This window comes from Miniopterus schreibersii, assembly GCF_964146895.1.
Source record: "Miniopterus schreibersii genome assembly, chromosome: 4".
In the NCBI taxonomy this organism is placed as follows: domain Eukaryota; kingdom Metazoa; phylum Chordata; class Mammalia; order Chiroptera; family Miniopteridae; genus Miniopterus; species Miniopterus schreibersii.
The window spans coordinates 51,028,605-51,100,693 of NC_138105.1; positions in this window are offsets into that span (position 1 = coordinate 51,028,605).

Below are 72,089 nucleotides of genomic sequence, written 5' to 3' on the forward strand. Positions count from 1 at the left end.
CTATAATTCTCTGGCAATCCTTCTCTGGGGGTCATTCTGTCTCACAGCCTATTTTCTGGCCTTCCACAGATGCAGGTGAACTCAGACATGGAGCAGGTATAACACAACCTGCTACACGGGCTTTTGTAATTCAAGTTTGTGGATTCTTCAGCAGTTAATTTCCTGAAACACATTAAACTTCTTATTGGTTATCTTCAAAGATAATTTTGTTAAAACAAATTGTGTATTTCTGTTTTACTGTAATATTTTACTCCATTCTCATTCTCAATGTGTCTCTAAATTAGGGAGGCACATCCTATGTGCCTACACTTTGAAAATATGATTTGATGGCAGGCTAACATTTAAAAATCTTCATGGACAGCAAAAATGATAACCACTTTATAGGCTCATTCCTAACAAGGTTATCTCTTTCCTTTTCTGTAAAAGCTGAAATCTTAGTAAGTGTATCTACATGACTTAAGGAAACTGAAAAGTAGGAAAGCAAAGAAAACCTTATTATGAAAGCTTCAATATTAACAGGTAAGGAAACCCCACTCCTTTTTGACAGTATTGTATATAGGCATGCAGGATATTTAGCAAGAAGGATATTTTTACTTTATAGTTAACCCTTGTACAGTGCAGGGATTGAAGCGCTGACTTCTACCCCACAGTTGAAAATATGCATCTAACTTTTGACTCTCCCAAAACTTAACTTTTAGCCTACTGTTGACTAGAAGCTTTACTGATAACATATACAGTCCATTAACACATATTTTGTATGTTATATGTACTATATACTGTATTCTTACATTATAGTAAAGAAAACAAAATGTTAAGAAAGTCATAGGAAAGAGAACATACATTTATAGTATTCATTGAAAAATATCCATGTCTAAGTGGACCAACATAGTTCACACCTGTGTTGCTCAAGGGTCAATTGTATTTGGTAAGAAGTTTATAGACTCAACAGAATTTGTGAAAATTTACATTTGCATTGTCTGCCAAACATGCAGAGAGATGAGCAAAGTCTGTATTTGGACAACCTTTTGTTTCATGTTTTCTGCAGTTTCATTACAATCTTCATAGAAATAAAAAAAGATTATTTGTAACTCCAAATTAAGCATTCCTTTTTCAGAAAAACAAAACAAAACATGGTTTTAATGCACAGAGGTCATTTGGACTTGTGAAACTGAAGTTAAAATTCAAATGAGTTGATTTTAGTCAAGACATAAGAAAATCTTCTTTAACTTGGCTGCTCTTTTCTGGTGATTTTTTTAAATTATTTCTAGTTCTGAAGCTGTCTTATTTCCAAATACTTGGTTATCTTTTTACTGCGAGAATTTCTGTCTTTTCCTAGGCACATCCATGTGCTTCAGAATGTTTAAAAATGATGGGCATTTTAGACATGGATAGTTTACATAATACATTTTTAGGTGTAAAGAACCTGATCGACAAATGGCTAGTCCACCAGAACTAGAGGATGTGTAAGTGGGTGGACACTTTTGGAGACCTAGGATCTAATTCCTAAATGTCTGAAAACTAGCTGTTGCTGCTAAGTAAAATTCTGATTATTTTATACTTAACTGTTTTTGTTGTGAGGATATTTATTTTGATGTCAACTCACTGAATTGACATCAGGAATCAATGTAACATAGGCCTTAGAAGACTGGATCTGGAATTGGACTGTGTCCAGTTTTATCTACATACAGGAAAAGAAGAATGGCCTAATCGTTGCAGGCATTTGAGAGAAGTATTATTAGAAAAGGAAACAGAGAGTAAAAATATTCTACTGTATAATGAGACAGAAGATACTTGTCATTATTATTTAATTAGATATAGGCAATATCTGTTTAATCATTCCTGTTATATTTATCTCTTTTTTAAAAGTTTACATTTTGTAACAGATTGATACATAATAATATGGTCTATGAAATTTAAATATATTTCTTTTAATTTTTAGCAAACTTAGTATTTACAATTGTTATTACATATATTATTTTAATTATTCTTCGGGTTACATTTCTAATTTTAAAATATATATTCAATCTGTTTATTTTACGGTCAGTATTTCCACATTATAAGACAAGGCTATTATTGATATACATGTTCCTACATTTTACATTCCCACTTTTACATCTCACCTTCAGTCAGCTACATTTTCTTCTATGCCCCTTAGTAGTATTCCCCTGCATTTTCTCCATAAATTGACTCTATATTTTAAAATAAATAACAGGAAAATTCCACTACTATGGTCAATTTAACTTGTCTCATATTCCACTCATGGATTGTTTTGAAGATGATGCTGGTATTAATAGTAGTAGTAACAGGATACAATGTTGTTATTGTTTTTTGCTGACACATATTTTTTGGCCTGTTTACTTTTACCATGTCTTCATTTTATTTTCTGCTTCCTCAAACATTCTCATTTCCTGAGTTCATTTATTGTCCTTTTCAGGGACTTCCATTCTCCATTCTCGTCCTAAACTTTTACTCCCCAATCTGCAGTTGGGCTGTGACCTTGGGAATTGCTAATATTAAAGAGCCCTGTCACCTGGTTTCTCACACTTTGTCTTCCTTGATTTCCAGTCTCAGTGTGCCAAACACATCCTCAAATAACTCCGCCTTGCACCTTGACCTGCCCGGAGAGGCTCTGGCCACCTGAGAGCCTGAACTTGAAAAAGCAGGTGGCAAAATCATTACCTTACTTGTTTTGATTCATCTTTCTTAATTGTATGTATAGCTCACATGTATTCCAAGATCTAATATTAAAAGTGCTTTGGGTTTCTAGTTAGAAGTTCGCTGATGTGTTTGTAACGAGAAATATGTCATAGGAACTCGTGTTTATATCTATCGGCCTTTGGTAATACCGGTTTTGTTATATGGCTCGTTGCGTCTCTAAGAACCTATAGACGCCTTTAAATGGGGGCTTTGCTCTATATGGTAGGACAAGAATGAAAGCCAAACGGAGGGGATGAAAGTGAGGAGCACACGTAGGTTCCAATTAAACTTCCTTTCAAAGGGTTTGTATAAGAGATTAGTCCCCCAAGTTAATTTAAATTAATCTTTTAAAAAAATATTAGCCCCAAGAGAATATTTAAAGTTATAAAGAAGGGGACATTTGCTAAGAGCTTGAAAACATTGGAAATGAGGGCATATTCCCATGACTAACACCTCCGATGTATTAAGGGGTGATACCCAGAGGCCGGATGACAAGGTTCAATCCATAAGGGGCGCACGTGTGCTGACTGCTCTGCTGAGATGAGATCAGGGTACGTGTTTTTCTAGTAGGTAGAAAGCAACCTAATACTGAGTAGAGGGCTAAGGTGGGAATGAGCTGAAGTTGGAACTTAAAATGTTGTGAGATAACATCTGTGGCTCATATATTTTCAAGTCAATTAGAGATAAGCCTCAATAAGGATACATTTAAATAACTTATTAAATAACTCCAGGAAAGATTATTATTGAAAAAATGTGCACAGACTTTTCAATCAGTTTTTCATTCAAACTACTTCCAATAACTAAAAGTTTTATAATTATGTCTTTTTCTATAAGCTCCAATATGTAGAATTAAGTATTTAATTAATTATAACTTTTTTTTCTCTGTCCCTTCTTTGATTAGTATTTCTTCCACTCCAGGGAAATTGAAGTAATGTATAAAAAAGAATTGAGCTACAAAATTCTAAAGCAAATTAACCTTTGGGGAAAAGTATTATGGTTTCTGTAATTAAAATAATGAGAATTCTAAGAATAATAGTATAGAGGCCTTTTCTCTATAAACGGAAACTTATTGGTCCCCAACAGCTCATCAAAAGGCAAAGTGTAACTGTATACTCAGAAATGCTATCCTTGTGTGCCTGCTCTGAAATATTCTCCTTAATAAGTGACAAGAGGAAATTTGTCACTTGCCAAAATCACTGCTTCTGTAGAATGTCAATGTTAAACTTTATTAACTTTGATTCATATATTAAGTGCAGGAAAGTTTTTTTTATCGTTTGCAATCTTAAAAGTTAATTTTTATATTTTACCAATAATTTTTAATCTTATGTCCAAAATTAAATAATTTTGGAATGTTTAAACTTTACTGTTATTTTTGGAAATAAAATATCACAAAACTTTTTAATGACTGGTATAACATTGGTGGCAACCTTACATTCAGGTGATATGACCAAAGAGCTGAGACAGTAAAACGGGATAGAACACTATCAGAAGAGTGTGACACGGATGAAGATGACCACGTGCCATGATGAAAAACACCTTCCAACACTGGTTTCAATGAATCTGGACAAGGCAAACATAGGGGAGAAGTTCAGAAAAACACTACTTCTACAAGTCACAAACTGTTTTTGTCTTTACTTTACTTTTATAAAGTAAAGACAACAGATAAACGATATAATGGTAAAAAAATAAATGTGGAGGAGATTGACAATTATAATAACTGGACTACGATTTAAAGTAACAAAAGAAAATGATATTTTTTCACATTACATAAAATGCTGCAATTTTTTTGTTGGTAACCACATTAGAACTGTTTAAAAGTTATTTTAAGCCGATGTAAACACATTTGTATAATCAAGCCTTGTTTCTGAGGAATGGAATGAGTGATAACACACACTATGAATTCTAAATTTCCTCAAGAGCTTCCAAAAAAAGTGATTGTAAGGTCACTCAAAAGGTAAATTAATGCAGACCCAACGTTGTTAAGTATGTATACTCAATTTTCCCATGTATTTTAGGGGTTCCAACCAATTTACTTAGCATTACAGTTATCTAAATGCACATTTTCAAATGCAAAGTCCTTTATGGACACCGTGTTTGTGCCTTTTTTGAACAAAACTATGCCATTAAACCCAAGATAAGAGCAAGTAATAGGCAGAATCCCATTTTCAGGAAGCTATGCTCACAGCCTCAGTAAACAGTGTGGAAATGCTTTCTCACCAAACACCTTAAACCCACTTTATTTTATTTTAATGAACAACAAAAAAAATGGTCTTAAAAATGTGAACACTTACCTATAATATTTTGCACTTTGCACTTTATAGAATATATATGAAGAGAAAAGATGTTTCTTACTCTTCAAGGTAAAACTTTAAGAGGAATTGGAATGTGGGCAATAAAAGCCATAAAACAGAGCTCCATTAATGGAAGGAAAATAAATATTTCTCTAAGAACAGTCATAGATGTTCATGTAACACACAGTGAAAATAAGAAAATGCTGGTTGTTATTGGTCTGTTCTGATTCTTCCTGATTCAGTTTTATGTGATCTCACTCATATTTGGAATCTAATGAACAAAATAAAATGATGAACAAAATAGATCCAGAGACATAGAAGCATGGAACAGACTGAAGGATCTCAGAGGGGAGGCGGGGTGGGGAGGTGGGGAGAGATTAAAATCAATGAATTGATATGCATGAATGCATAACCCATGGACACAGACAATAGTGTGGTGAAGGCCTAGGAGGGGGGCTGATGCGGGGTGGAGGGGACCAATAGGGAAAAAAAGGGACACCTGTAATACTTTCAACGATAAAGATAATTTAAAAAACAAAAAAGCTGATCTAAAGAGGTTATTGTTGTGCTGGCTTTCCACATAATCCCTAACCTTCTTAGGCTTTTCCCTCAACTTTCATAATTAACATCAGAAAGTTTTCAGGTGACAAATATATGTAGAAATTGAAAAAAAAAATCGTATGAAATTAAGAGTTGTTATCTCGTTTCTGACCTCTAAAACCACTGTGTCTATTTGTTTTTCATCACTGTTTGGTATTCTAAATTTAAAAAATGCTATTAATTAATGGAAAAGAGGCGAGGTTACTCAATTTAACTAAAGTTTTAAGAAAAGGAGGAAGCAGAAAAGAAGAAGAACAACTCTTGTGAGATGAGAGATTGTTGGATTGGGATTTAGATATATGAGGAGCTGCAGAAGACATTTGTCAAATAAATTGGATAGGAAAAAGGAAATTTTGAAAAATGTTGATATGAATTTTGAATTAGATACCTTTTAGTCATCTTTCATGGATACAGGTAAAGAATGTAATTGTTTTAGTTGTATATTTCCTGTTTGCTGCTTTAGAAATAATTCAGTGTGGGGTTTAAGACATTTGTCCCACACACTTATCAGTTTTTTTCTTTAGGCATTCACCTTAGATTTGGAAATTGGGTATAATATCAACCTCCAGATTAAACCTATGCATTCCAATATTTTCAGAAATTTAAAGTGTCTTGTACAGAAAATAGCAAACTGGTTTTCTCCCACAACTTCAAGAACACAGGTTTGCCTAAGAATTTGAACTTTGGTGATGACAAAAAGTCTTATACTTACAATCAGACTTTTCCTGGCTCTTTTAGTGCCTCTTCCTGGCTCTGCCAGCCAAGACCAGAACCTCTAGGATTTGGGTAGCTGCTATGAGAACCATCATGGAGTTGCTAGATATAATATATATACATATATACATATACATATACATATACATATACATATACATATACATATACATATACTCCTAGGTTACATATATATATAACTTTGCTAATGTCAAAGTACATGCCAAAAATTGTGAGGGGGTAGATTACACTGAAAAGACTCAGACAAACTCTATAATGGATCAAATCTGCCAACTAGAATTATAAGAAAATTACAGAATGAAAAAAAAAATAATCTCCTGCTCTCTTGTCATCCTTTGGTGAGGAATGTTTGGGCCAGACACAGCTGGAAATAACACTATTCTCTAACACAAGAATTTTCCCACAATATGTCCTATATTTTTATGCAGAGAGTTTTTGAGTATCTCTAAAAATAATGAAATAGCAGCCTGAGCTTGGGTACCAGTTGTTCAGTAGTTGCACTGGAATTACTGGAAACCTTGAAAGATTCTGAAACCCTTCACATATTCCCCTACTGCTTGGAACAGGACAAACTGATTCATTACTAAGCAATGCAAAGAGAATCATTATGTTCATTAATCTTGTAGAAAGCCCTGTTTGTCTTTTCCCAGTCAACTTCTGATCTTAAGGAAGAATCAAATATAAGGCCTTTTTATTATGTGATATAACTACTCAAGAATAATAAAAGAGAGATATTATACCCTTCCATTCTCTATTCATGACTAATCAATTAGAATTTTATTCTTCATTGGCCATTAACCTTCTCTCATGCCAGAAGACAACATTCTGTTACCATATGTAATCTTTAGTCACACAAAGGGTATCTGTAGAGCCATCCAAAATGAAACTAGTCTCCAAACTTTTCATTCTACTAACATCCTTCTGCCTTCTAAGATCAAAACACTTATGAAAGCAGAGGGACAGTACTATTTCTCAACTCTCCATCCTCCCAAACTCCTAGGTTCCTAGTGTTGTCAGGGTAGAGAATCTGAGTATTGATTGTCTTTCTTTGGTGGGCTTTTCTACTAGCACTTTTGTTTACAGTGATGACTCTTTTGAAGACATCAGCAAAGATCACAATAATCAAGTCCAACTCTCATTTTGGCACACTGACACTGAGTCAATACAAGAGCAGTCACCATCCAATCCAAGAAACTTTGCAAAGCAGATATTGGAAATCAGAATTAAAAGTTTTAATATTTCAGGACCAATCCTGTTACTACTTTTTCCAATATCCCACATGGTTACTTCTAAAAAGTATTCTGCTACTATATCCAACATGCCCCATTCTTATAAAATGTCTCCCTTTATTTTTATTTTAGCCCCGGTTCTCTGGTTTCCCTGTATCTCTGTCCCACAGAATTAGCTAGCTGTTGACAAGCTCCCAAGGAAATCACCTCACATAAAGGTGATTCTAGACATTTTTCTTAGTCCCATCCAGCTACCTTATGTACCCTTCCAGGCCCATTGATTTCCATGTGCTTCCCTCATAGAGAAAGCCATTGACAAGTTCCTGGGCAGCATAGTTATGAGGATTAGAACAAGCAAATGGGAGCATAGTACCAAAGATATAGTTTTGAGAAGCCTAGCTTGCATATAATAGCAAACCTGAGACATTTAGCTGGACTTGGATGACTAAAATAAAAAATCAGATATCCCCCCCTCTCATCCATTGGATTCCCAAAAGACAAGAACTAGTAGGTAGAAGAAAACATTTTCCATATTCTTGATATCAAATTTTTGATATCCAAAGAAGAGTTAAGGTTTGGCAATATGACCACAAATTTTCTCTCTCTAAACAGGATATGATGTCACAGTGGAAATGTTTTAGCTATTTGGTCTAACAACACCAGTATGTTCTCTCATTTCATAAATTCTTTGGAGGCTGGAGGTGGTTTTGTCCTTGCTTTGGTTGAGACAAAGAAGCTTATGAAATGACCACTGCAACATGAACCAACTACCACTTTATGCCTATGATACCTACTTCTAGAATAAAACTGTATACAGTTGATCCTCGAAAAATATGGTTTTGAAATTCATGGATCCACTTATATGTGCAGTTTTTACAATAAGTACCTGTAATGTTTTTGATCTACCTGTAAAGTTGGGAGTCCACAAATGAGGAGGGGCAAGTGGGTGCGTTGATCTACACCATTTTATATAAAGTAGATGAGCATCCATGGATTTTGATATCCACAGATATTTGACTTTGCAGGGAGTTGGCACCCCTAGTAGAGTGTTCAAGGGCCAACTGTATATATAAATTTTATAGTTTTCTTGTTCATTTCTCAGCAGGTATATTACCATTCACCAGTCTCCAAGTTTATCTATTATGATAGACAAGTCAAATTCCTCTTGGCTTATTAAACATGCCTCAGAGAAATCATACAAATCCCCAATAGGAAAAGAGAAGAGAAAAGGAGCTGGAGTGTAAATAGAATAGCTCTTGGGTGATGCATTTAAATATGAAGCATCTCTGTGTTTGCATATGAAAAAGTATGCTAATAGAGAAATCAATATGATATTCCAATATTTAACAACTGAGAGCAAGTGAACATCAAAGTGCTGACACTGGTTCTGGAGGTCTCATTCTGTGCTACCCATCAACTCCTTTTATATAATAATATCATGCATATCAAAACCCTTATTTAAAGTCTTACTAAACAGCATAGCATTGGAAGAAAAACAAGCATACAAACAAATGGAACAGGAATAAGAGCCCAGAAATAAAACCAAAAGTATATGGGCAAATAATTTTGACAAAAATTAAAGAGCCAAAAATACACAAATAAATGGTGCTGGGAAAATTGGAGAGTCACATGAATGAAACTAGATTACAATTTGTCCATATCTAGAAAAATAAATTCAAAATGCATCAAAGACCTAAATATAAGATCTGAAACAATACATTAAATACAAGAAAACATAGGTACTAAACTTATGGACCTTGGTTGTAGAGAATATTTTATGAATTTGACCCCAAAGGCAAGGGAAGTAAAGGCAAAAATACATGAATGGGACTACATCAAACGAAAAAGCTTCTGCACAGCAAAAAAACACACACAACCACCAACAAAACTAAAAGGCAACCAACTGAATGGGAAATGATATTTGCAAATAACGGCTCTGACAAGGAGTTAATATCCAAAATATATAAATACATCATACAACTCAAACAATCCAATTAAAAAAATAGGCAGAGGATCTGAACAGATACTTCTCCCAAGAAGACATACAAATGGCCAACAGATACATGAAAAAATGCTCATCTTCACAAGCTACTGGGAAATGCAAATCAAAACTACAATGAGATACCGCCTCATACCTGCTGGAATGGCTATTATCAATAAAACAGGTAATAAAAAGTGTTAGAAAGGTTGTGCAGAAAAAGGAACCCTTATTCATTGTTGCTGGGAATGTAAACTGGTACAGCCACTATGGAAAACAGTATGGTGATTCCTCAAAAATTATGAATAGAGTTACCATATGACCCAGCAACCCCTCTTCTGAGTACTTGAAAAACTTGAAAACATTTATTGGCAAAGATACATGCACCCCTATGTTCACTGCAGCGTTATTCATGGTGGCTAAGACATGGAGACGACCAAAGTGTTCTTCGATACAGGATTGGGGAAAAAAGATGTATAACATATATACTATGAAATACTAACCAGCCATAAGAAAAGATGAAATACTGCCATTTGCAACAATATGGACGGACCTTAAGAATACTATGCTAAGCAAAATAAGTCAGAAAGAGCTATGAACCATATGATTTCACTCATATGTGGGATGTAAAACTGAAACTCATAGACACAGACAACAGTGTGGTGGTTACAGAGGGAAGGGAGTAGTGGGAGGTAGGAAAGGGTAAAGGGGGTCAAATATATGGTGAGGGAAGATGATTTGATTTTGGGTGGTGGACACATAATGCAATACTCAGATCATGTATCATAGAAATGTACACTTGAAACCTATAAGATCTTATTAAGCAGTGTCAGCCCAATAAATTTAATAAAAAAAGGAGAAAACTAAATAAAAAATAAATTCTTAGTACTGTAGGTTACACACATTTTCTTTTTAACATACACTATAATAAAAATGATACTAGGTAGTAATTTGCATAGTTTATACCTGTCTTGAAGTACTGAAAGTGTTTTTCTTGTATATGAATTGAGTCATTAATGTCACCTTTCAATTAATTTTAAGTAAGAATGCAGTCTACCACAGAATCTCACCCTCTATCCACCACGCAATAATTTTAAAAAAACACAAAAAACTATTTAGATTCTATTGGTAACAAACTTTTTATAATTTGCTTGTTCTAACCAGGGAGTCCCAACTTAGTAAGAAAGGGGTTGGTGCGTTGCAAAGGATTCAACCAGTAAACCAGAACTGATGGAGTATGGATTGAGGATATTTGTGAATAGGCTATTCAATTTTATATGAATTTATTGCAAAAAAAAAAAAATGGCACATATAATTTTGAGGTCTGGCTAAGCATATCCAGAATTCATAGGGATGTACATGTAACCTAAATCCTTGCCCTATTCTTTATATATGATCATATCCCAATATATAAGCCTAGATTTTGGTTGGCACCAATACTGCTCCTCTGAAAGTGTTCAAGTTCCAGCATCTCATGCTGCCTCAAGACTGGTTCACTTCAAAACTATCAGAAAACTGCAACAATTTTAGTACTCGGATTGCTTCTAAGGATACCAAACAGAAGGAGATAGTTTGCTTTTTAAATTTCCCACCTATTAAGTGTTTTGTTACTGGGGCCATAAAAGCTGAAAGTCGAAATTGTATGTGTTGTAAGATCCAGTAAAAATTTTTTGAGTAGAGGTGAAGCCCGGCCAGAGTGGCTCAGTGGTTGAGCATCAACCTAGGATCCAGGAGATCACAGTTCAATTCCCAGTCAGGGGGCATGCAGGAGGCAGCCAACCAATGACTCTCTCATCATTGATGTTTCTCTCTCTCTCTCTCTCTCTCTCTCTCTCTATCCTTCTGTCTTCCTCTCTCTGAAATCAATATATATATATATTTAAAACAGTAGAGGCGAATGTAACAGTTCATGTTGGCAAGAACAATTCTTGAAAATACAAATGTAACCTTATTTGCTGGACCCACATGGGGAGCAGTGTTGCTTTTTCTTATATCATAAACTTTAGAATGTGGTCGACATGGTTTCAACCAATCTTCCTCACATTGGTTGTCTGATCATAAGCAAATCACTTTCTCTGTGATCACTTTTCTCATTATAAAACAAAATGAAAGATATATACGTTTCAGGATGTTCTGCAAATTAAGTGGGATAATTCTTTTTATTCCTATGCTGTGCCCGGCAGATAGAGGAAGTAGCTGTAAAGTGATAATTATTGTGATGTACATTAAAATTGAAAGTTTAACATTGTCCATGTGAACAGTCTGCCCATTTTCTACACTGTGAACTGTACACGCCCCGGGGAAGAGCAATCACTGCCTAACAGGCACCAGAAAGTGGGAAGGAAGCAAGGGTGCAGTTCCAAAACCCATCAGTCCCAAACCCAAATAACGATTCAGGTTTAAGTTACTTTAACTAGCTGTATAACTTTGGCCAAGTCATTTTAATTTTCTAGACTTCACTTTTTTTAATGTGTTTAAGATGGACAACATATATGTCTCAGGATTTCTGTGATGATTTAACCAAATGATAATAATGATAGAAAGCACTTTATTGAGTACATTTTAGATACTTAAGACTTTTGTACACTATTTAATTCTTACAGAAATCACTACATGTAGGTGACAGTATTATTTCTATTTTACACTTGAGAAAACGGTTCTTATAAGAGAAGAAACTTGCCTAAGTTCACCATAAAGGAGGCTAGAATTTGAATTATGTCTGACTCCACAGCCTGTTGATTTAAGCTCTCCACTACCATGCCTGCCACTGTACTTGATATTTGATAAGCAGCTGGCATTTGGTTGGCACTCAATTATTTTTATTAGCTTTTCCCTTTCCCTAATTAACTTCTTGTCCAGGAAAAAGGAACCATATCTCCTGTGATTCTTGGACCAAAGTTGATTTCTCATTATTTAGAGAAAAGAACAACAGAACAGACATTTTCTGAGGCTAAAAAATATTCTTTTAGTCATTAGCTTTGCATACACACACAAAGATGCATGAATTCAGTGAGTGAACTCAAACATCAATAATTTTGTCTGCATGGAGTACTTGGTTTAGGTTTACTTTTCATCTTTAACTGGTCATAAGATAGTCACTGTCTAAACTTTAAGAACTTTCTCCCACTGGTAGACAAAAATGGAGCATTGCAAGAACCCGTGAGGGGCAAGAAAGCATTAACTGTTCAATAATGGTGGCTATTATTATTTTTCTCTTGTAAGTAATGTCATATATTTTCCAGTGCATCAAAGTAAACCTCCTTATTTTCAATACTCTACATATTAACAAAACCAAAATAAATCAGAATATGAAGAGGAATGGGATGCATTTAAAATTCACTGATAAATGTTTTTATTGTGTTAATATATTTCTGGAAGCCAATATAAACAAATTTCCATGATCTTTACTAAACATGACATCTTTTTTGAGTAATACAGTGTAACTAACTTGTTTTTACATATTTAGTGGCACATTACCAAATGCAGCAAATGAACAGACGGTGTTAAAACAGGCAATTAGGAAATATTTGACTCCAGCCCTTCATTTACATTTTACAGCTGTGCTGCACTTGACCAGAGCAAGTCTTTGGATGGATGTAACTTTTTTTGTTGGTGGTGTTTTATTTTTGTTTTGTTTTTAACATCAGAAGCAGCTCTCTCAAGTGAAAAGTGTAAAATTGCTGAACTCTCTTAGGATCCAAAGGAAATTACCTGTGGCATAAAGTGTGGTGATAAAGTATTCTTACTTTTTATCAAGATGTAACCCAAGAAATCAGTTGGGATACATATGCTTTCACCATTGCTACTAAAACATAAAACAAATATCGCAGTGACCAACTATTTATATGCAGCCCTATAAAGAGACCAAAGAGAATGGCCTTTCCTGAAGTCTCTAGGTTTCCAAAGTGCTCTAGAAATATAATCATATTCCAGAGTGGAATGAAAAAGACTCCTTTGATACTGCAGTACTTTAAAACCATGATAATAACTTGCATTTAGCAAATTTTAGCTAAAATATAACTTGACATTTATTAGATGTTACATTTGAACACTGTAATTTTGATTGAAATCAACTTTCTCTTGCAACAAGGCAAGCAGATATCTATTGTACATCTATTGTTATAGCACGCTGCAGTTTTGTCCACATATATCTTGATAATGTTTCCCAAACTGGCATAGGTAAGGGGATATTGCATCATACTCTTTAAAATAATGGAAGCGAAGCACTGAGATTTTAAGCAAATCACACAGCAAATAAATTGAAAAACTGGCCGTTGTACCCAGCTTCCCGGCTTCACAGTTTCTGCTTCTCATACTAGGCTGCCTCGGTGTGGGAGAGTGTGTGTGGCAGATGTTTTTGGTGTGATCAGTGTCCCCATCATCTAGTTCTTGGAAATCTAGTCCATAGGATTTGTATGAAGATAATTCTACCCACTGTCCATGCCACATTGCTAGGTAGCAAGGGTCTCTCTAGTTTGGGCATAAGTATCCTGGGAAATAAAGGCCCTTCTTTTCTTTAAGACAGATACTTGTGAGTGTCAGTAAGTGAATTGCCACACATATTTCTGGCCTTATGAAGGAATCAGAAAGAAACAATATACCAAGAAAAGCAGAGCTGATAGATGAACAGAGGAAAATATGAGCCAAAATACCACATTTTTAGTGTCTAGATCCAGATGTACCTAAGGGCAGACTAGCACTGTTTTTGTTGTACGAACAACAAGTTCTCCTACTTAGCTTAAGCTTAAAGAGCACATATGATCATCAAACTTGCCTTCCACAAGGTGGGGAGGCAAACTAAGAAATGCCAACATTTTCCCCACTTTCAGTTCCTTGAAGCAGAGGTTATGTCTTGCTCAACTTTGATGTATGTGCCCATGAAGTCATGCAAAAATATTTGTGGAGTGCTAAAAGGAAGGATGGGCTCAAAGCTACTAATTGCCAGTATCATGAGAGGCAAAGTAAGGCCACAACCAAGCCCTGACCTCCAGGATAGTCACTGATCATTTGATTATTATGATACATTTGCTCTATACTAGACTGAATTTGCATTTAATATTTTTTATCATCATCATCATTTTTAAAATATTGAGGTATTATTTATATATAATGAAATTAGGAGATACTAAGGGCAAACTTTGATGACTGTAGACAAATGCATACAACCATATAATTCATATCTCTATCATGATCATTCTTTCACCACAAAAACTTTGTGCTGTTTTCACCAGTAGCCCCTATCAACAAGAGTTATCTACTCTGATTTTTATCACAGATTAGTTTGGCCTGCCCTAAAATTTTATATAAATGGAATAATACAATAAAAACTCTTTTGTGTTTGGTTTCTTTCTATATAGTTGCTATTAATATCCCTCTTTCACAATGAAAACAAAAGAAAAAAATGATGAATGACTAATTATTATAGCCAAAGGTCATCTAGACAGAAGATGCTATAGTCCAGGTTCAAAGTTAGCAACTTAATGCCAGAGTCCTTGTTCTTAGAAGTGTGTTCAATGGCCATTTACTTGAATTTTCATATATTTACATTTAATAAGCAAATATATTATCAAAAGCTTAGGGTTTGATTTATTATAGAATATGTTCATCATTTTTAAAAGTACATAACTAATATTAAATCATGGTTATTATCTTATGTTACTTTAGCATATTTTATGCACCCAAAAATATATTACCAGGGGAATCATCTAGAAATTTAAACAGTAAAAATTGTTTTTGATAGAATTTGATAGGATTATCTTACTGAATTCAGAGATTGTTTTTACCAAAGTGTTTAAATTAGTCTCTAAATATTCCATTTCACCCTACATATATAGAACATTTATGTGTCAAAGTATTACAATTAAAAAGGAGTTAAATTATATGTTAAAAAGATAACACATCATAAATTATATCACAATATAATTTACAATGGCATTAATAGGCCTATTAGTTTACTTTGTTCTGACTGAAGCATTGATATGATTAAATTGTTAAAAGTAACATTGTGAATTCAACAACATACTATGTGGCAAGCTGTTTTTAAAAAGAGACAGGTATCAATTAATTGATGTTATAAGGATCACATCAATTCTATGAAAACTGTTCACAAAGGTATTTTTTTATTGAATTATTTGAGTGAAATTAGTGAAAAATTTGGGTATAATGATGTCATACCATATTGTCTGGGAATAAATTGCTACAAACTCTTCATGAGTTCCCTAATGGAAAAACATTCTTTATTGAAATTTAAGCCTCTCATTAAGAACTCAGAAGAAAATTATTGACACCCTGTGGGACTTTCCAGGGTGAAGAGAATATTTGTCTATTTTTCAACATTCTATAAAAGACATATAATGGAACAGATGTGAATGAGGATACTAATGAATGAATAAAGCTGCTTTTTAAGGGATTAATTATTTCTCTTAATATTTCTTTAGGCAATTTAACTGCTTTTATTATGGTCATTGTCAATTATATATAGGCTCATTTTGATAATATTTTCTAAGAATAAGCATATAAAATTGTGTCCTACCCAAGGGTGATGGGGAATTCCATCACCTCCCCACCTGTCCTCCTACTTCTTCCTGCCAGAACCTAGTAAACTAAGATCACATTTTAAATTGGTGAAAGTAATGAGGTTTAAATAATACACATAAAAATTAATTGGCAGAGATATATTTGTTTTTATATTAGCAGTGTCATAGAAAATAATGTAATGTGCACCTTACCAAAGAAATTATTTAAACTATGCATTCTCAAAGGGAATCCATATTGCCCTTAAGGGTGAAAATTTTGTTCTTTGGGGCAAACATATCTTAGATATTATAATGGTTTGTGGTCTTCCAAAGGACCACCGTATATAAACAGATATAGAGTATACACATGGTATTAAAATTTCATGGTGGAAGCTAGACAATTAACAACAACAAAAATTCTAAAAGGCTCTGTAGGAGAGTAGTATTGAATTAAAGGGTTAAAAAATACTAAACAATGATATGTCAGATACAGCAATGTTAACTCAATAATTATGACCATATTTATTTTTTTTAATGAATATAGTCACAGAAATAATGGAGTGAGGTTGCTTAGTGTTACTGACAGAATGTTTATGTGCCCTCCTCCCAAAAGTCATGTGTTGAAACCTAACTCCCATTATTGATGGTATTTGGAGGTAGAGCATTTGGGAGATAATTAGGTGATGAAGATTGAGTCCTCATGAATGCAACTAGTGCCCTTATAAAAAAGATCCCAGAGACCTCCCTTGCCACTTTCATCATGCAAAGTCACGTCAAAAGCAAGGCCATCTATGAATCAGGGAGCTGCCTTTCACGGGGCACTGAATTTTCCAGTGCCTTAATCTTGGACTCCCCAGACTCCATAACTGTAAGAAATAGTTTTCTGTTGTTTGTAAGTCACCCAGTCTATGGTATTTGTTACAGCAGCCTGAATGGACGAAGACAAGTGGTATGGAATGGGAGGGTGAAGGAAAAATAAAGTCTAGTTACTTAAGTTACTGGCAAGTGAGCAAAGTTAAATACATATTTGCAAATATCTCATTGATTTTCAATAACATACCTTTTTATATTTGAACAAATGGACATATAATTATTTTTTGTTAAAAATATTCTTATAAGCAAATCAAACGGCAGTAAAGGGAAAATCTGTCTCTTAACCTATGCCATTGCTTTGATTGATGGTTCCTATGGGCAGCTGTTGCATCTTTGGATGCCAAGAATCGCATACCCTTATCTCACTCTCCTCTTTTACGTATTCGCATCACATTCTACAACACATTTTGCCACGTCCTGGACCTAAATATACTAAAGTCATGAGATTCATTGGACTGTTACTTCAGCTGTTTCCACTAACCTTTTCCCCCTGTTCCATTGCTGGAGTGGGAAGGATGAGGTTGGGGGGACAGCCAGGCTCTTTGTGGTCCAACTTGGAGCACAGCTGGGGAATGTGAGCACGGTTATTGGGGCCAGAGTTTTGGGGTAGGTAAGGTGGATCCACACCACCACCCTCCATTTTCTTACTCTTTTTGACAGAGTCTTCATCATGTTAAGTCTGTAAAGTCTCTCTAGTTAGGGTTTACCTTAAGAATATAAATTATTCTTGCTAACTATAACACTTTTGAAAAATATAGATGTGTAAAAGTTTTCCTTATCAAAATAGGCTAAGACAGAAACCTATAAAGAAAAAATGCATTTTTCCCCACCTTAACCACATCAAAGTGTTCTAGTCCTATCCTAGACCAGTGCTATACAGGTTCTGATGTGTCTTTAAAGATAGGAAAAAAGAGTGGCAATGCATCCTAATTCTAGTAGCTTTTTCATTTGAAAATATTTTATATAGGTTATCTCAGTGTGAAATATTTTCCACTGAATACACCAAGTTGAAATTTTGTCTGAACACCTGCAGCCACAAAGGATCAGAAGAACCACGTTCTCATTAGCTCTACTTTCTGTTCTTTCCAGAAGTGTCCAAAATCACCTGCATAATCACTAGAATTACAACATCATTTTCCTGAAATATCACCCATATCTTCCTCAGCCAATCTGTACAGAAAAGTAGCAATCTACAAAACATTTAATTAATTAGTAAGAATTCCTTTGGTTCCTTCAGCATATCTCTTGCGTTCCTGTATTTATGAGAAATGTCTTCATTTCAAATTGCACATTTCCAACTTCCTGCCAGCTGCGGTCCACCCTATGCATACTTCCAGTACTCTCTTCAGTTCTATTTTTTCCCTTTGACCATTGTCTCAAAACTTAATCCCAATCTAGGGAAACCTTCATTCCCATCTAGTGCTTTAGGGTTATATGATGTGTATCTGTTGTGGCCACAACCTCTAAGTAAAGCTACTGATTTGAAGACCGGGTTCTTTGAATATATGGGTTAATTTCTCTCTTGCTAGCCCACATGCACTCATGGAGAGAAAAAGAATACTTTCCCTCGTGGTTTCAGATTCAATTATTTGAAAGATAGAAATGAGTGTGTTGAAAGTATTTGAAATTTTCTTTTTGTACTGGGCATAAAGAGAAGACAAGGACTATGACTGAGTATGACTCCCTTACTGTTGATACAACAGAATATCATCAAATTATGATTTAGTGATAGGTAAACTTAAAAAAGGAAATGATTTGGCTGTGCTACAGTTTAATGGGCACAGATTAGAGTTAGTAGAAGAATTTGATTCTAATGCTGTGTAGGGCTCATTGCCTCCAGCTGACCTACTATAGTATTTACCAACCAATCCCACCTCTTTCCCCAGAGGAAGGAGGGGTTCCTTAAGTGGGTGTGGCCCAGTGGCTTGCTAAAATTGAGGTGGTGGGTACACACATTCTACAGAGAATTTATGAGTGAAAATAAAACCAACTGAACATTATCTTATCAATATAAACTGGGAATTGTAAATAAAGACAGTGATAAATGTGTTATTTAAATAGACAGGCACATGCCTTAACAAATATTTTATTTTTCATATATTCTTTAAGAAAGTTAATTTGGAAAATTCTCATACAGTGAGTCCTTGAACCACACAGATTCTACTTTTTAGAATATTCACATTTTTTAAATAGTAAATTCATCACAATTTGAATTTGCTTTTTAGCTCAATGAAAGCTCACTTCTGCTTCCAAACCCTGTGGTGCTACATTTTCCTGCATTTAATCAGTGGATTTGAAGTAAACAGTAACAACACAGTACTAATAAAGAGAAGGAAACATAACTTGAGTTATTTTAATTCCGTCTATGTGATCACATAAAAATTGTGTTTAAAATTTAAACCAAAGTCCGGCGGTGCGTGGCTCAGTGGTTGAGCGTCGACCTAGGATCCAGGCGATCAGGGTTCAATTCCCGGTCAGGGCACATGACCAGGTGTCGCCTCAGTCCCCAGTCAGGGGCATGCAGAAGGCAGCCGATCAATGACTCTCTCATCATTGATGTGTCTATCTCTCTCTCTCCTTTCCTCTCTCTGAAATCAATAAAGATATATTAAAAACATAATAATAATAAATAAAATAAAATTTAAAACAATGAATCAGATAGTGAATTATGAGGTATGTTTTTCTTTGGCAAGAACACATTTCAGATCATATGTTTAATCTATTTGTTTCCTATTACCTGTGAATGGGAGCATGTCTGTGTGGTTCACTGCTCTATTCCCCAGATTTCACATGCGCCTGCTGCACAGCAGAGTCTCCCTAGTTACTGAATGAATGAATGAACAACCAAATGAATCAGTACCTTTAGTTCCCCCATGTCTATAGCTGGCTTACTTCAGATAAAAATAGCTGCAATATATTGCTGGAGCTATGTGACAATTTAAGTGCGTACTCCTTAGCGTCTGTATCATAGTTTTTCAGTAAATGAGCATATTTTACTTCGGAACCTATGTGATTATATTGTGGGTAGTCTTCTATGTCAGTAAATATATGGAGAAGAGAGCTAACATTTATTTAGAGCTTGTTATTTTTAAGGGATTGTTGAGAACCTTTAAAATTCATTTTTTAAATTTTAATTTTCACTATAACCTTAGGAAATAGCCACTATTATCTCCTTACTACAAATTATGGAACCGAGGCCAAGCATTTAAATAATAAATGTGACCATGCTTTTTCTTTGACGAAGCAATGTTTCCTGGGCCCAGCTGGGTACGGGGCCTGCTCAGAGAACACTGACAGCCCAGGAGGCGCAGGCAGGACAGTGAAAGAAAGTCCGTCCCCGTCTCAGCCGAAACAGCTGACATACGCTTCGAACTTACAAGTGAACACTTTATTGATGAAAAAATAGACAGGTTAAATATTTTTAAATGATTGTACTCTGCATTTTATCTCCCCACAGCAATGTGGGACACTCCAGGCAAAACTCACTTATTCCTGGATGGAGTTCTTGTCCTCCAGGCAGTTCCGTCAATGCGCAGAGATCTGGGCAAAGAAAAGAAAGGAGGCAGGAGAAGTTCTGCGCGTGGTACAGACCCCAGGTGCTCCGAGTAATTACCCACGGACTTCAAAATACACTGGGAAGTATGAATACGCCGTGAATACCGGTTTGGTTACTCACTTCTTTTCTATATTCATCACATAACCAAAAAAGGAACCAGGGAAAAAAGGCTCCGATTGAGAAAAAGATTTCTGAACTTATAAGCATTTGGATAAAGAACTCCCTAAGTGATCAATTTTACTGCAGTGCATTTCTCAGATAAAGCAGCCCCAGCACATTCGTGCCATTCGTTTTCATACAATTTGTAAAGTTATTACCTACTTGGAATATTACCCACTTTTCTTCATGTACAACATAAAAATTTATGATGGATACCCTTTAAATGTGTATCTAAAAGTATGCATACAATAAAGTATGATTTGTGATGAGAATAAGCATTGCATCTTCATTTTTAATTACCTTTCTCTTGTAGATGAACTCAGGAAAATCTCAAAGTAAAATGTATCCTATCACAGAAGAATACATCAGGATGACTTTCACACTATATTAAACATTCCCTATATTAATAATCAGAGTTATTCCTCTACTAAATAACCACACAGGACTGAGTTCTGTATTTTTTTTATGGAAAGGATTATTGAATTACACAATCTATTTTCTTTTGCTCATTAATCCACAGAACAGAAATATTTGTAGGGTTTTAAATATGCCCATTGAGTTCAGAGAGATTCTTTTATGTATTTTCTATTGTCTTAGATGACAATTATGTTCATACATTCTGGGACACTAAATGATTCATAACTGTGCTATCCTAAGATATTTTATTTTGTGTCATAAAGTACAGAAAAGTATAAAACTAAGCAGCTTAGTCATCTTATGAAAATGAACCTTTCCACTTAACTTTGGGAACTATAACTTTATGAATAATGTGTAATGTCAGCAATTTTGCAAAGAAATAAAGTTCAGAAATATGTAGAAACCAAAATATACAAAAACCCCCATAGAATGTTAAGTATAAGTTTTCATTTTTATTCTGTAGTATGTTTATGACCTATAGTAGAAGTCAGTGATGGATTGTGTAAAGATAATCGTACTCTATAGTACAGTAGAGCAAGTATGATAAAATCATCGCCAAACCAGTATTCTCTGAAGCATGACTCAACATGCCATTTTCCAGCCAGTATCAGAAGCCATCTTCTAGATAGTGCTCTTTTTACTTCCTTTTTCAGATGCTGAAAATCTCCCCAAAGAAATGATGGCTTGGTATTCTCAAGAGAACAATATATGTGTCAAATTCAGTTCATGGCAGTGAAGAAGATGGAAATCAAAACCACACCGATCTCTTAATTTCTTAGATGCAATGGTCAGCCACCAGAGGTCTCATGTACAAGATGACCCCAGAGTCAAGGGAGGAAACACATAATACGTTTAGGGGATCAAGCAAGCTAGCCCTGGATACAGGTTAGTTTCCATCTTGAGGAAGATATTTTCATTTTAATTGTAGCACATATAATTTCAATCTTGGGTAAAAACAGAAAAACATCATCAGAAAATATTTGACTGGAACATTGGGGGATTAGTTTGATACCCTTGGATATTTTAGGGACAGTGACTTATCAGGGTCCTTGGGTCACTGAGGAACACTGGGGCAGAGCAACATCCTGCAAATACAGTGAGGTACAAATCCAAACCAAGAACCGTGCTTAATATTGTGTGACTTAGTGTGTTTTCTAATCATAAAAATGAGACATTAAATTAAAGAATTTTAAATTATTTTAAAACATCACATAGGGAACAAAAATAGAATCTTTTCATAATATAACTCACAAATGACCAATAAGTATGTGATAAATGTATGTAAAAGTAAATATGCTTATTCAATATATAGTAGTTTATAAGTTTTTAACACACATAAAATTTCAATTCATTAAAAAGAGCAAGAGTTTTCTCTTTATTTTTTCCCCATCATAAGCAATGTTTCCCATAGTTATTTCCATAATTTTAATTCTTCATTTATAAATATGACATGAAAACTATTGACTTATTGCAACAAAAGAGGACAATTTATCTTATTAAAAGCACTCTGTCCACTCTAATTTTTATTCCATCCAATATAGGATAGTTATGTTATTTTCAAAACCTCAACTGAATTTCAATTGAAATATCAATTTTAGATAACTTTAAACATTATCCATTGACTCATCTTATTGTAAGGTAAGGATATAATTTCTGTGTTCTTTCTGTCCTGAACTTATGGCAGCTATAACTTTATTGTGAAAAGATGAAAATTTTATTTTTTTTGAAACTGCAATTAAGCTTAAGTACTTTGTTAATGCCAGATATTACATATCAACACAGAATTTATCTTCCAAATATAGTAGTGTAAATGATATTGGGTTAGATCCTCCATTGTAAACTACTAAATAATCAGACAAAATATATGTCAACAGTTGTTATAAATTAGAGAATAGGCAGAGCACAACTACTAGATGCATGAGAATTTATGAGATGAGCTCCACCATCATCCCTCTACCAGCAGACAATATCCTAATGATAGCTCAGCTGGCTGGTCTCCAAGAGGAATCACGATGGTTCATTTGAGATCAAAAGGTAGAGGTCAGGATGTACAGGAGCACAAGCAGCTGAATTCTCTAGGGATGGCCACGGAAGGAGATGGAGCCATACAAAGTTGATTCCTGCAAATATGCATGAGGTTTTCTAATAAGTCTTATGCTGAAGACCAGGTTTCACACATGCAGTGGAAGACTCTACACACAATTTATCATACAATGTTGACTATGGTTTTGAGAATGAAACCAGTACTAGAGGTAAAACGGTGCTTCGAGACATCGGTAACCCAGTCCAGCTAAAGCAGAGAAATCTTATTACCACCTCTTGTACATGTTCTGTGTCTAGCAGAGGCATCAGAAAGACCATAGCTTATGAGTAAATATGATGACGTAAGCAAGGACTACATTACACCTTCCCAGACACCATGAAAATCAAGCCCTGACAAGTTCCACGGGAGAGACAAGGACTGAGAATGAATCTTACCAAGTTAGAGGAGCTTGAGAAACATCCTGTACCTTCCACAGATCCTTCCTAGTAAAGCATTAACAAAGGCTACTTAGAGCAAGGTGACAGCCAGGAATTAAACTCCCTACCAGAAGAAAACAAACATACTTCAGAGAAAGCTAACAGAATCTTATGTCTCTAATGAATCATCAAAAACACATTATTTTCAGTGCAAATTAATAATTTAAAAATCAGATATGATAAGAACCAGAGTACATGACTAGTAAGCAATAAAACAAGCAGTTAGTTGGTATCAAACCAGTGATGTCTTGCACATTAGTTAGTAGACCACAAGCCTAAAGCAGGTATCATTTAGTTCAAGGAAATAAAGCATGTTTTATAATTTTCAAAGAATTAAGCAAAAGTAAACAAAATAAGGTGACAATAAATGTTAATCTACTGGAAGGAAAGAAGAATGCCAGAAAAGTAAATATGTGGGTAAGTATAAAGTACTGTGTGCATCTATTTCTTTTGATAGTATCTTAGTAACTAACCAAAATGAATAAAATGTGATTTATAATGCACATAGGAATACAAGATATGATACAACACTTGGAATTACACTTCTATGTAGATACGAGTGTAGATATAGGGAACTATACTCTTGGGACATTATTTCATTTGAGAAGTCAGAAATGGGAGGTTGGAACTAACAATTGGCAAGTATTAAGTATGAAAAAGGAAGTTTGTAAAAAGTAAGGTATGAAGTGCAAACCTTAAATGATACAATATTGACTCTAAATGTCCTTTCATAAATTAATAAGGCATATTTTGAACTCTAAAAACAGCAATAAAAATTTTAAAATGAGATAGACCACAAATTTATAAAGAAATATATAGCACACTAAAAAATATTAGAATGTGCTCTGCCATGCATGTTGAACTCACTGGTGTTCAATATTCTTCCCTGGCCTAAAAATCTAAAACACTGGACAAAATTAAAAATAGATTTTTAACCTGGCGTCTCTTTTTGTGTGGGGGGGAATACAATTTCCTTGTAGGTAAAATGAAAGGCATTCTTGAACAGCAGTTACACAGACTTGCTATGTCAGAATATTCTAAAGAAAATTTCTAAATTTGTATTATCACATTGAAATGCAGATTTCTGACCTCCCTAAGAGTCTTACTGAATAAGAACTTATAGGGACCAACATATTCTAATGTGAAATCAGGTATGAAAGCTACAAAACTAAATGACCTTCAAATTGCACTTATAGCTCTTATGTTCCTATTCACTAAATAAATGAATTAAAAGTTAATTTTAAAATTATATATTTACTGTTTTACTTCTAGTAATAATACATCTTTAAGGATTTTTCTAGTATTCATGAAAATGCCATTACAGCTCATCATTTAAATAGGTTTGCTTGTGAATTTAGATGCCTAATGACCTTTTCAATGAAATGTTTTATGTTAATACCCCCCACTATAAATGTCTCTTTAAGGGGAGAATACTGTGAGGAGCTTCCAGAAGTCCTGAATTTACAGGGTCAAACTACAAATGATAAATAATGCCAAACTAGATAAACACTACAAAATAAATCTTCAGAAACCTAATAATTAGTAGCACAGTACTAAAAATCAAATAACATGTTTGCTAACATAAACTCAAATAATTATAGGCCTAGGGATAATTGTGAAATTATGGACTGTTACATAATGAATCATGACCAAGAATGTTGTATATTTATCATTTCTTTCCTTTTCATTTGCAAAGCATTGAAGCTTACCTGCTGATGGGATACTACCTCAGAGCCCTTTATCTATTCCATAAATTGATTTTCAATTAATCTGTATCTTCACTTTCCACCTTAGCCAAGATACCTCTAGGAAACACTGTTTGCTGAGAACATTAATTCATGAAATTTGATTAGATGACACTTAATGGGCCCAAACTGACACTTAACTTCACTTCCTTGGGACATGTTAATTACACATTAGTTTTCTATAAATAAATATAACTAAATATAACTCTTAAGACTGTCTCACACATAATTGGAAACCAGAACAAGACTATTGATGACACTGTAAAAAGTGACAAAATACCTCACTGTGTATTTACTAGGGACACGATCTGAATGAGATCAGTTATACCATCCCTTCACCTAGGGATCTTTGAAAATGTTTCCTAGTGTTATATTTTCTGATATAAACTTCGTAACCTGTAAATGAATGTAAATAATGCTTGTCCAAGTGAAACAAACACCAAGGGAAATGAAAAATTACGCATGCCAAATTAAACAAGTGAGTCAACATCATGAGCACACAAACATAGATACTCACAACCAGGAGGCAAAAGGAATTCAGAGTCATGTAAAGAAAAGTTATGAAGGCTTCGTAGTGTCATTGTGCTCAATGTAATGACACAGTACACCTCCATGACTGATCCATGGTGATCTCTACATAAGCTGCCTCCTCCCACATCTATTTCTTATAAAGGGAGCTGGACTCCACAGCTCAGGTCTGGAACTTCTTTTTGGCCCTAATCTTCTCTCTACAGTCTTTCAAGCTGGTTTTGGAGTAATGGGATTCCAACCAAGACTCATACTATGATCTTCCTCTTATATATTCTCCTACATAGGCCAAACTACTACAGAATTGAATGCATTTTCTCCTTTTAACTTAATTTTGTTTCAAATAGGCACAACTTAAGTTTAAATGATCTATTTCAGAAAATGTAGACTGGGTGATCAAATTATTTAATTTCTAAGAGCTAATATTAGTGATAAATGAAATTGGTATTATTGGGGCCAGAGATTTGAAGCCCATAGCTTCTAGACCTACTGAGTAGGTGGGACTGTTTGGAAACTTTGTGTAATTTTTATCATATATTTTTCTTTGACATTAGATTTAAACCCCAGAAAAATTATTTTTGCTTTAAGTAGTCATTATTATTTTTCTAAAAAAACATTTATATTTGATCCATATTTTCCATTTTCATAGTTTTTCTTTGTGTAAGTCTAAGAGCCTACTGCTATCGTTTTTTTTTTCACCTGAAGATTTTCTTTCATTATTTGTTTTGTACAGGCCTCTCAGCCATTAGTTCTTTCAGATTTGATTTCTCTGAAAGTCTTTATGGCCACTTTCCTTTGGAATAATATTTTCAATGGGTAGAGATTTCTAAGATGGCAGAGATTTATTTCAACACTATAAAGATGTCATTCCATTATATCTGCCTTACATATTTACCTTTCTTATTAATAAACTGCAGTTATATTTTGTTTTGCATATTTTCCCTTTTGTAGGTAATTTCAATATTTTTTCTGAGTTAATGTTTTATAATTTTATTATGATATGCTTTGATGTAATTTCCTTTGTATATATACTGTTTGAGGTTTGTTGAGATTCTTTAAATGCATAATTTTATAATTTTCATTACATTTAGGAAAAAATTGACCGTACTTACCTTAATTGCTTGAGATTATTAAACTCTCAACTATATCACAGGTACTCATGAGCTAATAATCACTTATATTTTTCCTACCAATCTCTTCTTCTAGTTTCAGTAACAACTCCTCTGTCTCTGGAATCACTTTATCCCAGAGTGTTGAATTTGGGAATTTCATAGATATTGGGGCTACTGACTGGAGAAGGGGATACACCTCTCCCCTTTAGACATCATATACATAGAACTCTCTATTCACTTCCCACACCACTGCTGGTACCACTGGTATAACTTTTGATGAGACTGCTCAAGATATAAGGACACTAGGTATAAGAGAGTCACAAAAGATTTCTACTAGGTATGACTAGTTTTTGTTCTTACAAATACAAATTCAACTCCAAAATTTCCTTAAAGTTTCCTTATAAATATGACCCATAAAATTTTGCTAATATTTCCTTCCAATGTAATTTTGAAAATATACATCCTGAGAAATAATGCTGCTCATTTAAAATTAATGTGTTTCTACATATTTCCAGCCCAATTTGAAGTTAGAAGGGGAGTTATACCTTGCTCTGGAAAATGGACTATAAGTAGAATTGATATGTGTTCTGAATATATACACTTATTCTTCCCCACAATGGCCAAAGAAGCTTATTTGATCCAAACTCTGAATGACTGTATGAAGCAGACCCCTTCCAAGGACCCTCAATAGATATATAGCATGAAGTAAATTTTACTGTGTTAAGCAACTGGGAGTTAAGTAACTGAGGCTATTACTGCAGCATAGCCTATCTTATTCTGACAAATAATCCCTCACATATTCATAAGTTTAGAAGTTTGTTTCTACTAATGGGAAATAGAGCATATCAAGTGATTAAATATTTTAAAAAGGTACGGATGGACCGTATTTAGAATAAATATTTTATAACAAGGTACAGTAAACTGATTTTGAATAGCATTTAATAAGTCTAAAAGAATCTGTGAAAAGAGGTTTGGCCCCAGAAAACATTCCTGTTTTATTGAAAAGAACCAGTGTTGTTCTTTGGGTCAGAGACTGGCTAGCTAGTTTCCAAAGCTGGCATTTCCTTTTAAGCACACAGTTGACTACATTTTACAGCATCCTTGCCATTAGTTGTGGTCATTTGTCTAAATTTTCAATTAATGGGATATGAAAAAATGTGATAAAATCTACTTTCAGGCCAGTCTGGGTTCCTGAATAATTCTATTGAGCAGAACTCCACCCGTAATAAACTTTATGTTTGGAAATGTTAAGGCACACTTCTCAGTGTTAATGAACTCACTCAAGACACTGAGATGTCAGAATTTATCTGTAACAACATTTTACTTTAACTTTTTAACCCACACATGTCAGCTCTTCTCAGTTAAATTTAGGTAAACAGAGGCCAAGTTTCACTCCTAACAGAAATCTGCTTTGCATACAAACAGAAAGGCCAAAGTGTAAAAGTGCTCTATTAATCATTTAAAAAGGTGTCATCAAACTGATATTTTAAAACCTCTGTTTATTAGTCATTGCATTTGTTTTTGTGTATCAGGACGAGGTGTCTTCCAAAGATTTCTCTCTGTCTCACCAAGGCATTCATGAACTTTTTCACAATAGTAGCTTTGCCCTGAGCGCTGGTCTCCTGTCAAATGTCTAGTCCTGCACATTCTTCAGGACTTTGCTTCAGTCCTACCTGACCCAAGATTGTCTCTAATCATCCTGTCAGAAGTTACACGCCATCATCTCATTATTCAACTTAGTAATTTGGTTGTTTCCCATTAGTATGTTATTATATTGGTTCTTTTAAGCTGATTTCTGAAACCTAAGTAGAAAATAAACAAAAATAAACTATGTCAGGGAAAGCATCACATCTTCTTGATTTATTAATGAAATTCAAGTGCCTCCTTTTGTTACTAAACTGAAGGGCTTCCCCACATGGGGGGCTCTATTCAAAAACAGGATGTGGTTGTCTCAATGTAGTTTTATTTTCTTGCAGCAAGTAAAGGAGACAGGGCATTCATATGCAAAGCTGTGCCTCCAGGAAGAGAGGCTTAGCCATTGATTATATACTATTTGGTCAATTACATGTTGATTTCAACTGGCTACACTTACTGGGTAGAGTTTCTGTGGAGCTCATCCTGTTTATAGCTGATCTGTAAAATACTGTGCTACATTAGTTTTTTTAATTTTTTAGAGAGAGAGGAAGTGAGAGGGAGAGAAACATTGATTTGTTGGTCCACCTATTCATGAACTCATTGTTTGCCTCTAGTATCATTTACTAAGAATAGCATTTAGTAAGAATGACCCAGACCTTGAGTCCCTTGTCCTATTTAACAGCTTTGGGAGATCATTTTGAAGTATAAAGAATGGATTGTTCAGGAGTCCTATATAAACAAATCACAGGAGGTATGAATGGGAGTAAGGTTGAAGGGAAGCTATGACAAATGAGAAATAAATGAATGTTTATCACTGCCAGAAATAAATATGACTGAACAGGATAAATTTAAACAATCCTTATATTAGCTGAAATTCAATAGGAATATAGGAATCAAAGCAATGGGTGAAGACCAGACATGGACTAATCTCTAAGTAATCCTCTATTATATTGGCCCTTCTGTGGTAGAAATGATTTCTTTTATCAGTGCTGTTTGTTAAGACTAGAATCATGAAGCTACCCAGTAAGCCAGGATATAGTTTTTGCTGTTGCTCCCAGAAGTAGGAGTAAAGTGGTTAGAGAAGGAAAACGGTGTTCCTAAATTAGGAAAGTGATTTATCAGCTTTAAAAGCAACAAAATTAACATGGAGTGAGTGAAAAAGATATTTCTCTGCTTAGAGCATATCACTTCATAGCAGTAAAAACAGCAGGATGGCCAGAGCAGGGAATCACAAAACAGGAAATATGTTCAGGAATATGTAGCAAGGTGCATAAAACTAATGAGCTCAGTAAAGAAGGGCATCATCTACCAGTGATTAACTCAAACAACAACAAATTTATAATAAATTTGCAAAGCTCACATTGACATAATATTTAGATTATCAATGAGTGTAAAATGTGTTTCTATACCTCTTGCAAGACTAAGAAAGATGAGTAACACTATGGTCCACTGCTCCAATTCCAGGCATGCATCAAGTGATATCTATTTTATCATTTTATTTTATTTTATTTTTTAAAAATGAATGGCTTAACCCATTCATTGATTAAATTAGAAGGAAAATGAACATATCTTGTTCAGGAAGGGTAATGGCATATTGGATATGATCACATCCAGATTTAAATCTATAAATCTATTCCATCTCCAATACAGGACTTATATGTTATTATTTTATCAATATTAGTATTTATATTAGTGATAAGCAAGATCATCATTTTTATTTGACTGATTAGATGCTATACAATATTATCATATTTCATTCTCTGAAACTTCCTATTTCAGTCTTTATTTCAAAGTTCACCTGCATAAACACACATCCTCTATGTCTACTAAAATGCTTTTTCTACACAAAGAAAATGTGATAAATCACTCTGTTACTAAGTTTGCCTACATATGTTTGTCTACTTCTACTTTCACTCCTAAAGTTTCATTTCCCTCCCAAGATTTCTTCATAAAATACCACAGAATCTGTGAGGTCCTGTATTTAAGGGTCGGAAAATCTTCAATATTTTCTTTAGATTTTTACCTCCTTCTTTTTGCAATTCTTCCTCTGTAGTAATTTGGTAAGTCTTTTTATTTCCATTTTAGCCATGGCATGACTGTCACACAAGTAGTATCTTTTACCTGTCACCAGGAGCAGAAGTCTGAACACTCGGCCCACTGGTATAAGAGTCATCAATGAAAACACAACACAGTCAAGCACTGGATGGAACAATGCTTTACTCTCTCAGAGAAGAGACAGAGCAAGATCAGCTTTAGTAGTGGGCTTCAGTCCACCACGGCTGGTGGGTCTGCTCCAGTGGCAGTCAACATAGGGACACACCCCTCCTGTGTTGCAAAATGAAGAACCCCAAACCCTTGCCATAGGGGACAGATATAGTAGTTGGGTTGGCCAGGTGGCATATGACACACACACTTAGAAGAACAAAGGAGTACACACTGAGTCTGAAACAGGGAAAGATAAGTCTAGCATAGGCTGTGAAGACTCTTTATCTCTTGGTAAAGTGTTCTAGCCCCAAGCCTCACTCTTTTTTGAAAAAATATATCCTTATTGATTTAGAAGAGAAGAAAGGGGAGGTAGAGAGAAAGATAGAAGCATTAATGATGAGAAAGTCATTGAGAAGCTGCCTCCTACACACTTCCTATTGGGGATCGAGCCCACAACCCAGGCGTGTGTCTTGACCAGAAATCGAACCTTGATCTCCTGGATCATAGGTCAATGCTCAACCACTGAGCCACACCAGACGGGTCCAAGCCCCATTCTTATATGGCTCAGTAAGAGTGAAAAGACTGCAGGGAAAAAGGTGTGAGCTAAAGCTATAGTGGTAATCATATAACTATAAATAAATATAGAAAATCAATATGTTGTACACCTTAAACTTATAAAATGTTATGTCAATTATATCTCAATAAAATAAATTTGGGGAAAAAAAAGATTGCACACATAAGAGACTACCTTTCCCAACATTGTCACAATAGGCTTGATTTTGTAGGACTTCAGATACTAAGGTGTATTTATTAAGTCAAGCAACACAAAATGTAAAAATTTATTTGAAGTTAAAAATAAGATTCCTTATTAAAATGCCAATGACATATTTCACAGATCTATAACAAATATTCTAAAAATTTATAGGGAACCAAAATCACCCCAAATAGCCTCAGCAATCTTAAGAAAGAACAAAGTTGGAGGTATCACAATACCTGATATCAAACTATACTACAAGGACACTGTAATAAAAACAGCCTGGTACTGGCATAGGAACAGGTGTACAGATCAATGGTACAGAACAGAGAGCCCAGAAATAAACCCACAACTTTATGGTCAATTAATATTTGACAAAGGAGGCAAGAGCATATAATGGAGTAAAGACAGTCTCTTCAATAAATGGTATTGGGAAGATTGGAAAGGTACGTGCAAAAAAATGGAACTAGACCACCAACTTACACCATACACAGGAATAAACTCAAAATAAATAAAAGGCTTAAAAGTCAGGAAACCATAAGCATCCTATGAGAAAACATAGGCAGTAAAATCTCACACATCTTGTGTAGCAATATTTTTGCTGATATGTCTCCTAGGGCAAGGGAAACAAAGGGGGGAAAAATAAATTGAGACATCAAACTAAAAAGCTTCTGCACAGCAAAAGAAACCAACAAAACAAAAAAGGAACCCACTCTATGGGTTCATATTCACCAATTATACATCTGATAAGGGTTTAATTTACAAAATATATAACAAAGTTAAATAACTCAACATCAGGACAACAAACAATCCAATTAAAAAATGGGCAAAGGACCTGAATAGACATGTCTCCAAAGAGGACATACAGATGGCCAAGAGACATATGAGAAAATGCTCAATGTCACTAATCATCAGAGAGATGCAAATTAAAACTTCAGTGAGATACCACCTCACACCTCCAGAATGACTAACATCAATAACTAGAAAAACAAAAAGTGCTGACAAGGGTGTGGAGAGAAGGAAACCCTAATGCACTGTTGGCATGAATGCAGACTGGTGCAGCCACTCTGGAAAACAGTAGGGAGTTTCCTAAAAAAATTTGACCCAACAATCCCACTTCTGATAACATATCCCAAGAATCCCAAAACACCAACTTGAAAGAATATATGTACCCCTGTGTTCACAGCAGCATTATTTACAGTAGCCAAGATCTGGAAACAGCCCAAGTGCCCATCAGTAGATGAGTGGATAAAAAAGCTGTGGCACATTCACACCATGGAATACAGTGGTACCTTGGTTTTCAAAAATCTCCCCTGACAAACATTTTGGTTTAGGAGCCCCGTAAACCCTAATGTAAATGCTTCAGTTTTCGAACCCGCCTTGGATGTGGAACATGGCCCACGGCTCCCGCTGAGGGCACGATCCTGAGGCCCAGCTGCGGGCTGGGCTTTGGAATATTCCAGAACTTGAACGGTCTTCTGGAATGGATCACATTCGAAAACCCAGGCACCACTGTACTACTCAGCTGTAAAAAAGAAAGAACTCTTACCCTTTGAGACAGCATGGATGGGCCTGGAGAGTATTAGGCTAAGAAATAAACCAGCTAGAGAAAAACAAGTATCACGTGATCTCACTTATATGTGGAATCTAATGAACATCATAAACTGACAAAATAGAAAACAGAGGCATGGATACATGAAACAGACCGACGGCTGCCAGAGGGGAGGGAGGAGAGGTGACTGGATGAAAGAAAGGGAAGGGATCAGCCAAAAAACATATATGCACAACCCGTAGACAGACAAGTGTGGTGATGGCCAGAGGGAAGGGAGGCGGGGGCTGGGCGGGGCCCGGCAAAAGGTGGGGCGTGCTGACATTCATAATAGTGTCAAAAATAAAAATAAAGTTTAAAAAGTGAGGTTTATATTTAAAATTTACTTATAATTTTTTCATGATATGATCTGAATGCTAATTTTCTTCCAGTATATTACTTGACTTTATTTCCTTAATAATCTTTTACTATTAATCTTTTGCTATTTGATAATATAGCACAATTTCCCTTATTTTTCTCATAGTTGACTTTCTCTTTAGTTCCTAAATCACCTTTCCATCTAAAAGTATTTTACCCTTTTTAATTCTTCCAAGTCATCCCAACAAAATGCCTTAAGTAAAAAAGACATTCAGACGTGTAAAGCCCGAGTACAGTTACCTTTTCTGGATAGGATTTTTCTTAACTATTATTTAGCTGTTCTTCTTTCTGGTCAAATACTTCTGCATCAGTGATTTCAAAAGTAAATGCAGCCATTTTGCCTTTCTGGCTTCCTCCTTGCTATTCAGTCCTACACAATATCCATCTTTGTTCAACATGTAATAACACATTCAATTAATCCGTCAATTTTCTACATCTTAGATTCAGTGACCTATTCAGAGTCCCAAATTGTCACCATTTCAGTACCATGATTTTGACTGCATGGTCTCATTCTATTAAGATTGTTGTATAATCCATGGTTTTCAAACAGTCCAACTTGAAGATAATGGAGTTATACTACCAATTATAAATAGAAATAAATAATAACCTGCTTACAGTAATCTTCGTCCTTGAAACTGATGAAAAGTGCATTCCCAGCTCTTTTTATGAGTCCACGGTTGGGGGCACAAGTTTTGGCTAAGTTTTGTTTTATTTGAAATCTACTTGTATTCTGCTATGCTCTCCATTGCAGAGGTATCCACTTAGATTAAATTTTGCGAATCTACCTTCATTATTAAATGTTATTTCTTGTTTTCAAGATCACAAGCTTAAGACCTTGCACACTACTCTCTGTTGCTTCCTAAGTCCTTAGTGCCACTTTCTTGTGTTTGCTGTCGCCTTCTATTGCTGAAGGTGCTGATACTAGGAGCCAGAACTACCAAATATTCTCTTTTGCTTTGTGAAAGTTTTCTTTCTACGCAGTGTCACTCTTATGTCTCATTCTTTGCTTTTAGATCATTTGTTTTTTTACGTCAGTATTTTAAAACTTCATGTACAAACTCTTGTCTATAGTAGTCATATTACCAACAATGAGCAAGGCTTATACTCCAGCCAGATAGCCTGCTTAATTTATCTTAAATAATAGAGTAGGTTTTTTGAAAATATTTTCAGTCTATTCATGGGACATCTCCTAAAGTTTATGTTCAAATCTTAGTACTGAAACAATTTCCTTTCCTCTCGCTATATAGGTTTACTTTTCCCCCAGAGATTTAATTATAAAGGTGCCAATCTCAATCAAATGTCTCTTAAACAAAAGGAAATTTCTTACTTAGCCAACTGGAAATGTGTTTTAGAAGGAACAATTTATATGTCAACTGAGACAGGGACAGTGTAGTCTCCTAATGGCAATATGCCTGTCTGCCAAGCCCACAGCACTGTAAGTTAATGTGTATCCGATAAATGAGTCTGGAGAAATGTGTCCAGAGTCTTTCTTCGAATGATGTGGCTATTTTGATTCCAATAACTCCAACAATTACCACTTTGAGTCAGACTTAAGAGTCTATAGAACTGAAGGATTGTCACTCAGAAAGAAAACTTAACATATAACAATTGATATATCTAAGCATTTGGCACTATTTCCCTTTTACATGAAATTGAACAATTGTGTGGGGAGAGTGATAAAAACAGCTAAATTCTAACTTAACACTGAGCCGAAAGTCTAAAACAAGCTTAGGAGACAAGTAGCTAAGATTTTAAATACTAACCCTAAGGGAACCACGTGTTCCTTCCTTTTCTTTAGATTTTGCTGACATATTTCTGCAATCTTTCTTTGTACTGAGGGCTGCATTCTCTTCTCAATGACAGTGATGTGATACCCAGCGGGATTATAAACTTAGATGCTAAACTTGTAAGTGTTGATGTATGTGTGTGTCAAACAATTTTTTAAAATAAATCAAGCTTCTCAGAGCATCATAAATGGTTTGGTAGTAAACTGGTTCGCAGGCCCCTCTGGGAAGCCCTGTTCCATGCAAAAGGCTGAATATATCTGAGGACTGAGAAACAAAGGGAAAATAGATTATTTGATTAATTTGAAAGTGTTCAGCATAGCTGCAGGTTAGACTACAGTATGCATATGCATATTTATAAATGTGCATATATATATAAAATATATAAAATGCATATTACCTGCTCGAATATATATATGTATGTATGTACGAAGACATGCACACTCACATCTTCATGAGACATTCTTAATGAAGTATTACATCATTGCATTGATTTATAATATAATGTCTCTTTATCTCCTGTTGACCTAGAATGCGATTTCCACCATTTTCACTTAAATTAACTCCTACTTAAAATTGAGGGTATCAAAGTTGACAGGTTCCATATCTGGCAGGTGTCTTGCTTATTGGTAGAGTATCTATTTATGTATACTTCTTTTTTCTTTTTTAGTACCCATTTTGTGACTATTAACTCAATATAAACATTAACAATGTATAGTTCTCTCCCTCAATTTTGTGGATTTTGACAAAATTTCATGATATGTTAGGAATAAGACTATATTAAAACAATATAATCTAAAGGTTCTTATAAGATATTAACTAACTGGAAGACAGACACTCTATCTTGTTTATATATAGTTTTTAGCATCTGATTCTTGATATACAATAATATTTAATAAATATGGAGTCAATATAGGTTGAATGAATCTACACTTTGATTAATTTGTTCATATGAGAAGAAGTTCTTACATAAGAAAAGTAGGAACATTTAAGAATTATAACAAAATCACATACAAGGTAAATTTATATCAAAAGAAAATACCAGTATTAATCAATGTCACCTCAATACTTTTTTTTTAAGTAAATGCTAGTACACCAACTCTTTAGGGAGAAAAAAAAATGCCCAATTTTCTAATGCTTGCCAATTTTTGTACTGTAAATACTTCCATCCTAATCAATTTCAAACTACTATTGTGATGTCACAACACACACTTGGGAAGAGATACAAATATTTGATTATTGTAATCTGGTATTAACCAGTTACAGCTCACTACTGCTTTATGTTATACAGTTTTATATCATTGTTTCTTAAAAAATAACATTTATAACATCTATATCTTGATGCATTGTTAGAAATAAGTAAACTTTGTGAAGTTGATTAAATTTATTTTTATCATCAAGTCTTTCTTCAGTTTATTCTTAGGATTGATTCCTCTTTCTACTTGGAATGCACTTTGCTTTATAAACTTATTTCACAACTTACATCAGAAAATATATTAGATCATTACATGCTTTGTCATTAATGAATTTAGGCTATCTACTACCCTAAAATAAATTTGTTTTCCACTGATTTTTTGCATTTGAATTAAAGCATTTTTAATAGGCTAAATAATTTTAGACATCTCCAATAGATTATAAATACTTTGAGTGTAAAACTTTCTTCTTTGCTCAGATGAACTGGACACTGATATTGAAAGAATAGTCATAAACAAAGCTACACACGTGTGCACTCACACACAGACTCACACACATACACACACACCTGACTCTGGTGCTATTCCACATCTGTGAGGAAAATGAATATGCATTTAGTAACCACTCATCCTGGAAACTTTCTATCTTAATAAGTTACCAGCCCTGTGTCTTCCAACCTTGGCTGTTCCACATGCTAAAGACAGAAATCCAACTCAAACTAACTTAAGCTGAAAAATGATTGACTTAGGTTAGGCCTTGGTCCATCTCTAACTGTTGGCAGCTTAGTTCTGGAGGTCTCTAGGTAGAGAGAAGTACAATCATCATCTGTCTGTCTTAAAATTAGGAAATGTTTTCTGGCATATTATATTCTCTTTTTATTCCATCTCTCATCTTTACTCTTTTTCTCTCTTCCATTATTTCTTATACCTCATTATTTATTCAATGATATCTATATCATTTACATAAATATACTTTTCTGATGAATAAAAATTAATATATTTACTTGTTATTTATATCTATCTCTGGCTACTTAAAAGTTATTTGATGGTAAGTATAATCTAGAGTTTAGTTTTTGAAAATAAGTCCTTTCCAATGGTTCAGGGCTTATTTTGAGTAAATATTTTAAGTGGACAGAAGAAAATGTTTTAAATTTTTATTATATGAAGAAATTGAGTTTGTCAATTTTAACTGATTGACCTACTGATCTGATGAAAGGCTGGTTGTTGTTTTTTTAATATGTCTTCATTGATTTCAGAGAGAGGAAGGGAGAGAGAAAGATAGAAGCATCAATGATGAGAGAGTCATTGATCGGCTGCCTCCTGCGCGCCCCCGACTGGGGATCCAGCCCGCAACCCCGGCATGTGCCCAGACCGGGAATCTAACCAAGATCTTGTGGGTCCTAGGTCGATGCTCAATTGCTGAGCCAAGCCGGCTGGGCTGAAACACTGCTTTCTTTCAGTTCACTATCTCAGTTTGGTATTTTTCCAAACCTCCTATGATCTTAGGCACCAAGATGATTCTTTGATTAAAATGAGGTTTTCTCAATGGAAAGTTGTTGTAAAAATGAGATAAAATTCTATTTGTAAATGACATAGAATTAAATGACACATACTATGGGTTTAATAAATGATAGTCATCATTACTATCATTATATATTACTACTCAAAAAGTCATATATAATATTAAGAAAAAGCTAACAGGTTTTTTCTTTTAATTGTTGACACTATTACAGATGTCCTCCATCTACCCCACTCCCCTTCCTTTACCCACCAACAACTTTAAAGTGAAGTAAACAAGCACCATTTTTCACTGTAAAGCAGTAAATTGCAGGAGATTAGTTTCCTTTGGGAGAGCAAATGAACTATTATTAGGCACGGATACACTGGCAACATTTACAACACTGGTAATATTCTGCTTCTTTTGTTAGGGTTTTTTGGGTGCTTAATTTGTATTTACTGGTAATAATGCACACATAAGTGGCATTATCATTTCTACAGAAATATTTCACAGAAAAATAATTATACACACACATATATGTATATGTTACATTATATATACATTATTAATTACATCACATGTAATATATATTATTTGCATGTTATTTTATTATATCACATTATATATACATATATGTTCCTCTTACTGACATTTGTAAAATAATATGTAAACTATTTATAAAAATGATATTGATACCATTAGTTTAAAATACATTTTATTCAAAATATTTGATGTTTGCAAATGTTAACTGATTTGTAGAAATTTCAGGCACTCACCATAAGCAGTCTCAATCATTCTCACATTTGGCAGACGACAAATGCATCAGGTTAAGATTTTCAGTGCTATGACAAAAGAGATTTTTGCAAATACAGATAAGAGAATAAGTAGTGCATTAAAATAAAAGAAAGTTAATGTGACATTTAAAAAATAGAAATGATCAGTATACAGTAGTCACATAATGGAAGAGGAAAGGGAGTTATATTTTTTAACTACATGGAACATATCCCAGCGATATTTAATAGCTGACACAACTATTGCCTACTCTTTTAAGCTTCAGTGATCGAAAATTGTCAAGTGGAGTTCAAGTGTCTATGTAAACGTGTAACCGAGTTAGCAAGTTGTTTCTGCCATAGGTCTGCATTTGCCAAAACAACCTGTGTGATTTTTAGCTCATATGCTGTAATCCATCCTTTTGCTCTTGTTAGGTAAGGAAGCTCAATTTTAGGTGGTATTAGAGTTAAATTCTGTTAGTAATTATAGTGCAATGCTAAACCCCCAGGCTATTGACCCCAGGGTATTTGTACTTGCTTTTATTCAGTACACCCTTTGAAACATGACTGGTGCTTCCACCACGAGGCCAGCCTGGGCAGGATGAAAGAGCTGAACCTAGGATCTCTCTCAAGACCCCGGGAGGACCTGCAAAGCTGTCTTCTGTCTTTGTCTCCTAAGATCAGAGTTAAGCACACTAATGAATGAAATGGGCTTTCTTTTCCTATTAATTCAGGTAAGAGTGTTTGCTAAATAAATAGAGGTGAACAAAAGAGGAAGAAAGAAAACAAGAGAAAAAAGATAATGAAGACTGGGAAGGGAACGAGAGAAGAAGCAATGAAGATAAAGGAGAAAGAAAAAATAGGGTAGAAGTTAAGAGGGGAAAGAGGAGAAGAGAGGAGGCAGATGAAGCAGCAGCAGGGACTGGAGGGGGAGGGAGGGGGAAGGAGGGGAGCAAGAGAAGGAAAGGGGGAGACACCTACACTAATATTTTTCCCTTATGAGGACAGAACACAAGATTTAAAAGCATTTTGGAATTTCTTAAGTCTAGTCAAAGCACCAGTTTATTGGACAATGTAATTTTTCTAGCTAAATTAATGCATATAAATGGCCACTTAATTATAGTAGTTCAGAATACCTATTTTCAAGTTCCTGCACATTTTCAAATAAAGATGGAATCTCAAAAATTCTATTTCTGATAAATCACCAACTTATTCACATAATAGCCAAATTTATCTCCTTATTTTATGCTGGTTTTTATTCATTTATTCTTATTGCCTGATTGCAATATATTTTATAGCTCAAAATGTATCAAAACTTCTACTTCTGTACAAATATTCACAAATCTCTATAATATTATTTTAGTTTATAAACTTCCACTGGATACCAGTCACTAGAGTGCAAGTTCATCCTACAATGTGAGCTCACGAGGGCCAGAACCTTAAATACCCAGACACTTGAACAATGACTGAGGTAATAAGTTACTCAATTAGTACATGTTTAATGAATAAATAAATAAATACATGCATTCATGCAAGGGAAGAAAAAAATGAGGAAGAAATATGAGCTCTATGTACTTTTACCTAGAGAGTAAAACACATTTTAATATGCATTGTTTTGTTAGATATATCATCCAATGTATGATGTCACTGTTATTTTTAAGTGCTGCATATTGATTTTAGCAGCTTTAAAAGATAAACTTCAATGTCTCCAAAATGAAGGTAGAGAAAATTGGAATTACAGAAACTGAATGGCAGTAATCCAAAGGTTTTCCTAATGTGAAATGAGTTATAATATATGATTGCACGGTTTTCATCACTGTTAATTAATTTCAGGAAAAGAATAACAAGAAGGAATGTTGATATCGAGATGTTCAATTGGTAAGTCAAAATGCTGGACCTTCTGTACAAATGAAAGAAGAGCATTTTTATATATTGCTTTTTCCCCATAACAGACTACTTATCTGAAGATGCCAGTGAATGATATTTTATTCCCCCTCCTGTCCTTGCAAACCATTAAATTTAACCCTAGTAGGCTTTCTTCTCATTAGAAAGGTGCGTTCACTAAATTTCACATTTAATCAATGACCTTCTTAATCAGTGATATCTGTAGATAGAGCATCCAGCACACATTCCACAGGCTACTGTTACAATGATCAACTTTGAATTTCTGTCGTTATCTTCACCATTCTCATGAAGTGAAAATGGTGGCAGTGTTGCTGCTGATGCATGAGTTCAAATACAAGTTCTTTGACTCCCTTCATCTACCTTGGTTTCACACACTGCTGAGCACCCCATTTGCGAGCAGCAACCACTAACTCTTAGACACCAGCAGTATGAAACCAAAAGTAAATAAAGCTATGCAAACAGATTATTTTTACTACCAATTGTTAAAACAAAAAGACAATGAGTGATTTAATGTGGATTTGGTTTTCCTTTCCCTTTTACTCATACATGACATATTCCTTTAGTAAAGAACCCCATTTCTTAGAGGTCTGGGAAGAAGTAAGCGCAGGAGAGGGCATCATTCTACATTTTATGTTACTCTATGTTCCTGGGACCCAAATAATTTCTGCTTGAGCTAGATAATTTTATAGTTTATTGTTTGCTTGTTTGTGCTACAAGAAAACAGCCATTTCAGCTGTTAATTACAGCCCTCTCTCCTAAGAACTAGTTATGTGCCCATGAGGGTTGGATGAAGATTAGACTTATAGCTGACAGGCTACATTCATAATTACTATCCCTTTTTGAAAACTGTGGATCATTTCTTGATTAATTGCATTGTTCAGACTATTCTGTTCTTTGGGAAAATTTCCTACTCTTGTCCTCGCCAATTTCTTATGCAAACAGAGTTGTTAAATACTGTTCAATCTCTCCAATCTACCCTAAACTTAAGAAATTCCAAATGTGTAGATCTTTGGCTGTCTTGTTCTAGTTAAAGTTAACAATGAAAGCTGTTTCCATGGAACAGTGCTTCTTAAATTTCAGCATGGTTGATAGAATTCTAGAATGGCAGTGGTCAGGGTATGACATTTTTTACCTTCATATATAAGATGGCTTAATTCCTAATGTGCAGTAAGACAGGGGGTGGGAAGCTTGCAGTGCACCTGGACTCTCAGGACAATATGATGACCTTTAATAGTTCATAAAGCTCCCAGAGACATTATAAGTAAGCAGCCAACTAGAAGGTTGCTTGGTCAAGAGTATCAACACAAAATTGAGAGTCAATGAGAAGGTCAGTATGTCAGCTATCCCAACAGAAAACAGTGATTCTTTACCCAGATTCTACAAGTAATATAGTTCACAAAACCCAAATTCAATGATGGAAGAGAAGGCAAAATCATCTTGAGGAAAGACATTGTAATACCATCATAAATATTTATAGAAAATATACCTCTGGTCTTTCTCTAAAAGAACCTATGGAAATTTCTCCAGATAACTGTGCACTTGAGAAAAGGGATACTTGAATTTCATGGAGCGATGGGGCAACTGCACTAACACTGATTCTGGGTGAACCACAGAATTTTAAGTGCAAATGAAATAGATAGCAGGGGAACATATGAGTGATCAAACAATACATCCACATTTATATTCAAAGTATTTGACTAATATGAAGCCTGGGGGTTTAAGAATCACATGGGACACAAAAGACAAGGCTTTGGGCTCCTGCGAAGTGAGAGAATGAGAACTTGCCTCCATCCCCATACAAGGACAAGACCTTGGAAGGAACAGCCTAAGTAAAAGAGTGCTCAGAGGAAAAAACAAATCTGCATTTCCAGCAAAGGAGACACATGCAAACATGTCTGCTCTTCCCAGATGCTAGATGAAGTTTTTTTTTTAATATAAGAATTGTAGCCCGGACTGGCGTGGCTCGGCAGCTGAACATCGACCTAGGATCCAGGTGGTTGGGGTTCGATTCCCGGTCAGGGCACATGCCCGGGTTGAGGGTTTGATCTCAAGCAAGGGTCGTGCAGGAGGCAGCCAATCAATAACTCATCATTGATGTTTCTCTCTCTCTCCTTCTCTATTCCTCTTTCTGAAATCAATAAAGACATATTTAAAAAAAAAAGAATTTGTAAATAGAGACCTGTACTTATAATGATGCGTGGTTTGAGATTATCGGAAAAGTACATCAAAACCAAAACAGGAAGATTAATTTAAAACGATTCCAGTGGGAGCTACTGAGAGTGCTTAGCAGAGGCAAAACCAATCTCTGTGAAGTGAAAAACCCTCAACCCAGCTTCAAAGGACCCAACTCACCAATTCACGTGTAAAATGTAGAAAACTCAGAAAGTAAGGCAAGTAAGAGACCACAGAAACAGCAGAAGGGATTAAAGTCAACCTTACTCATGACCATAGATGCAAGAAAGCACTAAAGACAGATATAAATTGGACTATTCTATCAATGTAACACAATACATCAACAGATCAAATGATAAACTAATTATCTCAATAAGTTTTAAAAAAAGCCCTTATAATTTCCTCCCTGAATCACAAAATTTCTGTATGAATTTCACCTACTAAAGAGCAGTTAGTAATATCCTACAACAAACACAGTCCTTAAGACTGAAATATTAGAACTGTTTCTTTAAATCAGAAACTAACAAAGTCCTTAATACTTAAATTTAAAAGGTTATTTTTAAAATTGGAAAAAAGTTATTCAGTAGTAATCTACACTGACAAAAACAGTTAAAATTGTATTATTTATTCACTCTTGTAAACATAGTTGCTATTTAGTATACCTTTTAATGACCAAAAAAAAAAAAAATCAGCTTTTGTAATTTCTTCTCTACAGCAAATATTTCAAACACACATTGGATTTTATGTAATTGCCAAAACTAACTTTATTTTTTGTTTCACCTTCAACCTAAATAATTATCAGAAATTATGATCCTCGTATATACATCTGTGATTTACATAATCACTTCTAGTATCATTCCCCAGACATGTCTGTGCTATTTATATTAGTGCATAACTGTCTGTTTTTCCAGTGGCAGTTCAAAAGCATTTGTGTGCAGAAGAATAATACAAAATATTTATGTCTAAGTACAGGAATCATAGTCTACTATCACAGTTTTTTATAGTCTGTTTTAGCTTTTTTAGGCAATACACATTACATTATTTTAACCCTTTTTAAAAAAAATTATCTTTATTGTTGAAAGTATTACAGATATCCCCCTTTTTTTCCCCATTGATCCCCTCCTCCCCACATTTGCCTCCTCCCCAGGCCTTCTCCACACTATTGTCTGTGTCCTTGGGTTATGCACATATGCATATAAATTCTTTGGTTAATCTCTTCCCACCCACTCCTCCACCCCCAACTTCCCACTGAGATTCATTAGCCTGTTCCATGCTTCTATGTCTCTGGATCTATTTTGTTCCTCAGTCTATTTTGTTTATTAGATTCCACATGTGAGTGAGATCAGGTAAAACTGAATCAGGAAGAATCAGAAAACATAAATAGGCTAATAACAACTGATGAAATCAAAGCAGTAATAAAAAAAAACAACTCCCAGCAAACAAAAGCCTTGGTCCGGATGGCTTCACGGGGGAGCTAATTTTTTAAGTTATAGGGTTAGATAATTTACTAAAAATTTTTCTTGCTTTTTGAGGTAGTGCTATGAACTTCCCTCTTTAGGACTGCTTTAGCTGTGTCCCATAGATTTTGGGTTGTTTTTTACTGGGAATGTTATAAATTAGTTGCATGAGCCTTATCTAATTTATTTCCATTTTATTATTATTATTTTTATCTTCACCTGAGGATTTTTTTTTAATTGATTTTAGAGAGAAAGGACAGAGAGAGAAAGAAGAGAGAAAAGGAGAGAGAGACATCAATGTGAGAGAGAAACATCAATCCGTTGTCTTCTATACATGTCCCCAAGAGGGATGGAAACCGAAACCTACGTATGAGAGGACGCTCCAACCAACAGAGCTACCTGGCCAGGGCTCCATTTTATTTATATTTATTTATTGTTTATTTATTTACTTATTTATTTATTTAAATCCTCACCAGAGGATATTTTTTCCATTGCTTTTTAGAAAAAGTGGAAGGGAGAGAGAGAGAGAGAGAGAGAGAGACAGAGAGACAGATGAGAGACACATGGATTGGTTGCCTCTTACTCCCGGGGATGGAGCCTGCAACGGAGGTCGGTGCCCTTGGCAGGAATCCAACATGAGAGACCCTTCAGTCCACGGTCCAGACACTCTGACCACTGAGCCAAACCTGCCAGGGCTTCATTTTATTTTTAATCACCAAGATGTAATATCCTTAATATAGCAACACATACACATTTTAGACAGAAACTTTCTTTTCTTTCCGGTATAATATTGTATTTTTCTTTGCCATTATGAATAAAATTTGAAGCTATAATATATGGGTTTCTAGCTTCAATGAAACTATGTTTAAAGAATCAGGAACAGAAAAATCTGTAAATCTGGTTCAGACATGGATTTAAACCAAACACTCATTTTTAAGTTGGCTGGTTCACACTCAGAAATATTTTCTCTTGAGCTAGTGCTTGAAATAAAACTAAACCATAAAATCAATATATCATATGATGGGGTCTGTATACTGTACCTCTTCAGTGGACTCAAATAAAAATAGTGTTAATAATTTAAATATTCAGGTAGCTTAATAAAACAGATATGTTTGCAATGATTAGTAAAATATTTACATTTTATTCTAACTAATGTTTTCTTGAGAGAAAGCAATTTCAGAATATTTAAATTGAAGTTAATTGAAAATTGTCACAAAAATACTTAGATTATTTAAAGGTTTTAGGAACTGGTGATTCTTATTTGATGTGTTTAATTTAAAAAGATTTCATTGTTTAAGTTGTAGATTATGATTTAGATATTTGCTGGGTTACTAGGAAAATAAAGTTATAATTAAAACAATGTCTTCTCCTTAAGGAAATCAGGAAACAAAAAGTTTGGGTGATGAAGTAAAAAGGATAAATAAAATACTTATACACATTTGCAAAAGAAATAACATGAAATTAAATGAGCTAAAAGATAAATTTTTTTCTCTCAATTACTTATAACTCTCCATTAATTCCTCTTTATTTATGAGTGATAATAAAGAGAGCCTGGAAGTTCAGGGGACACAGGGTAAAGAAGGCGGAGCAGCTGAGATTCCAGAACATTCTAACACCAGAGGGAGGCTGGACTAGACAGGCCAGTGTTCCCTGGCAAGTCCACACGTTTTTATCCGCTCTTTCAAAAGCTGAAGGAATTGTGCCTCCACTCTTGATGAACCCACACAAGGCAGCCAGAAAACCTAGTGTATCCACTTTGGGCTAAAATTACATGCAATGTGTGTGGGAACATTCGTTACCTGTCACATAGAAGCCTTAGTGCAGCTACCGATCTTTCATTTTACCAAGAACAAGAAAAGCATGAACACTACTCACTACAACATTCTGAAGACTACAGTCGGACAACAGTAAGAGTGTTCCTGGTGACAGGTGGACATGGGATGGGGCGCAGCAGGAAGGTTAGGTGGCAGTAAAACCTTAGGCCCAGCAAGGCCAGGCTGGGTGAGCTGTGCCTGCGGCTGGGGGCTGGCTGGCTGTCTCCTGGGCGCTCATCTGAGCTGTGGAAGGTTTCTCTGCGGGAAGTCCAGCCTCCAAGCTGAGGATTTGACATCCAGTGGGACCCACATCCCTGACCCTGAAAAGGCATTAAACCACCCCACCTGCCTGAACTTCCCCGCCCGAGGAGAGGGGGCCCGGGCTGGTTGGCGTCCCACCTGCCCACGGGAGAAACCGCCTGCTGATGACCAGAGAAAGCAAAGGTCGCGATGCCTCTTCAGCAGAACCAAAATCACCAGCCCCACTTTGCAGAAATGTGGCTGAAGGTCATCGTGGGTGATTTCCGCAGCGCAGGTGGAAGGACACTCCTGCCCGCCTCTGTGGAGTGACATGGGCTGTGCCAGCCTCAGAGATCTGAGCCGGGACACTCAGGGGGGGCAGCTCAGAGGTGGGGACCTGGTGCCCGCTCGGCTTCCCTGGGGCATCCTGGGCTTGTCCTCGCCTACAGCGGACACCAGGAGAGGCTGCCACAGTGGCTAACTGTACTCTTGTCCACCCAGACAGTGCTGGGCTAATGCCAGCTCCGCAGCCACGGCCCTTCCCCCTCCTCCTGGGACTCCCACTTCTGTGGTAATCGGCTTGGGCTGCCATAGCAAATAGCACGACAGGGTGGCTTAAACCACTGACACTTAATCCTCACAGTTCTGCACTGAGTCTGAGACCAAGATGCCAGCAGGGTTGGTTTCTCCTGAGGCCTCTCTCCTTGGCTCACAGAGGGCCACCAGCTCCCTGTGTCCTCACAAAGTCTTCCTTTTGTCCAAATTTATTTTATTTTTGTTTCAAAAGTGTTGCTTGACTCTTTCCATATCGCAATGCTGTTGATGAAAATGATGATGGTAGTCTAATTCTCTTTACTTTTTGGATCAGTTGATATTTGTTCCTGGTATCTGTATAGATTCATTTTTGGGTCTCTGTCATTTTGCCATAATCTGTCTACCTATGTGTCTTTAATCATTGTTCCTATTCGGCTGTCAGTGGGGCTTATTAATGTAAATATCTGTGCTCTTTCCAGCTCTTGGGTAATCTTATTAAAGTGCTTCATCAAATCTAAGATACTGTTGACTCTAAGTCACACCATATTTTGTGTACTATTAAGAAAGAGAAAAACTGCCAGGGGTGTTAAAATGTGAACGCAAATGTGAGATCTAGAATCAATGAAAATTGTATTACTTCTCCACTTTTTTCTCTGTGTTCCCTCTCTGTACCTTTAGTTACATGGATAGCCAGACTTTAATCTACCCCCACATCTTTGCAGTTTTCCTGCCCAATCCTATTTCTTTATGCTTCTTAGCGTAAGAATAACTTCGCATTACATTAACAACACATTGTGTTGTGCTTTTTCTGTGTTGACACTTTAAGTGCTTTACATTTTACACTCAACATTACTGCTGTACCCCATGTGGAAAGTAAATGCTAGATGCATTTAAAGCTTAATGAAATGCAAAACTTAAAAATATTAGAAAAAGCATATGAAAAACTCCATTAATTCACCTTAGGTAAATTTCTTTAAAAAGTACTAAGAAGCACAAATAATAAAGAAAATGTGATGAGACATACAATTGCCCAACAAGTATTTGAAAAGATGTTCAGCATCACTAATTGTCAAGGAAACGTAAATCAAAACTACAATGAGATATCACCTCACATAGGTTAGGGTGGTTATTAAAAAAATGAGAACTACAGGTGTTGGTGAGGAAATGGAGAATTTGGAAACCTTGTACACTATTGATGGGAAGGTAAAATGGTGCAACTGTTATGTAAAACAATACGGAGGTTCATCAAAACGTTGAAAATAGAACTACTTATGATTCGAGAATCCCTCTTTTGGATATACAGAAGAATTGAAATCAGGACCTCCACGAGATTTCTGCACTAGCATCTTCATTGCAGCATCATGAACAATAGCCAAGAAACAATCTAAATGCCCATGGCTGGATAAAGAAAATGTACTAAATACATACTATGGAATATTATTCAGTCTTTTAAAAAAATATTGCCATATGTGACTAGATGAAACTAGAAGACATTGTGCTGAATAAAATAAGCCAGACACAGAATGACAAATATGACTCCATTTTTAGGAGGTATCCAAAAAAGACAAACTCATAAACAGAGAGAGTGGAACAATGCTCACCTAGGGCTGGGTAGAGGGAGAAATGGGGAGTTGCTATTCATCAGGTATAAAGTTTCAGTTTTGCAAGATAAGTTTCAGAGACCCTGCTGTACACCAATGTGTCTGTGATGAATGATTATTGAGCACTTAAAATTTTGTCATGTTAAGTGTTCTTACTACAACAACAATAATTGGGGTGGAGGGAAGGAGCTAGCCTTGGTTTCATCTCTGAGAAGCAGGAGAAAATACTTTAATGAGCAAGGCATTTGGGGAGATGGGTGAGGTGGGGGTGTCTCGGGCAGTACTGTCACTCAGGGAAATGCCCATGGATATTAAAAAAGGCATTCTGTTTACTTCCTCAACATTACATATTTTTATCTGACAAGAAAAAAAAGAAATAAAACAAAAACTCTCAGGAAGCCGTGCCTGTAGTTTGTGAATTTTTTTTGTATTCTTGCCTAGTTATCCCTGTGATGCATTAATCTTTTTATTACTCATCTGTAGGATTTCTTCTCACATAGAGTTACATGCTTGCCTGTCAGAGAAGGAGCAGGAGGGGGGGTAGAAGAAAGCATGAGTGAGAACGGAAAATGGGACAAAACCAATCTTCCTTAAAATTCAACAAACAGATGCATGACCGAAGGTATGAAAAATTAAATTGCAAGGGCCAGTGTGAAATGATGTATTTATAGCTGGAAAATTCAACAAAGAATTGGTATATAGAAAAGCTATTTTTTAAAAGGTAAAAATACTCACAAACAAGTAAAAAGCTAGTCAAGTTGTATGGCTAAAAATTTCATATTTGTTAACATTAATTATGCATAAAACTGATCATCTAATTTGGTATGCTACTGATAATGTTGTAATTTAACATAGTTATGAATAACTGGAAAGGAGCAAAGGGAAAGCCAAATAGACATATGTCCGGTAAAGTCTTGGTGACATAGGGAAGGCACTTGTCTGCCAGTCACACCTGGGAACAGGTCACTGGCCAGCGTAGGCGTGGCCACCAGGAGCAAGGGGAGGTGAGAGATATATTTAATCTCCTAAACAAAGGAGCTCTCTTAACCTCTCCTGCTGGGCTCCTGGCTGTGTCGCTGCAGGGTGGGCACTCCCTGCGTTCGCCCACCGGGCTCAGGCCATGTGGACCCCACACAATGAACGGGCTGATGACGGAAACTCGCCCGAGGCTGTGCTGGACTCGACTCCACCACGGGGCGGAAGCTCTGGACGCTGGCTCCGCCGCCAGCTCTGCCCAGTCCCCAGCTGCACCTCTTCCGGGACTGGTTTGTGAGAAATGGGACTTTTGAAATCCAGGGGTATAATTCCACGCAAATGAAAATCACTCATTCTCCTGTGTGAGTCTTAGAAAATTATTTTTCTCAAGATATCATAAAGAGTCCAGCCGGTGTTGCTCAGCGGTTGAGCATGGACCTATGTATGATCCGGGAGATCGCGGTTCAATTCCCGGTCCGGGCACATGCCCGGGTTGCGGGCTCGATCCCCAGCAGGGGGCGCACAGGAGGCAGCCGGTCAATGTCTCTCTCATCTCTGATGTTTCTCCCCCTCTCCCTCTTCCTTTCTCTCTCTGAAATCAATAAAGACATATTTTTTTAAAAAAAAGCTATATTAAGGACCTGACCCCCAGCACCCAGTGGGGAAGGGGATACCCCATTTCCACGATAACACTGCAACACGAAAGTGAAAGTAACACTAAATTAATTTCACACCATAAAGGTGGCAGACACACTAAAGAACAGTACCCAGCATTGGACAGAATGTGGAAAAATGGAATCTCTCTTTCATTGCTGGTGGTAAGGTTAACTGGTAAAAGCAATTTGGAAATATGTTTGTTCAAAATATTCATAAAATTGTAAAATGAACCAATTTTAGCTGTCCATTCTACCTCTAGTGAAAGAAAACCTACATTTGTACCAGGAGTATAAATATGATTATATCCATTCCGATATTCTATGTGTTATCCGATAACTATTATTTTTCTGTTTTCTTTTTACTTTTGAGACTTGACAATATTTGCTGTTGATATCTCCTGTTGTTCTGTTTTCCTACATGATTGCCCATCAAACATTGCTATTTAAGATTATTTCATTTTCCCCACATTAATAAATCAATGCCAAGCAAACTGTAATGAGCCTTTATAAAATATGTTTATGTATCACCAAATACAAAACAACCTCTGCATTCATAACACTATTATTCATTCTCAAATTAAAATCAGAGACGACTTGTACTATCTCTTCCTCATTGGTTTTAACAAAGACATACTACAGATTTCAAAATTCATTAGCAAAGCTTTACTAAGCAAATTTGATATGGTTCACTTACACTTACTCAAAGTCTGTTGCAAGGCTCCCACTTGTTATAAATAATAGTAGCAAACTTCACAGTTATTATTGGCCCCTGCTAGATACCAGTTAGAGAAATTGCAGTCTTTGACAGCCTGTAAATAAAAGAGTGAAAAAAATTCACAGCAAACTCATCTGGAAACAAATATGTTTTCTTTTCAAACCTATTTTTTCAGCTCAAGAGAAAATAAGTTTGTATCTCATATTATCCTACAGAGTAGCCTGAAACTTGTCTCTAAGTCCATTTGCACTTTTAGATTTCAACAAACTGTGCAATAAATCCATGTTCATTTACATAGGAATGAATATTTTTACTTATGGCTTTCCCTGAAATCTCTTCCAACTATTTCTGAAAGTGAGAATTATAACTGTGTGTAACAATTCTCTAATTTCTTAAGTTGTCATATTCTGATCTTATTTATACCTCGAAAGTGGTAAAATTTATTGAATATTTATCTTATCTGGTTGAACCAATATATATTTTTTTAATATCGAGGAACATTTTATCTAACACTGAACTCTCCATTTATGACATTTGGCAAGTTGTTTCTATAAAATGATCTGGACATCAGATGTAAGATCCTAGATTAACTCTTTAATTATTTTGTACAATCATTGCTTCACTAAGTTTTTCTGCTTATTCTCGGTCCAATTTTGGTAATTTATAATTTCTTAGAAAATTTCTCATTCCACATATAATGCTTTTATAAACATATTGGCATAAATTAAACAGAATTGTATGTTATAAATTTTATAATTTCTGACTGGTTATAATCGTATCATTGATCTAGTTTGTAGTATCTTTTTTTATTATGGCATTTTGTTTTTTATGAATTTCAAAAAAATGCTTTTTAATATTGAATACCTTACATATTTTAACTTGTTTCTTAGGACTTTAGAATAAATATTTAACAATCTTTAGAAAGTAAGAAAATATTCCACTTTACCAACAAATGAAAAAGAGCCAATGGAAATCAGTTCAATTTCAATATGCATGATTCCTACCATTTGTTAAATTTCTTGTTCCAAGCACAGTAACGGCTGTTCATTCATTTGGTGCATTACCTCACTTGCTATCTCCCTTCAGAAGTCTTCACATGTCTCTTTGGGCACTGGCTGAAGAGGTAATGTATGCTACTTTGGTGTGTATTCTGGCTTTTATTTTTTTTAATGGAACATAAGATTGGGGGGTGGCATTTACTGCGTGAGGTACTTTGCAATCTAGTCACTGAGGTGGAGGTACTCCCGATTTCTTCTGCATGTAACAGGCCACATGAGACATCACTCTTTCTTCCACCCCAACCCACAAAGGCACTTCCCCTCTGTGTGGGGCACACACCTAACGGCTGCCGGGACTGAGGCAGGCGGGGATGGAGTGGGCGCAGGGCTCAGTTCGCCAGGAACACTGCATATGCTTTCGTATTCCTGATCTTGAGAACTCTTCTCTTTCCTGTATCCAAACTTGCTTATGAGAAGGCCTATTGATGCCTCTGGCACACACTGTTAGTTATCAACCTAACATCCATTCAGGCTCTCTTCATTACTAATGAAACTATAAAAACCTCAATTTAGTTTGCAGAGCCAATGTGTAAATCTAAGCAAAGAAAATGAAAGCTATATTTCACAGGCTCTCTTTTGAGAGAGTTGCTATAGGACAAACTTTTGGCCAAAGCTCTGTACAAAAATGGAAGTACCTGATTAAAATAGGATCAGCTGGCAAAGGCTTCTCCCTTTTTTTATTTACTTTTCTTTTTTATTTGCCTATGACATACTCCTGATTCCTGGATGCAGAGGTATAATTCTGAGCCTGTGAGGTAAAAGCTCAACACTAATAACAGCTGAACCAAAAAATTTAAGAAACCTACCACATCAATGAAAGCATGGAAAAAACATAAAATCCTCATTTGTTTCACCCATTATTGGTTCAAGTAATAAACAAACTGAATTACAAATTTTATAGTTCCATACATGATTTTTCTTTTCTGAAATAGTTTCACTAAGGTTTAATTGACACAAATTAAACTGAACATGGTTAAATGTGCAATTTGGTATTTAAATAATTAAACCTTCTCTAATTGAGATAATGAATGTATCCATCACACCCCAAAGTTTCTAACATTTCCACCTACCCCTTTACAATTCCCATCTCAAAATGACCATTGATCTTTATGTCACTATATTTTAGTGTAGAGTATTACATAAATGCTCTCCAAAGTCATTGTACAGTGTTACATTTTCATGTGCAATATCAGAGGTTGAATCACTTCACATCCTAGCTATTACTTGGCATGGTGAGCTTTTTAAACTTCAGTCATTCTATTTGGGATGTAGTGGTCTATCACTATTGTTTTAATTTCTGTTTTCCCAATAAATAATTATATTGAGCATCTTTTTGTGTCCTTATTTGCCATCTTTTTGGCTGAAGTGTCAGTTTTTGACACTTTCTTTGCCAATATTTTAATTGAATTGTTTGTTTTCTCGTTACTAAATGTTGAAAGATCTTTAGATATTCTGGATAAAAATTCTTTATCAGGTATAAAATTTGAAAATATTTTCTTCCAATCTGGCCTACTGAAGGCAGGACAAGGTAAACAGATATCACCCGGGGGATGGTGGAGGGTGATGAGGAATTTTGTCAGATTTTGAGGATGGGGGATTCTGGCTAAACCAACTTAACAGACTTCTTGCCAAAAAAAAAGGTGGGTGGGGGGGGACAATGGAAGTCCAAAAGTCTCGGCCCAGTTGGGAAAAAGATTAAGAGGAGCCTGACTAAAGTTTGGTTAGGGAAAGACTCTTTTTTACTAGATATATCATGCCCAGTTTTCAACAAAAAATTATAAAACACAAAGAAATACATGATCTGAGGAGACAAAGAAAATATCAGAACCAGACTCAGATATGGCAGAGATTTGGAATTATCTGACTGGAAATTTAAAATAACTAAGAGTAATTTGATAAATGCTCTCATGGAACACATATAAAACACAACAATGAGAAAACAACTAAATTTGAAGCAGGCAAATGACTGATACATTCACCAAAGAATATATACAGATGGCAAATAAGCATATGAAAAATATGTTCAACATCATTTGTCATTTGGGAAAGGGGCTGAGAAGTAAGTAGCTGTGCAGTGGAGACACCTGACAAACACGGTCTCAGCTATCAGCTCGGTGACCAACAGTGATGCCATGTTGATCGTATGCACCATGATATAATGTGAGGAAAATGGCATTTCAACTCTGTTACTCCCTCCTCTAACTCCATAACGGCAGGGAAATCATGACAAAAACATTTTTTAAATTCCAATTCAGAAGCATTCTGAAAAATACCTAACCAGTACTCTCAGCATTGCTAAGGTTATCAAAAGAAGAGAAATTCTGAGCGACTGTCTTAGCCAAGAGGAGCCTAAAGAGACATGATAACTAAGCATGTGCTATCCTGGGTGGATTTCTGAACAGCAAAAGGACATTAAGTAAGAACTAAGAAAATATGAACAATGTATGGATTTGAGTTAATAATGCACCTGTGTATCAGGGTTGTTGCATTAATTTTAACGAATGAACCACACTAGTATAAGAAGTTATAATTATGGGAAGCTGGGGGTGGCATAGTTGGTAAATCTTAGTACTATCTTTCAGTACAACTTTTTGCAAGTCCAAGAATGTTCTAAAATTAAAAGTTGGTTCCACATATAGGTATAGAAGCACTTGAAGGTGTCTCTGAATTTAGTGTAGGTGACTGGATTTGTAACATTACTAATTTAGGTTAAGCACACAGGGAAGGCAGGTCTAGGGTGGGGGAGAGAGAGAACAAACAGTGTGCATGTGAAACCGTCAGTAGTACAAAGTACTGTATAAAACTAATCAAGTGTTTCTGATGGTGAACTAAAATCATTAACAATTATCAGGCAAATAAAAATAAATTTCCATAATACTCTCAATGGAATAAATACAGTTTTCTATATTTTAGTTTTTTAAACTTACATTATGATTAGTGAATAAACATATGAATACATAAATTTAAAAAGGTTAACTCGTACACAGGATAGTTTTAATTAATTCACCTTTCTTTCTAATCCTCAGAATAATCACATAAAAGGGGGATTATATTTCTAATTTCAATGCAAAATAAAATAAGATAGAGATTAGGCACTTTCACCAGTTGACACAGTTAATAAAAAAACAGAGGTCGATTTCAAGCCCAAATATGAATAATTCTGGATCTCATGGCTGTTATCAGGAGTTTATGCTACCAAATGTCTTACAATAATTTTTTTTAAATCATTAAGCAAAAACCCCCACCAGCATTTAACCCTCTATATCACCTTGATCACCAGACACAGTACCTTCAAAATTGCGTAATGCTCTGAAGGTGGCACAGGCCTTGCTGTCCAGGATGCCCCTCACCCTGCCAGTCCGGGAGGGGAGCGCGCCCCGAATCCCGCGACAGGCAGCCCCGCTCTGCACAGTAGCTGCAGTGAGGGCCAGCTGTCCTGCTGGAAGCAGCTGCCTGCGGCGACACCGAAGCCAAGGCCACGGAGTGCACAGACCTGATATGTGCATCTAGCTACCTTGCTCTGCTGTCATAATGAGTAACAACTGTATTAACATTTGGATGATGGGTGTTTCGGTCATAACGAGGCTGATTGTGATCGAGATGTTTATGCCTTCTTTATATATTCATAATTTGCTGTTAAAAAATATAATTCTTCTCATCTCATCATAACCACTAACACATGTGGCATTTTACACTGTAAAGTATGAAGAAACTTTGATGATGAATCTCGTTTGAGAATTTGGACCCGCAGCAAAGCTCTGCAAAGATTTGTATGGGTGAGCTGCGTTCCTGCTTCCAGACGAGGGACAGCGTGTGAGTCACGCCGTGCACAACGCAGGCCTTCAGACTGCCACCGTACTTCAGCTGTCAGACGAGGCAATACTAAGAAGAGCTTCCCTTTCAAGCTAAAACTACCACAAATATATTTCTTGAATTAAGTTAAATGATAGATAAATTTAAAAGGAAACAAAAACAAAGCAGCTATTTGAATGGACAGGTCCATAATGGAAACTTTCCAAATTTTTTTTTTTCCTGTAACTCCAAATGTACTCTGTCAGGTTAAAATTAATGTTCATAGAATTATCTTATTCAAGCCCATATTAAACATGGCCAGTTAAACAGGCAAATATCCAAACAGCAATTTCTACTAACACTTAAGCTCACAGAAAATTCACAGAAGAAAATGACTCAACTATGGACAATGATCCCAGTATAAAATATATATATTTACAGGGGTCACAATAGCAGGTTCACTGTCACTGTGACATTCTTTGGAGTAAATAAAGCTATTATAATAATCATAACCTGCATCTTTTTCCATACAAACAGCTGTGAACTACTTTTGTCCATCCCTATGTATATGCTTAAATATGAACGACAGGTTGCCTAAAGACCAATGTGAGCCCACACCAGTAATCTTGAGAGCAAATATTAAATTTAAAAAATGTAGAATTATATGTGGGGTGGAAGGGATCAGTGGGGTTAAAAGGCGGACATCTGTGATGGTCTCAACAATGAAGATAAAGAAACATTTTAAAAAATTAGATATATGTTGAAAAATAACTGGCAGAGTTGTGTTTCATTTGGCATTTGTAAATTTAGAGCATAAGAAATGGATTCGTATATTCTAGAATTTTTCTCTTATACAGGAAAAAGATTGAAACATTATTCTCACAAAATGAAGCTAGGTTATGTTTCACAGCAAAAGACACTGGGCCATACAAGCTTATATTTATTTAATATTAAAATAGTAAATAATACTATTATTATTGTTAAAATACTTTCAATTCAGGCTGCAATTCACTAAAGCCCTCAAATCACTCCTTCACTAATGAATATCTAGAATTAGCTTAACTGGTTTTGAAAAGTGTGTCATTGTTATTGTGGGTTTTGGGTGTGCTACTTCAATGTTATGTTTTGAAATATAAAACACAACCAGATAAATACCCCCCCCCCCCATAAATATGCAGTTCAGTGAATGATCACAAAGAAAATACCTGTGTAAGCAGCACCCAGATAAAGAAATAAAAGACTACCATCAACTAGAAGACCCTCACTTAGTCACTCCCTAATATAATATCCCTTGCCAAATATTAACACTACTTTGCTCTCTCAAAGTATTGATTTTTTTCCTGATTTCATATAAATCAAATCATGCATTAATGATTATATATAAATTTAATTACACATGTATACCCTTTAGGCCTATCTTCTTTGACTCATCACTATAATTGTGACCTGTCCATATTGATGCATGTAGCTATATAGTGCATTCATTTTTGTGGCTGTATAATATTCAATGGCAAAACATATTGCATTTATTTAACAATTTCTCATTTGTTAGGAAAAATGTGGTTTGTTTCTAGTTTTATTTATTATAAGTAATAATGCTTTGAACATTTTTGTTTATTCTTGTGTGTATATGAATATATATATTTTGATATAACCTTGGAATTGGAATTGCTAAACTAAGGGTGCATGTTGCTTCAACTCTACTAGATACTGCCAACCTGAATTTAAAGACACTGTACAATGTTATATTCCCAGTATCAGTAAAGTTTACTTATTTCACATCTTCTCCATCACTTGGTCTTTTGAGAATGTTTAAGATTCACTCTTCTGATGTGCATGGAGCAGTACTTCATTATACCTTTAAGTTTAAATTTCCTGATTACAAAGAAAGTTGGACAACTTTTTATACTTTTCTTGAAATTAGATATTATCTTTAGTGACATTCTTATTTATAAATTTTGCTCAATTTTCTCATGATTGTATTGCTTTTTAAAGATTAGTAGAGGTTCTATCAATAATCTGGATACTGCTTAGTTTGTTTTTTCTGTTCTATAATACCTGTTGTAAATACATACTTTAGTTTGTTGTAACTTATAGTTGATTATTTACTTTCTTAACTATTTTTCTTGACAAACCTAAATTCCTAATTTAAATATAGTTCTGCTTTTGAGTCTTTTCTCTATATTGTTTTCTGTAATTTTTTTTTTGCCAGTAGAAGAACATTTCTTATCTCAAGATCATATGTTATCTTCTATAAACCTGTGATTTTTGTCTTTTACACATAGATCTATATTAATCTAGAATTTATTTATAGGTATAATATAAGGTAGTGGTCAAGTTTGATTTTAAAAATATCGTTTAATTCCATGCAACTAGTATAGAAATTTATTTTAAAAGACTATTACCCTGATACCAATACCACCTTTATCACAAATCAGTTTTCCATATGTGAGTAGGACAGTTTCTACATTTTGTTTTATTAGTCGCTTTGTAAGGCAGGACACTACCTTACAGTGAGAAAGCACTGCTTAATAAATCTAGCTTTTATAGGTATTAATAAACAGTAGTATAAATCCTCCCCATTATTTTTATCTGCAAAAATGTTTTAGTTATACTTGACCCTTTGTCCACTTATGTTTTAGATTCAGCTTGTAAAACACAATCAAGAATAAATAAATAAAAACTATTAGGATTTTGACTGATTGCATTGCACCTGTAGGTCAGTTATAGAAGTATTGATATCTTTCCAACACTGAATTTCCAATATATAAGCGAGGCATCTCCCCCTATTTATTTGGCTAGAAAAAGTAATTTGAAATATTTTGTAGTTTTCAATATACAGAGATTTCTCAAAGATATTTTGTTGGATTTATCCCTAAGTATATTTTTTAAATGTTATTCTTTAAAATATCATTTAATAAGTGAGTGTATAAAAAACATAATTGATGCAGAAACCTGACAAACTCAATTCCTGATTATTCTAAATTATTGATATTCTAAATTTTATATTTACATAGTTATGATATCTGATAATGTAGTTCTTTTCTCCCTTTCTAATCTTGACATAATTTCTTTTTCTTTCTTTAAGGGAATGTCTGTTAAACTCAATACAGTGTTTGATAGCTGAGCATCTTTGTCTTATTCATGATCTCTGAGAGAAGGCTTTCAAAAATTCACTATCAAGTATGATGTTTGCTGAAGGATTTTTTTTAATAGAAACCCTTTATTAGGATTAAGGAAGATTAAGGAAGTTCCCATCTCTTTATTTAATGGCTTTCTGCATATATTGAAAAGTTTATGACTTTTGTTTGTTTTGTTAATGGGGTAGATTATATAAATAGATTTTCATATATTATAATAACTGAACAGTCCATGGATGAACATAATTTATGATATAATATAAATATATCTCTTCTATTTAAAATGAATTGCTTTTTTCATATTCTGTTTAGGGTTATTGCATCTACATTCATGAAGAATTTGGCCTCAAGTTATCCTTTCCTGTAATATTCTTGTCAGGGTTTGGTAGCAAAAAATATGAGGACTGCTAAAACACACTGGGAGGAATCACTCTTATCTATTCTTTGCAATAATTGTTATAAGATGGGCATTAGTTTTCCCTTAAAAGTTCAGTAGAACTGACCAGTTAACAAACTGAACCCAGAAAGAAGATAATTAAGATTTAATTAAGATTTATTTTATTTAAAAGTTATAGGGCTATGTTTTTTGTATGTCTGTTTTTGATAGCTGTGTATACTAGGAATAATCAATTTCATTTATATTTTCAAACAATGTTTTACATAATATCTTCATCTTATCTTTCATGCTTTTAGGATATATTGTGATACTTCCTTTCTTATTACTGATACTAATTATTTATGTCTTCTCTTCTTTTTCTTGCTCAGTCTTCCCAGTTCTTTACTAAATTTTATTTTAAACAAGATTATTTAATTTTTTTATATATTGCTTCTATATATTTTAATTAACTTCAGTTTATATATATATATTCTTATTTCTACTCTCTATTCATTAACTTGACATTCTTTTTTATCTTATTGAGAATGATGCTTATAACATTCATTCAGTAAACTGCTTAAATATCCTTAAACTTATATATACAGCTTGATGACTTTTAAAAAATATATATATTTACATAAGCATAACTCAGATAAAAATACAGATTTTCTAGGTGTGTCAAAGTTTCCTTGTACCACTTTCTAAGCAATAGAATCCTATTATTATTTTATTAATAATCTGATTTCTATCTCTGCCCCCTATGCTGGAACTTTAAATGAATGGAATTCATCTTTTTTTCTTTTTAATCTTCACCCAAGGATATTTTTTCCATCGCTTTTTTAGAGAAAGTGTAAGAGAGAGAGACATCGATGTGAGAGAAACCCATCCATTGGTTGCCTTCCGCACACACCCTGACCAAGGCCAGAGATTGAAGTACGTGTCCTTGGCTGGAATCGAACCCAGGACCCTTCAGTCTGCGGGCTGATGCTCTGAACCAAACCGGCCAGGGCTGGAATTCATTCTTTTGACTCTACTGCAATATAATATCTATAATATCCATCCACGTCGATGTGTATTAGTATTTTTTGTTTTATTTTTTTATAATATTCTATTATATGAACGTAAGTCATTAGTCTATTTCCCCGTTGACACACATTTTGTTATTGTGAATTAAGTTGTGATCTATCCTGTATATGTCTCTTTGGTGCACAAAGTCACTTGCTTCTCTTATTATGTGTTACGTGGGAGTAGAATTTTCTTTGTCATAGGTGGAATATACATTTATATTTAGTAGATATTAGCAAACAGTCTTGCACAGCTGTTGTACAAATTCGCATTCCACTCTACAATAATGATTGTTACATTACCAATATTCTAAATATTAGCCATTCTGGAGAGTTTATAAGTGTGTGTATAATTTAGTACGTAATTACCTGTTACTTCAGTTTCATTTTCCTGATGAGTAATGATGCCGTACATCTTTTTGTGTGCTGGTTAGCTCTGCGGATACCCTCCTCTGTGACAAGCACATTCTTTACTTAATTTTTAAACCAATTGCTTGCATTTGTCTCGTTCACAAGTAGGAACTTTTATTTTCTGTTGTTTTTGTTTTTATTTTTGACCTCTGCGTATGAGTCATTTCTCTGATATATGTTCTGAAAATCTTCCATCTATTTTTCCCTTTTTATTTTCTATTGTCTCTATCAGAGTGAATATATTTTTAATATGAATGAAGCTAATTCATCAACTTTGAATGGTTAATCCTTTTTGTGCCTTTAAAAAATATATGACTATCCCAAAGTCATGAATTTGTTTATTTTTCCTGTAAAGCTTTATGCATTGTATTTATTCATTTTATAGTTCATCACAAATTAATTTTGGTATTAATATAAGGTGGAGGTAAAGATTTATTCACTTTCTCTATAGAGTTACTCATCACAATTACAAAACAAACTATCCTTTCCCTTCTGAAATCTACTTCTGGATCCATTCCTGTACTTTGCATCCTATTAAACTGTTCTATTTGTTTGTTCTTGAACTAATAACATACTGTTGTGAGAACTGGGACTTCATAGTAAATCTTGAATTATAGTTATATAACACTCCATCTTTGTTTTCTTCAAGATTGCCTTGGGTACCCCAGATCCTTTGTGTTTTCATATTATTTTAAAACAAACATCACTTTTTGCTAAAAGATACTGAATATTTATTGGTATGTATTTCTTTGAATCTATATACCAATTTCTGAACTTGACATCTTTAAAAATATGGTCATCGAAATCACTAAACAAAGTTTAATTTCCATTTATTTAGGTCTTCCTTCATTTATCTTATGACTGTTTTGTGTTTTCAGTTAGAGTTAGTGTACATACTTGAATAATTTTATACCTAGGTATTTTATAGTTTTTGATACTCTGGTGTCTTAATATTTTTATTTTCATTTATTTTAGATATTTGAAATAATTAAGTATATGTTTATCAAATGATAAACTTTTCATCTACACATATTTTTGTTCCCTCAGACAAACCTTTTCCCTATCAGATAATGGGTTATATGTTAAATAAAAATAGGCTATTTGATATTTATTTAATGATATCTGAAATCATTATATATGCTATGCATTTTCGATTTGGGTATAAAATGTGCATGGATATATTGTCACCATGTATCCCAGCTCATGTTCTTTAACCATCCTAACTCTCCTCAGCTTCCAGACCTATGCAATACTGCCCACAATGTATTTAGAATCTCCCAAGAATATATTTCAATGAAAATTATATTTTAAACATTGATGAGAATAAAATTATATATAAAATTCCTTTAAGATTTTTAAGGTCTCTCTCTCTCTCCTCCTTTTCCTCCCTTCCTTCCTAACTTCCTTCCTTCTTTTCTTCTTTCTCTCTTTATTTCAAAATATATTCACGTATTTATTTAGAGAAGAGGTTTGAGGCTGGTCGGTCATATGAGCACTTCTTCAAAACGCTGTACAGAGTATAACTTCGTGTCCAATTTATGAAAATAAGAGGCTCCTATTTCATTGTAAATCAGTTTTCTTTTCTTAACCTAAAATCAGGCAGACTGCCATTCTTGCATGTTTTTTACATTCGTGAGGTTAAGTGTGAACTAAAGCCTTAGGTGGGAGCTACCTCCTGGATGCAGCAGTGGACGTTTTGGTAGTTGCAAGATTATCCCCTTGCTAAGCTGCTAAATGTTCAAAGGCAAAAGTTAGCACCTTCCTTTTTAGAACACAGCCATTATTTGGTGATGCTACTGTCAGCATCAAAATATATCCGTCAAAACGAATAGATCGCACTTGCCACAATCCAAATTGGGGACCTTATTTGAAATAAGTTGTAAAATAGCCAGAGGGGAGGGGTTTCCCCGTCAAGAAGGTGATGCACTTTAAATCACATTTCATTCTTAAGACAAAAGTCAGAATGCCATTCTGAGCAACGCTGAAACCTTTTCTGTTATTTTGATGGAGAGCCCTATGCACCTTATAAATCAGATACGAACTTAGCGCACTAAGGCCGGCCATATACTCTCTTCATGTATCCGGCCTGCTCTACAGGAAGAACAAAAGGCCATCTATCTTCAAAATATACAGCACAGTCAGGTGAATTGCTGGTGCCTCATTCCCTTGCTCGGATTTTTCATCTCAATGCCAGGGCAGAAAAGTCCATTAAAAAAACTTTAGTCAGAGTCTCTTGTTCCTATTCTTTGTCAGTTTTTATAACTTTATTCAAAACACAATGCTGGGCTCCTTCCTGACTCTACAACGGCATTCATTACCTCTTCTTCCCAGCCCCGCGGGGAGGGAGCAGAAGCCTGCGGCTAAGGCAGAACAGAGAGCTCACGTATCTGAGACAGGAGAGCAGAGGGCATAACTAGAGTGAGCCTAAGTCTCAGTTTGCTGGAGATAATTCTGGTTTATGCCTGTTGTTCCAGTGTCCCAGCTGGTTTCTCTTGGTCCCACCACCTTTCAGTCTGAAAAGCGCTGTGGATTGGATATGGGATTTGTCTCCCTCACCATAACCTGAAATCTGAACTCTTACCAAGGGGGTAGGTAGCATACAGTCTATGACAATTTCTGAGCATAATATAAAATTTATTAGTTTAATAAAAAAGGGACAAACCGCCTGGCCGGGCGTGGCTCAGCGGTTGAGCATCAACCTAGGATCCAGGCGATCGGGGTTCGATTCCCGGTCAGGGCACATGCCCGGGTTGCAGTCTCGGTCCCCAGTCGGGGGCGTGCAGGAGGCAGCTGATCAATGACTCTCTCATCATTGATGTTTCTATCTCTCTCTCTCTCTCCCTCCTTTCCTCTCTCTGAAATCAATAAAGATATGTTTAAAAAAATTTTTTTTAAAAAGGGACAAACAGATTCATATAAAATGTAAATAATGGATATCATCTGAATCTCACAATAGGTAAGATCTGGAAACAGCCCAAGTTCCCATCAGTAGATGAGTGGATAAAAAAGCTGTGGGACATTTATACCATGGAGTACTATGCAGCTGTAAAGAAGAAGGATCTCGTATCCTTTGGGACAGCATGGAAGAAACTGGAGAATATACTAAGTGAAATAAGCCAGTCTGAGAAAGACGAATATCATACCATCTTACTTATAAGTGTAATCTAAGGAACAAAATAAATTGACAAACAAAATATGTCCAGAGGCATGGGTGCATGGAACAGGCTGATAGATCTCAGAGGGGAGGGGAGTGGGGAGATAGGAAGAGATTAACCAAAGAACTTATGTACATATATGCATAGTCCATGGGCACAGACAATAGGGTGGGGAAGGCCTGGGATTGGGCAGGGGCTGGGAGGAGGGGCACAAAGGGCGGGTAATGGGGGAAACCTGTAATACTGTCAACAATAAAAATATATATATATTAAAAAAATAAAAAAAGAATTTTCTGTTTCAGTTGAAAGGAAAATGAGACAGGAAGACAGTTATTTTTTAATGTTGTATATGCTTCATTATATAGAGAAAAAGCCTTGTAAGTTTCAGGGGGATTTTTCTTATTAATTTTTTTGTTATTTAAATTTTTATATCATTAGGCATGCTGAAAAAAGATTAAATCATAAAAAATTTAGATAACAAGTTAATTTGAATTTTAGTTTTGTAATATTAATATTCATAGTCACAGAAAAAGGCCATCATTTGCTTAATGAAGACACATATTTCATATTTAAAAGTTGGTTATTATTTTCAAATGTATATATTATAACCCATGGTATTAATTATATATATGGTATAGTGCCAAATAAAAATTGATAGCCAGCTATCTTTATATCAAAATATGCATTTTTAAATATCACAAAATTAAAAAGTATAATTGGAAAAAATAAATTGTTTTCATATGTGTTTAATAAAATGTGCTATTGAGATCTTTAAGAAATCTAAGGTCATACAAGATAAAAACATCTGTATTAACAAAACTGTACCATCAATATTCAATGATACTTAATTTAGTATATTATTTAGGCATTTTAAAAATATCTTTGAACCTTTTTAAGTCTTTTGTTGAATAATATTTTTTTTGTCAGTTGCAAAGTTTTTGTTTTGATTACTTTGATTACCCATTGCCCAAATCTGAGAAACTGGGGAAGCCTGAAGGCATGAGAGTATGAAGGGCCTATTTACTACATGATAGAGAATTGTTGGAGTTGCCAAGTGGGGAGATGAACTTGGCTAACTCTTGCCCTTAAATCAAATCATGCTGCAGTCAATAGAAATTGCTCATGACTTAGGTCAACATTAAGTGCTGTGTATACTGATTCATTGCAGTAGCTCAAACTTTAGTCCTTGAAAGTACAAGGGAGCGTCTTCATGTGCTTCATACACACAGGAAGTTAAAGTAACCACAGCTGCTGGGACGGAAGAGTCAGGGCCAGGAAAACACTTCTTCCCCGAATACAGACGACGTTCTAATTCCCCAAGAATATTTTCCCCAGGGGAAACAATGTTCTGCTCATTTTACTACCTGTATCTGTAAATACAGATCACGTGTGTGTGTGTGTGTGTGTGTGTGTGTCCAGCTTTTACTTATTACACACGCTATACTTTTCACAAGCCTCCTTGAAGTTATCTCTTTCTATCCATTCCCTGCTTCCTGCCACATTTCTCCTCACATCTTGGCAGTGGCACCCTGCATTTTCGGTTTTCAGTTCAGAGAAGGACTTCGTCTTCACTCTTGTCGCCCTCCTGTTCCCTCCCTTCGATATTCTTCTCTCATTTGCTACTCGGTGGTTTGGGTGGAGCGCACGCGGGAGAGGAGGCATTTTCTTCTTCCTGAGCAAGGCTGTTTTAGGCAGCCACTGGGTCCCAGTCTCAGGGAGGGGTTTCCCTGAAGTGTTCCTGCCCCTCCCAGGTGGTATTTCAGGCGCATTCCTGCCTCTCTCCTAGAAGTACAAAGCTTTTTATATTTTAGTTCCCCAGCCCAGCTGCAGTAGTTTTGTTTTTTTCCCCAGTGCCCTAAGGACCACAGTGTTTGTTACCTATCCCTCAACAACAATAAGGCTTTTGTTCCATAGGAGAGATAACAAAGAAAGGTTCAGGCTGACTCTCCTGTAACTTTTTAATTAGCTGCTCCCAGGTCTAAAACACAAAGAACACTTCAAAAAAAAAATTAAAAAAAAAAAAAAGAGCGGTTGAATTTAAAGTTGTAGGAATTAACATTAGCTTTGCATTTCAAATCAGAAACATTCTTCAAATTTGAAATGCAGGCATCTCTTAGCTACCCATCACAAACAGTGATCAAATAAAGAATAGGAATGGTATTAGTGCTGCATGAAGAATCCAAAAATATTACTTAATTGAAGTACAATGGGTTTATATTCACAAACTACTCTATTAAGTAATTTTGTTTTGAGGAATTAGGAAATATGAATCATAGGCTACATTAGACTATATGTTTTAATGATTTAATTACATGAAAAATTAAAACTGTGATAACCATGCTATGGTTTCTGTCTTATATTGAAAACATAACAGTATATAAAATTTGGGTCACATTTTTCTAACACAATATGCTCAGTAGTGCATCAGTTATCTGTTGCTATGTAACACAACACTGCAAAACACATCACTGATTTAAAACAATAAACGTTTATTTAGCTCAGGAGTCCTTGCTCAGGACAAACCTGGCAGGTCTGGGGTGGCCTTGGTTATGTACTTACTACCATCAGCAGGGGGCTTATCTGGAAGGTCTGGTGAGGTTTGGGTGTACTGAGTTTATATGAGCTCTTTCACCTGTCTTGGGCTTTGGCTTGCTGAAATGCTGACTGACTCTGCTCCACTTGGCCTCCCATCTCCCTCGAGCCTAGACTGGTCCTATTTATATGGAGGCTGCAGGAATCCAAGAGAGTTAACAGACACATGCAAGGCCTCTTGAGTATGAAGCAAGGAAGTAATATAACATCATTTTGCCTCTCTTGACCACAGCAAGTCACCATATCAGCTCAAATTCAAGGAGTAAAGAGTCTCTGCCTTTTAAAAAAAAGTCCTACAGAGTCACTCTGCAAAGAACATGAACATAAATAAACAGAAATAATGTGGCCACTCTCTAATCTATCATAGGTGGCCTTACATATTTATAAAGAAACTATTAGCACCCTTCCTTGGCAATCTGCTGCCCTGAGGTTTTCCTTAAAGAATCAAAGGATATTGTCTATTTTGTTATAACATTAGGAACAATTATTACATAAAGTTTCCAGTTGCTTGCATAAACTGTTCCTCTTCTCCTGCGATCTCTGTGGCATACTTATCAACTTGTACCCATGGGCTTTATCTCCTCTTGATGTTACCAACCTGTAATAAAGGGTGCTCATTTCTACCCTAATGCAGCATTAATTGAATTTCAGTACTAGGCAACTTCAAACACAGTCATCTAAGTCGGCTCCTATTTTGACAGAAATCTATTAGCGCCAGGAAACATCAAGCAGTCAATAGCTACAGTTTAAGTTTGGTTGTTTTCATTTTTTCTCTCCTTACCTTTTAATAAATGGAAACACATATCAAACCTTACAGTTCTGAGTTAGAATGTCTTCGCTAGTAAATGACTTATTGCTACTGAAGTGATTAACCTTTCATTAAAACTTGATATAAAATTTTTTCCTGCATATATCTATGTTTATTACTCAAGCCCCAAAGGAAAATACATCAAACGCAGGACATCTTGGGTTTTAAAAACACTTTTGCAACTCAGAGACTCATAAAATCTGGGATTTCTATTTTCCCCTCCACTCTGCCTATTCCATGATAAAAGGGAATAGGTTCTATAAATGTATAAACACTTTTTTGAAATATATACTATTATCTACCTTCAGGATTCATATATGAAAGTAACTAATGCAGTGTTCTATAACTCCCATCTAAATAGAGAGGTGTAGATAAATCTTCTATTTCAGTAGAATATTCTATGTGTAAATCAGTGTAGTGCATAACTTCATCTCTTCACAATAACTCTGGAATATAACTGACACATTGCATAAGGGACCCAGTTTTTTTAGGAACTGGATGTGAAAGTAGGGTCATGATTTCTGTAACTAAGAGCAGTTGCAGGTCTTTATCCAAAGGAGACTTTCAAAGCCTTTGGTCTATTTATTCCTTCAGATCCATAGGGGTTGTGGTTCTGTCATCATAACACATCTATCAACTAACACAGGACCATCACCTTTTACCTTGTCTTTTGCTTTGACTCTGCATCTCTTTGATAAAATGCACCTTTCTGGGCCTCAGAAGGCCAGCCAACTCCCCAGCTACTATCTCTGTGGGCTAAAGATGTTCAGAGCTGCCTGTGGGCCTGCTATGCTGCTAATGCAGCTGGTGCAGTGCAGGGCGGCTGAGATCTACTGAAGGTCTACTGAAGTGCTGTTAGGTCCACACCAGGCTTCTTTGAATGTGTTTCACTGATCTGGAGAGGACCCCTTCCCCTGTGCTATAATCGGTTATATTAGTAAAACAAAGCTGTCTTATTTGCCAGACTTCAGAGAGTTTTCATGTGATACCAACTCTTACACACACACAAAGACAAAAAGAAAAAAAAACAAAAACTCAACTTTGGTCATCTTTTTCCTTCCTGCCCCTTCCTCCTGCACCCCAAGTTCTTCATAGGAATGAGGCTGGGCCTGGGAACAGCCTCAGTTTAGAAAACTACACTTACGCAGAATCTAACGACTGATAAGCACTGTTAAATAAAGAAACGTACAGGTGAACTTGTTTTTTCCTGAATAATTTTCTAAACTTCGCCAGTTATAAAACCTAGATGACTCTAGGCAATCCAAGTAAGATTTGGGATTATCTTAACTTTTTACTTAAGGTTCTTAATAATGAAAATTAGTTTAAACATTATAGCAACTACTCAGACAACATTCCATTAGGTATTTTTCCAGCTTTACTGAAATGGAACTGACATAAAACGTTGTATGAGTTTAAGGTGTACAACGTGATGATTTGATAGATGCTCCTACTGCGAAATGATCACCATAATAAAGTTCACTAGAGCTTTCATCACTGCATCATTACATTTTTTTTCATGGTGAGAACGTTAAGGGTCTACTCCGTTAGCAGCTTTCAACTACACGGCACAGTACTGTTAACCTGAGTCGCGCGCTGGACCTTAAAGCCCAGAGCGTGCTCATCTTGTAACTGAAGTTTGCTCCCTTTCCCCACCATCCCGTTTCCCATCATGACCACTGGCACCTTCCAATCTGCTCTCTGCTTCTATGAACTTTCCATTAATAATAGTCTAAGCTGCTGTCACATGTAGCAGTTGATTCCCTCCGACCTGCAAAGTGAAGAACGAGGCTAATATTTATCGTTTAGTATTGTTGAGAAAGAGCAGAAGCAGAGCAGTTGAGCAAAGGCCAAGGGGCAGCGCCCGGCTGCGGAGCCCACTAGTGAACAGACACATAGTAACGCCTGGATCTAGGTGTTTTGTATAAAAAGCAAAAGACAACTCGTTCTTAATTCAGCGGTGCCTCGGTTTTCGAATGTCTCTGTTGATGAACATTTCTGGTTATGAGCTCCGTAAACCTGCAGCAAATGCTTCGGTTGTGAACCCGCCTGGGAAGTGGACGGCGCCCCGTGGCTCCCGCTCAGGGCAGGACCCCGAGGCCCGGCCGCTGGCTGGGGAGCCCTCGGGTGTCCAGCGTTTCAGAGCTCGGACGGGCTCCCGGAGCGGGTCACATTCGGAAACTGAGGCACCGCTGTAAAAATGAAGACCAGTTACTAGCCTGGCAATGTACCAGGCAACGGGGATGCAGTAGGGGCCAAATAGATTTTGCTTGCTCTTTGTGTACATATATATTAATCATAAAGGCAGATATTAATGAAAATATCATAAATATACTTACTATAAATGGAAAGAAAGGCACAATAGAAATGTGTAGTTTTATAGTAAGGATTAAATATAGTCATTAGAGTAGGGGAAAATGTAGTGGAAATCTATTAATATGTTTGTCCAGCTTTGCTTTCTCCTATCTGGGAACATGTCTTACCTCCTAAACACAGTTTATGGTCAAATTTTTGGCCAAGAAGTGGGTTATTCAGAAATTCTCTGAGATGTTTCAATTAGAATTTAAGTGAAATTAACATTTTTTTTCTTTGATATTGAATTTGTGAATATATAAACAGAGAAAATTAGTGTTGTGGTCCCTTGAAACATGAAGGATTTATATATCCTAGAAGAAGATCATGAAATTGATATTGAGACATGAGCTTGATTATGCAAATATCAAGAAAACCACAGACTGAATTCAGTTACTTTAATAGAAAAAAATGCTAGTGCTGTGGTGAAGAAGAAGAGGCTTGGATTCTGCAGATGGACCAGACAGCCATCAAAAAGCCCACAGGACGTAAACAAGGGATCCAGTCCCCTCCTTCCTGTTCCAGTCTTCCTCTAGTGCCCCCTATTGGCAAAGCCTATTAGACAGTGCATTCTTGCAGCAAAAATTTGGCTTGTGAAATCTTAGCCCCAATATCATAACATTGAGTCTACAAGGCAGAGAGGTAAAAACTTAAATAATGTAGCCCTATAACTATTTCAGTAATTGGGTAAAAAGTGTAAGGTCTTCTTTACATCAGGCCCGGACTGTTTGACATGATGCTCTAACAATCAAAAAATTGAACTCTGCTAGAGAACAGATAAAAAGGAAGTATTCCCCACTATTCTTATTAAGTTATAATCTTGATAGTAAAACCAGACAATACTGGTATAAGAAAAGAAAAATCAGAGGCCTAAATCTCACTTAAAAGAAATGGACACTGAAATAGGTGTCAGGACAGGAGGTCAGCATAATGGGTCTTGCTGACCTTGAGCTCAAATTATGCCCCAGCAGTTTCATTAATCGATATTTTCCCACATTAGCTCTGGCCAGTGTGGCTCAGTTGGTTGGGCATTGTCCTGTGCACAGAAAAGTTGCTGGTTTGATTCCTAGTCAGGGCACATTCTCAGATTCTGGACATGATCCTCCGGTGGGGGTGTTTCTCTCCTTCTCTCCCTCTCCCTTCTTCTCTCTCTAAAAAAATCAACAAACATATTATATATATATTTTATATATACATACTTATATATATATTATACATATATACATATATATATCCAGATTAGAGTTCAAATTGCTCTGACTTACAAACAAAAAAAGGCCTACTTCATACAAAAATTGCTGACTATAAGTGTTGCAAGTGACATCACAAAAAGTGAGACTTGTTGTGCAATGTGGAATAAGTTCATAAATGTTTCTCAAAAAAAATTGAGGAGCCGCTGATGTTTGCTATGGCATAAACAAGAATCTGTTCAAAATTTACGTATTCATGTAAATCAATCAATCTATCTATATCTTAAAATAAAATATATTGGACTCAAATCACTTGCCTATTGATAAAAGAATTTGTGAATGATTTACAAGAATATGTGAGAGTATGATTTTACTATTTAAGTCCTGAAACTTCACTAAAATTAAAGAGAAGAAAGAACTTAACCAAGCCAACTGATCTGAATAATGAGTTGGAAGAGCAGGACATATAACATTTTGTGGACTCTGGCAATTTCTGACAACTTTTTCAAGCAGTTACTCAGTATACCTAGGTCTCTACCATGTTTTTTTGAAAAAGGTGAATACTTTCTAAATATTTAGTATTTAGTACACCGAGTCTTAGTCTTGTATCAAAAATAAATGTAAAGTATCAAAAAGCTTATATTGTCTTGTGTGGAAACAATATTTGGAATTTATGGAGGTAACTAAACCCTATTAAAATTAGTTTTACCTGTCTTTTCTTACTCTTTTGTATTAGTTCTCGTGAACAGTTAAACCTACATATGTGGTCTACATTATATTTTTCTTGTGCAATACTGCTTTATCATGCTAATTTTATAGCAGACACCTAATGATTACTGATGGTATCTTATAATTATTTTTTTTAATTAAATTAAGGCTTAAAAACTGTGGTCTGTGGGACAAATTTATCTCACAGCCTCTTTTTGTAAATAAAATGTTATTGGAACACAGTTACCCTCATTTTTTATGCCTTGTCATTGGATGTTTTCACACTTTAAAAAAATAATTTGAATCACCGAGTCAACGGTATAATGAGCCATAGAGCCCACAGAACTTGAAACAGCTACTGCTTGTGTCTTGGCCTGAGTTCTAAATGCTACACAGTGTTTGTCTTCCGGGCATCTGGCGAATGGGCATGGAGCCTGAAGGAGGGACGCAAGCACCGGTATGCTGAACTGGGTCTCACAAGAACATGAATGCTCAAAGGAAGAGATGGCTGTGGGAGATTTTTTAGTATATGTTGGTCATTGTTAATGTACCGGTGACAAGAGGAAAATGCAGCTTTTACGAAAATCCCACAGATCAGAGAATGCTAAAAATGGGGT